At 43.0% G+C, this 65,203-nt stretch overlaps 1 protein-coding gene across 1 annotated transcript; it reads left to right on the top strand.

Moving 5' to 3' along the window:
- Window positions 1-26,007: 26,007 nt before the first annotated feature.
- On the top strand, window positions 26,008-27,252 carry LOC111211654. The gene is made up of 2 exons (XM_022712908.1): window positions 26,008-26,561; window positions 26,604-27,252. The coding sequence occupies exons 1-2, from the start codon at window positions 26,008-26,010 to the stop codon at window positions 27,250-27,252; spliced, it is 1,203 nt and encodes a 400-aa protein (XP_022568629.1).
- Window positions 27,253-65,203: the final 37,951 nt, after the last annotated feature.

Raw genomic sequence — 65,203 nt, 5'->3', positions numbered from 1 at the left:
GGATCCTCTCATCGATGGAATTTTATAGGTAGGAGTCGTTTAATCCTCTAGTTGATCGACCACCTTTTTGATCCTGTGTGTTCTTTTTATGCAGCCAGAACTCATCCTGCTCCTTCGGAAGGAGAGAAAACTGTTCTCCGGGCGCGACAGCTTCCTGCGGATCGTCGTCAGGTGAATTTCATGGTTAGCGAGACGGTGTTGCGACGTAGTAGCCTTTGGAGTAAGTGTCTCATTGCCCTGTCCTCTTTTCTCTCATAATGTCTAACGGTTATTTCTACTCAGGAGACATGTCGGGAGGCGTTACCAATGATCCTTTTGCAGCCTACCAGGAAGCGGCGAAGGTGATTTCTGCGAAGAAAGGGTCCAGTAGTAGGAGTGCATCTGGAGATGAGGTGATGATTACTGGCAGCCGTCATTCGACAGTGGTTAAGCTGGAGCCTTCTCCTTCTCTTCCGGGAAAGAGACCCAAACTTGAATGTATTCCCTCAGGATGGCACTGTCTTGCCTATAGGAGATTTCTCATAGTTGATCCATGTTCTTCAAGGAGGGCTTCTCCGAGTAAATTATATTGCATGCCTGCATTCCCTTTTTGTTTGGTAATTTGATCCAGATTCGCGTTTTATGCAGACCGTTTCCCAGCTGTAACATTTTGGGGAGCGACTACCTGATGAAGGCCTGCTTGTCCTTCGAGAGGAGGTCGAGGTTTTGAAGTGCCAGGTGTCTGGAGAGAAGGAGCAACGTGTGGCCCGGGAATTCGAAATACACGATCTTAAGGAGAAGGTGGCCGAGACCTCTTCAGCTGATGCACTGGCTATGAATCAGAAGAATCAAGAGATGGAGGAAGATATCGAGGCTCTCAAGGAGGCGGCGGAGACCTTTAAGTTTGAGATGGTGATGGCCGTGAATAGAGCCAGGGTCGTTGCTCGTTGGGAGTTTATGAGGGAGTGGCTAAGGAAGAAGAGTGCCCAGTGGGACTTGGTCACGGCGTTGGAACAGTACAAGGCTGTGGTCCAAGAGGAAGCCAGGAGCAAAGGTGCCCCCCTTCCTACTTTCGAGGATGAACTTGCTATTCCACCGTCTTCTGATAGGGATGTGGATTCATCCGTTAAGCCGAGAGGATCTCCAACTTGAACTCGTGTCTACTGTTTCTCCCTTTTTTGAATAATGTTTGTTTGAACCTTGGTCCTTTGTGGCCTTTATTATTTATTCAAACAATGGCTCTGCTGTGGCCTTCTTTTTATCTAGACTCTTGCTTGTTTGCTTTAAAATAAGCCATTTTATTGGGATTGTTCCGGTTCTAAAGACTATGGACCGGTCGGGAGGTAGCCTAGGAACCCTGAGGTTATGGTTACGTCTCGAGGGACAGGCTATGTACCCGGAGGTTTCAGGTTTTTTTAGAACTTTGGCTCTTGGAGTCTGGAGAATGATCTCGTAACCCAGAGGTTGCATGAGGACCCGGGGGTCAGCTAGGGACCCGAAGGTCACGGAGGAGCCCGGAGGTTCTCCTTGGATCCTGAGATCGTATTGGAGACCCGGAGGTCCTTACTCTAGATCCTGGGATCGAGACCGGAGCCCGGAGGCGGTATAGGAACCCGGAGATTCTATGACAGATCCGGAGATCGTTGGTTGGAACCCGGAGGTTTCTGTGATTGTGATTGGACCCTGAGGTCGTACAAACGTACAGAGTTTTTTCTTTAGATTCAGAGATCGTATCGGGACCCTGGTGTATTTGGACCCTGAGTTCGTGTGGGAACCCGGAGGTTCTTTAGGGATGTAATGACCCCGATGCGCCCTAGGCTGCACAGGGGTTCTATCCTTTTTTCTAAAATTGTATTTAGGCCTTTGAGGCCGTGTTGGAACCCGGAGGTTTGGATCCAGAGATCGCTGTTTGGAACCCGGAGGTTCTTTGAAGTTGTAATGACCCCGATGCGCCCTAGGCTGCACAGAGGTTCTAACTTCTTTTTGTCTTTGGAACCCTGAGGCCACATAGGAACCCGAAGGTTCTTCCTTAGACCCTGAGATCTTTGATTGGAACCCGGAGGCTATAGGGGAACCCGAAGGTTCTTCCTTAGATTTTATGCGTAGGACCAGGAATCGTTATGGGGAACCTTGGGTTTCCTCTTTAGATCGGGGGCTCGCATAAGGACCCGGAGTTCCTTGGGAACCCAGAATGTTTTGTTTTTCGCAGGGACCATACTCCGCCTTCTTAGGCAAGACTACTACCGGTACCTGTTTGGATTTCACATTCTGCCGCTTGGAAGCTGGCCACTATCGAGTTCCTATGCTGTATTCTACTTCTGTAGGAAGTCATTGACAAGCTCAGAGGGTGCTGGTGTGGGTGTTATGACCCAAGTGTCAGGCTTACGCTGCTTTCCACGTCTGGAGAAGCAGGATTTACATTGCTCCCTGTATTTCACAGTACTTTTGCAATGAATATATACCATGTGTTCCCTGTATTGTGTAGCTCGTAGCGTTTTAATACATGTACTTTTCACATTGGTACTCTGGGGACCCCGATGCGCCTTAGGCTGCATAGGGGTTTTAGGTAGTTTTGACAGCATACTCAGGCTTGCGCATACTCAGGCTTGTGCATACCTATTCCTGCTTTATGTCTCATACCCGTTTTGATTCTTTGTGGGCGTGCCGCTGTGGTCATGCCACTTTTGTGAGGGTTGGCCAGGATCGGAGGTCTCTGGAGACCTGATCCAGCTCGTATGCCCCTTTAAGTATAATGATTTCTCCTCTGCTTTTATAGTCGAAACTATTTTATTATAAGCTTTTTTGAGACGTTTAGCATACATAGGAGTAGGAAATCATAATGCTTAAATAGTATATAGTAGTATAGAAATCATGATCCGGAGACCGTATTAAAAATGATCGGCTTTGAGGTGCAGGGCGTTCCAGCAGTTGGGTTGTATTCTACCTTTGCAATCTTGCAGCCTATAGGCGCCTGCACTCCGCACCTCGATGACCTTGTAGGGTCCTTCCCACCCTGGGGTGAGTTTCCCCTTTGTTTTTTCTGCTCGTCGTAGAACCCAGTCCCCTTGCTGGAAGGTTCTGGTTATGACTTTCTTGTTGTACGTCATGGCGACGTTTTGCTGGTAGGACCAGTTTCTTAGCCAAGTGGCCTCTCTTTTTTTGTCGAGCAGGTCGAGGCTTAGCGGTAGGTCGAGGCTTAGCGCCATCAGCTCGTTGTTCTCCTCCTGAGAGGTGGATCCGGAGAACGTTGTTCTTACGTGCATCTCTGTAGGTACAATGGCCTCAGAGCCATAGACTAGCGAGTAGGAGGCTTCACCTGTTGCTGTTTTTGGAGTGGTCTGGTTGGCCCAGAGGACTCCGTGTAGTTCTTCCGCCCACTTCCCGTGAGAGCCCTCGAGTCGCTTTTTAAGCATGTTGACCACTGTTTTGTTCGTGGACGCTGCCGTCCATTAGACAGGGGGTGTTGGGGTGTGGCGAAAGTTAGTTTTATGCCCCAGTCCTTGCAGAACTCCTTGAAGTTATGGCTCGTGAACTGGGGCCCATTGTCGGTCCGGTAGGCCCAGAGGACCCCGTGTAGTTCTTCCGCCCACTTCCCGTGAGATCTTTCCAGTTGGTTTTTAAGCATGTTGACCACTGTTTTGCTCGTGGACTCGGCTTGTCCGTTAGACTGGGGTGTTGGGGTGTGGCGAAAGTTAGTTTTATGCCCCAGTCCTTGCAGAACTCCTTGAAGTTGTGGCTCATGAACTGGGGTCCATTATCGGTTACGATCTCATGGGGGACCCCGAAGCGAGTGATTACGTAGGTCCATAGGAATTTGCGGATCTGGAGATCTGTTATGCGGCTGAGCGCTTCTGCTTCGACCCTCTTGGAGAAGTAGTCAATGACTATCAGAAGGAAGACTTTCTACCCCGGCGCCGTAGGGAATTTCCCTACTTTATCCATGCCCCACTTTTTGAAGGGCCATGGTGAGCTTATGGACTTGAGGTTCTCCGGGGGAAGCTTGGAGACTGGAGCGTGCCTTTGGCACTGGTCACAGTGCTTCGCTTGTCTGTCGGCGTCGGCGGCCATCGTGGGCCAGTAGTAACCAGCTCTTCTGGCTCTGAGCACCAGGCTTCTGCCGCTAGAGTGGGATCCACAATCTCCTTCACGTAGTTCTACAAGGATTCTAGCGGCTTCTCAGGGTGTGACGCACCTCAGGTACGGGCCAGAGAAAGATCTCCGGTACAGCTTCTCCTGGGAGATACAGTACCTCGTGGCTTGCTTCTTGATCTTTCTGGCCTCGCTGCGGTCTTCCAGGAGGATATCGCCCTCTAGGTACCGGATTAAGGGGGTCATCCAGGTTTCGCCTTCTTCGACGGCAGAGACCTCCTCCGACGGGGGTTCCTTTAGGGTAGCTGGCCATTAAAGCACGAGCAAGGGGATACTCATCTGGCTATTTGTTTCAAGGGCGGACCCTAGATTAGCTAGGGCATCAGCTTGTGAATTTTGTTCCCGGGGGATTTGAGTGAGCATGCAGCTCTTGAACTTCTTGATTAGCCGCTGAGCGACCGCTAGATACTGGATCATGCTGTCGTCTTTTGCTTGGTACTCCCCTTGTACCTGGTTGATTATCAGCTGGGAGTCACCGAAGACCTGGATGTTCTCTGCCCCCATTTGATGGGCGAGGGTTAGGCCTGCGATTAGGGCCTCATACTCGCTTTCGTTGTTGGTTGCTTTGAAGTTGCATTTCACGGCCCTAGAGGCTGTGTTCCCCGTTGGCGAGGTAAGCACTATCCCCACTCCAGCTCCTCTGACGTTGTTGGATCCATCAACGTGTAGAATGCATTCTCCCTCTTCCTTAATTTTGCCTCAGAGGCGCACCTCCTGCTCCAAAGCTGGGAGCAAGGCAGGGGAGAACTCAGCCACGAAGTCTGCTTGGACATGTGACTTTATAGCCGTGGCGGGTCGAAATATCATGTCGTACTCCCCTAGTTCCACGGCCCATTTGGCTAGGCGTCCGGAGACTTCTGGTTTGTGGAGGACCAACTTTACAGGGAAGGAGGTAACAACCACGATTGGATGAGCCTGAAAATAGGGTCGGAGTTTGAGAGCGGCGACTATCAGGGCTAAGGGCAGCTTCTCTAGGTGCCTATAGCGGGTCTCCGCGTTAGCCTTGCTTACGTAATAGATTGGTAGCTGCTTGTTTCCCTCCTCGCGAACCAAGACGGCGCTCACAACGTGTTCGGAGACCGCTAGATATAGCAGCAGGACTTCACCGAGTAGTGGCTTGGACAGGAGAGGAGGAGTGGTGAGATACGATTTTAGCTCTTGGAGAGCGGATTTGCATTCTCCTGTCCACTGGAAATCCTTCGGATTCTTGAGAGTTCCAAAAAAGGCGTGAGATTTGTCGGAGAGTCTGGAGATGAACCTGGTCAAGGCTGCCATCCTTCCCGTTAGCTTTTGAACTTCCTTGACGTTCTTCGGGGAAGGGATTGAATGAATGGCCCTGATGTGCTCCGGGTCGGCCTCGATGCCCCGGTTGGTTACGACGTACCCGAGGAACTTGCCAGAATTGACCCCAAATGAGCATTTAGCCGGGTTGAGCTTCATGTTATATTTCCTGAGGGTGGAGAAGGCTTGCTGCAAGTGAGATATGTGGTCTTCTGCTTCCAGGGACTTGACCAGCATGTCATCAAGGTAGACCTCCATGGTTCTCCCGATCTGGTCCGTGAACATCATGTTTACTAGTCGTTGATAGGTTGATCCTGCGTTCTTTAGGCCGAAGGGCATAACCTTGTAGCAGTAGATCCCTCTGGACGTCATGAAGGATGTTTTCTCCTGGTCTTCCGGATGCATAAGTATATGATTGTAGCCGGAGAACGCGTCCATGAAGCTCATCAGGTGGTGCCCCACGGTGGTGTCCACCAGCTTGTCGATATGAGGTAATGGGAAGGGGTCCTTTGGACAGAACTTGTTGAGGTCCGTGAAGTCGATGCAAACTCTCCACTTCCCGTTCTTTTTCTTGACCACGACGACGTTGGCAAGCCACTCTGGGTACTGCACCTCACGAATGAACCCCGCGCCGAGCAGACTCTTGACTTCATCGTTGATGATCGCGTCTCTCTCGGGGGCAAACTTCCTTCTCTTTTGTCTGACGGGTTGATGTAGGGGTTCCACCTGCAGTTTGTGCGTTATGATCTCCGGATCGATCCCAGGCATATCTGCGTGGGACCAAGTGAAGCAGTCGGAGTTAGACCTGAGGAAGTCTATCAGTCTTTTTCTCAATCCTTCGGTCAGCTTGGAACCGATCTTCAGATGTCGGGTCTGATCTCCTTCGGTTAATGGCACGTCATCCATTTCCTCTACCTCCGGTTCCTCGGTGTGATGAGCCAGAGGCTTGCTCTGTAATTGCTATAAGACCTTTGTCTTTCCCTTCAGAGTGGTCTGATAGCAGGAGCGGGAATACTCCTGATCCCCTCTGATCGCCTTTATGTCCCAGGGTGTAGGGAATTTTACCATTTGGTGAAGAGTCGAGGGGACGGCTCCCATTCCATGAATCAAGGGCCATCCTAGGATCATGTTGTAAGACGAGTCGCAATGAACAACGAGGAACTTGGTTGACATGTTGCTTCCTTCGGCGTATACGGGGAGGGTTACTTCCCCGGTGGTTTGCTTGACTTCCCCACTGAACCCTATAAGGGGGGTTATCTTCCGAGTTAAAGCACTTTCCTCCAGCCCCAGATCCTTTTACGCGACCTGGAAGATGATGTTGTCGGAGCTTCCATTATCTACCAGTATCCCTTTTACCAGACAGTTCACTACAGTGAGCGAGATAACCAGGGTGTCGTGATGCGGAGTGAGAACTTTCTCCTGCTCCTTGGCCGTGAAGCTTATCTCGTCTGTTCCGAGGAGCAGGCGTTTTGGCTTGGCTGCCTCTAGGCCGTTCTGAGACTTTTGCGTTAATTGAAGCGCAAGTGTTTTAATAAAAAGGAGCGACGCATATTGTAGTAAAAAAATTTGAAATCTCTAAAAAACTCGATTACAATAACGCATATTTTCCTATGTGGGATTATACGAGTATACGCACCCACTCCCCCCCCCCCTTTTAGAGAGGGGGATAGCTGAACTCGTCTTTCGACAAGCTGCCTACGTACCTCTTTCGAGGATCAAGCCATCTCGTAGTTCTATTTTACGCCGCGGGCATTTTTACTCGGCAGTTGTCGCCGTGCTGACCGCCTTGATCGTGATGACCGTGGCCGGGTCAGCGTTCTCTTCCGTATGTTCCGGTTGAGTTGTAGTGTCGGCTTCGGACTCGTGTTGAGTTTCGACGCCGTAAGCGTTTGCGTCTGCAGACGATGTTAAATCGTCTTTTCTTGAAACGTTTTTGGCCGAAGATTGACCTATCTTCGTGCGCTTGCGATTTGCCGTTGTAGAAGTCGTCATTTGCCTTAACTTGTGCTCCACGAAGAAGCATAGTCGCGACTGTTTCTGACATCACCAGATAGCTGCAACTCCTTTTGGGGTCGGGAATCTGACACCCAGGTGGTACGTCGATGGAACGGCTTGCATGACGTTGAGCCATGGGGTTCCCACGATCACGTTGTAGATGGCAGGATTATCGACTACCGCGAATTCGGCAATTTTTGTGATCTCCTTGGCCATGACTGGTAGCTGAATCGACCCGAGAGTCATCGATACTTCCCTTGAAAAACCTGTGAGCGGTTTCGACGTTGGAGTTACTTCTCCGAGTTCGATGCTCATCCGATTGAGAGTGTTGCGGAAGATTTCATTGACCGTGCTTCCCGTGTCAATGAGTACTCTTCCGACTTCCAGATCTCGTATGATGAGATCTATGACGAGCGGATCGCAGTGAGGTTGATCAATCCCGCCGGCTTCCTCCTTCATGAAGGTGATTGAGCAATTTTGATCATCTCGGGTAGGAGACCATGTAGGCCAGTTTGCGCTCGACTCCGCCTTCCGCTGGTAAGCCTTGATGGCCGAAACCGTATCGTTGTAGAATTGCGATCTTCCAATGATCATGTTGACTCTGCGACGATTGTTATCGTTCCCCTTGTCGTCCGGCCTTCTGCCGCGTTTATCCCCAGATTGGTTTCTTTGAGGAGATTTCTCCGCGGGAGGATTTCTGTCCGCCTTCGGGGGGCGATCGGTCTCGAGGATGAGATCTTTCACGCTGATCACTTCTGAGAGCTCTCCAGCTAGTAGCTTCGCGGCCAGCCTTGCTCCCAAGAGTTTGCAGTTAGTCGTGGAGTGTCCTCGGGACTGGTGGAACTCGCAGAAGGTGTTTTCATCATATCCTTGATTGCGAGTCCACGTATTACCCGTGGTTCGGCCCTGGTCCAAGCTGATCGCGTAATTGTGCGTTCCTTGGGGATCTTCCCCCTCGTGATGGACATACTTGTCGTTACAAGGGTTCTTCTTCTTCGTTTTTGGATCTACATATTTCAAGGATGGTCTTGCCGACTTATGTTTTTGTGATAAGACTTTCGTTTCTTCCTTGATTATGATGTAGTCCATCGCCTTGTGGAGGGCGTCCTGGATCGTCCGCGGTTTGTCGAGGGTTATCCATTTTCTGAATTTCGACTTGTACCAGAGCGTCTTTCCGAGCGCATCAATAGCTACCTTGTCGCTTATCCCGTTGACCCTTGACATTACCAACTTGAATCGGCTGATGAACTCGCGGAGGGGTTCGTTTTCCCTCTGGGACAGACTCCAGAGATCGACATTGGAAGTTTCTCTATCTATGAACGTAGAGTATTGCTTGAGAAATTCCGATGCGAGCTGTCGGAAACTTCCGATAGAGTTTCGCTTAAGGCGTGCAAACCATTCGAGGGCTGCCCCTTCCAGATTCTCGACGAACAGGCGGCAGTGGCCGGCGCCTTTTTCACCGTCCTTCACTCTCGCTCTTCCCATCGTGATGTGGAAAGCCTGAAGGTGCGCCTTCGGATCGATCGTACCATCATACTTTGGTACTTTGATTTTTTCTGGATCGGAAACCCTCATATCTGAGATGCGAGTGGTGAAGGGGGTCTTCCGAGCCCCTTCCAGCAGCCTGTCGATCTCGGGGGCCGCGCTGGTAGCGTGATGGATTTGGGATTTCACGGCTCTTACTTCTGCCGAAGTCTTGGTGATATAGTCACGAAGATCGCAGATATCCGACGTCTCGCCAGCAGATTTCCGAGCCTGTCGGCGTTTACTGCGAGTGATCTCGGTTTGCTTTTCAGCCAACTCTTCTTGTTCGTTCCAATAGAGGATTTCCTCCTCTTCCGTCATTGGTTTGTCGAACGGAGAGCTTTCCCAAGCAAATCGGCTTCTGGTCCTCCTTGGATGTCTGTCGATGTCCTCATCAGTATCGTTGGAGACATCGCTAGGATCCAGGTTGACGTGCTCGACTTCGTTATCCTTCGAATCCTTCGCGGGAGGCGGAGGACTTTCAGGGTTTCCCTTTTCGATGGGAGATTTCTCGATAGAGTTTTGACCCGAACGTCGTTCCTGCGCGGCTCCAGGCCTGTCGAGTGGGGTTGCGAAGTCGAGTCTTTTCCCGCGGACTTTAGTGGTTCCGCGGGGGTGGATTTCTCGAGTCCTTGCCGTTAAAGTTTCAACTTGTTTGGTCAAGGTGTTCATGAGCTACTCCTGTTCTTCCGACCTTTTTTCGTAGGTGGCGAACATCTTTTTAAACTCCTCGAGCGCCGCGGCGTTGGCTGGTGCGTTGGCCGCGGATACGTCCGCCGCGGGGGTGTGGAGATCAGTGCCACTGCTTCCGTTAAGAGGAGTCTGCACGTTATCCGCGTCGTCAGTTGACATGTCTGGTTTAGCGTGATGTGGTTGAGAGTTAGATTTATCTGTATCCCCCTCCTTCTAGCGCCAAACTGTGGGAACCGAAATTCGCACTGTCGATTTCCGTTTAAATTAGGAAAGTAGGAGAACCCTAGTTTCCCAGAGGTCCCAGATATCTGCTAATACTACACGCTAAGCAATCAGAGCACGAGATAACAACGATAAATTATATGAAATCGTAAAAAGAGAGCAAAGAGAAGTCTTATTTCGAATTTGCGTATGAGCGTTTACAACAAGGTATAAGCCTGGGCTCGAGAGCTGTCGGTGAGATTCCTAGTTCTAACAACCCTAAGACGGCTAAACCTAATTGAGTCGCAGCTCGAATAACAAAAACGGAAAGTTGCCTAATTGCCCTAAGTGCTAAGCTTGTTCTGAGAAACTCTCTCCCATGCTTCTCGCCTAGGACTCCTTATATACTGGCTCCTAGGTCGGTTTGCGCTTTTCCTCTTCTGCCCATAAGCCATCATAGCGTAAAATGGAGATATTCCATTTTTTCCGATCTTCGTAATTATCTTCAAAATTTCGTATTTATCCGCGGAAACTTGACATTTATCTTTCCTTGCGAACCAAGCGTAAACCGTCATGCGGCTTACGGGCTGTTGGTTAAGAAATCATAAGTTGGGCCTCGAGTCATGTCTTAGGTCCCTTTGGGCCGTCTTCTAACTCGAAGCGTTTATTGCGGCTTCTTTCGATAAAGAACAAACTTTCCGTGGTTTTTACGGTAAAGTTTGATCGATGACTTAGAATGGCGGGAAACATGAAATGGGTTTGCTACAGTCTTCGGGAGATAGCATCGATGGGTAGACGAGAATGCATGGATTAATGTCGTATAGACGTTTTGGAAGAGCTCAGTCGCTACGTAGCGACCAAGCTTTTTCTCGAGCTCGGTCGTTACGTAGCGACCGAGCAGGATGGACGCTCTGTCGCTACGTAGCGACCGAGCGGAACGGACGTTACGTTGGCTCGAGCTCGGTCGCTTTATCTCGGGAACATACGTTGCGACGTTCTCTTGACCGAGCATGATTTGTTGAGAAAAGACATACTCGTATTTTGCGGAGATTTGGATATTAACTTCGTCGTAACCGTTTTTGACCCCAACAGTGGCCATGAACTGACGGACCAGCTCCGGGTAGGGGATGTGTGGGTTGGTGGCCATATTCTCCATACCCCGCTCCACGAACATGTCCTGGAGGTCCTCTTTGATGCCCAGCCGTCTAACCACATCGGGGTCGATGAAACATGTTGGCTCAATGGAAACCTTCAGCCACTCATTGTAGAATATGCTATCATAGTCGTCCCACTCGTCCCTGATCGCACGGTTCTTGCATTCTAAGCTTTTGGCCGCAGCACGAGGGTCAGCGAAGTGATCGAAGCGTGGGATGGTGTCTTCCTCACGCTCTCTTGGCCAAGGATGTTGGTCGCGAACCGGTGGTGGGGGAGCTGAGCTGGTGGCATCTCTATCGAATAGCCTCTTCGTTCTCCTTTCGTTCATCTGCAACCAAACTTCACAAACAAGGATACGAAATCAGCGAAGCTCAATGGTGTAGTTGTCGATATCGATCGACAGTTCTGTGTCGATATCGATCGATAGACTGTGTCGATATCGATCGACGGTTCTGTGCTATAATCGATCGATGTAAATGGTTATCATCGATCGATATCTCCATCGTGAGAACCTGCAAAAGCCCATTCGATGCAATTCGATTTGCGTAGCATAATAATTGGTTGACTCGATCCGTAATACATATTCTATCATTCCATCAACACAAATCGATCTATATGAGCACTAAAATCCCGGTTCTAGTTCAACTTCTAACTCAACCCTAACAAGTCCGAAAATTTAGAAAATTTCTTGTTCATACCATGTTGATTCGTGGATTAAGTGATCTAAACGGATAGAGAATTGAAAATCGAGGGGATTAAGTGCAAGAATCGTCCAATTTGGCTAAGAAACGAGAGAGAAAAAGAGTGCAGATCGTTTCAAAGAGTTTTCGGGTTTGTTTGAGTGTCAAGTTAATGTCGACTTAAATGAGCCCGTGGTTTTTCATTTCCCGTCGATCGATGAGGAGATATCCACGTCAATCGACAGCCATTATGTTTTTCCGATAACTATTTTTTTTTTTAATTTAAACGAAATCCTAAATATCCTAAAACTAGAAATGGGTTGCCTCCCATTTAGCGTTTATTTTAAGTCTTGAGCTTGACTCGAGATTCGATCTGTCTAATTATCAAAAAAAGGGCCTAAGTTTAAAGTCCTGCTAATTGGCGGTTTAGCCCAATAATGTTTTACTCGTTGACCATTCACTGTAAATTCTTCTCCTTTATCGTTTATAAGTGTGATGGTTCCGTAAGGTCTGACATCCATAACTGTGAAGGGACCTGACCAACGAGATCGGAGGTTTCAGGGAAACAACGTTAGCCGAGAGTTATATAGCAGGACTTGATCGTTAGGTTCGAAGTGCCTGGAGATGATCTTTTTATCGTGATATGCTTTTGTCTTCTCTTTATATATCTTTGAGCTCTCATAGGCTAAGTGTCTTATTTCATCCAGCTCGTTAAGCTGCATGAGTCTCCTTTCGGCGGCTGGTTTGATGTCGAAATTTAATAATTTTACAGCCCAAGCTGCCTTCTGTTCTAGCTCAACCGGTAGGTGACAGGATTTTCCATAGAGTAGGTGAATTGGGGTTGTTCCTAATGGAGTTTTGAATGCAGTCCGGTAGGCCCAGAGTGCATTGTCCAGTTTCCTAGACCAATCTTTCCTAGAAGTGCCGACAGTCTTTTCTAAGATTTCTTTGATCTGTCGATTTGAGACTTTTATTTGTCCACTTGTTTGCGGATGGTAGGGCGTAGCAACTCTGTGGTGAACTCCGTTCTTCTGGAGTAATCCCTAAAAAACTTTGTTAATAAAATGGGAGCTACCGTCGCTTATAACTACTCTAGGAGCTCCAAATCTTTGAAAAATAATGCTCTTGAAAAGCTTGATAGCTACAGATGCGCCATTTGTTGGGGAAGCTACTGCTTCGACCCATTTGGAAACATAATCAACAGCAACACGAATATACTTGTTCCCGAATGAGGAAGGGAAAGGACCCATGAAGTCTATCCCCCATAAATCAAAGACTTCTACTTCTAGAATAGACTTTTGTTCCTTTTCGTACCTTTTGCTGATTTTTCCTCTTCGTTGGCATCTGTCGCATTGTGCTATGAATGCATGAGTATCGCGAAACATTGTTGGCCACCAGAATCCAGCTTGAATAATTTTTGATACTTTTTTAAAGGTTGCAAAATGTCCAGCGTAGTCAGACCCATGGCATTGGTATAAGATATCTGGGATTTCAGTTTCGGCGATACAACGTCTATATAACTCGTCAGAGCAATGTTTGTAGAGATATGGTTCATCCCAATGATATCTCCTAATTTCTCTAAAAAAATTCTTTCTTATGTAACCACTTAGCTCTTCGGGTTCTACGTCAACAGCTAGATAGTTCACTATGTCAGTGTACCAAGGTCTATTTTTTAAACTTCTTTCGACTGCGTGCACCTTTCGAAAGTAATGGTCGTGGGGGAAGTGTTTTTGGTTTGATCATCGGGACTGTCGCTCGACATAGCATTGTTCGCGTCAATCGATGGCTCCTCGGATGTGAGACATATGTTACCGACGAATGACGAATCCATTTGGTAAACGTTCTCTATCGGAAAGAAATCGTCGATAGGGACATCATCATCTATTCGTATCCGGAAAAGGTGGTCTGTAACTCCGTTTTCCATTCCCTGTTTGTCTTTAGTTTCTATTTCGAGTTCCTAGAGTAGCAGGATCCATCGCAAGAGTTGTAGTTTCGCGTCCTTCTTCTGCATTAAATATTTTATCGCAGCGTGGTCGTTATGAACAATAACTCACGAACCGACTAGGTATTGACGAAATTTTTTGAATGCATAAACTACAGCAAGTAGTTCTTTTTTCGTTGTTTCATAATTCCTTTGTGCCTCATCGAGAGTTCGACTGGCATAATAGACAACATGTAGCTTTTTGTCTTTCTTTTGGCCTAGAACTGCTCCCACAGCGACATCGCTCGCGTCGTACATAATTTCGAAAGGACGGTTCCAGTCCGGTGCTTGTACGATAGGGGCAGTTATTAAGGCTTTCTTTATTTCTTCAAAAGCCTTTCCGCATTCTGGTGTGAAGTCAAATTTTACTTCTTTGCATAGGAGGGCTGTGAGTGGTCTAGCTATTTTGCTGAAATATTGTATAAACCTCCTACAAAATCCGGCATGCCCGAGAAAACTTCTCACGTCTTTTACGTTCGTGGGTGCAGGAAAACCGGTCATTACCTCAATTTTTGCTCGATCTACTTCTATACCAGCAGCAGATACTCTGTGTCCTACGAAGATTCCATCGTTAACCATAAAGTGGCATTTTTCCCAATTCAGAACGAGGTTCTTTTCTTCACACCTTGCCAAAACTTTACACAAGTTATCTAGGCAGTTTTTGAAACTGGATCCGTAGACTGAGAAGTCGTCCATGAAGACTTCCATGAAACCTTCTATCATATCCTTAAAGATTGACATCATGCATCGTTGGAAAGTGGCATGGGCATTACAAAGACCGAATGGCATTCTGCGATATGCGAATGTTCCGTAAGGGCATGTAAAGGTGGTCTTTTCTTGATCTTCAGGGTGTATAGGGTTTTGAAAAATCCAGAGTATCCGTCAAGAAAACAGTAATATTGGTGATTTACCAATCTTTCCAACATTTGATCAATGAAGGGCAAAGGACAGTGATCTTTTCTGGTTGCAGTGTTTAATATCCTATAATCGATACACATTCGATGCCCGGCGACAGTTCGCGTAGGAATGAGTTCGTTTTTATCATTCTTTACCACTGTAATACCGCCTTTCTTAGGTACAACATGAACAAGGCTCACCCAGATACTATCCAAAATTGGGTAGATGACTCCAGCATCTAGAAGTTTGATAATTTCCTTCTTAACAACTTCCTTCAAGTTCGGGTTTAGCCTCCTTTGTTGTTCTACTGACGATTTGGAATCGTCCTCTATGTGAATTCGGTGCATGATAGATCTGGAGAGATACCAGGAATATAGTCGAGAGAGTATCCGAGGCTTTCCTATTATTGCGCAGTTTGTTCAACAATAATGCAAGTTCTCCGTTAGTTATATTGGCGTTTACAATCACGGGGTAGGAATAATTATAGAGGAAAGCATATTTGAGTCCTGGAGGTCCTCTTTGATGCCCAGCCGTCTAACCACATCGGGGTCGATGAATCATGTTGGCTCAATGGAAACCTTCAGCCACTCATTGTATAATATGCTATCATAGTCGTCCCACTCGTCCCTGATCGCACGGTTCTTGCATTCTAAGCTTTTGGCCGCAGCACGAGGGTCAGCGAAGTGATCGAAGCGTGGGATGGTGTCTTCCTCACGCTCTCTTGGCCAAGGATGTTGGTGGCACGAACCGGTGGTGGGGGAGCTGAGCTGGTGGCATCTCTATCGAATAGCCTCTTCGTTCTCCTTTCATTCATCTGCAACCAAACTTCACAAACAAGGATACGAAATCAGCGAAGCTCAATGGTGTAGTTGTCGATATCGATCGACAGTTCTGTGTCGATATCGATCGACAGACTGTGTCGATATCGATCGACGGTTCTGTGCTATAATCGATCGATGTAAATGGTTATCATCGATCGATATCTCCATCGTGAGAACCTGCAAAAGCCCATTCGATGCAATTCGATTTGCGTAGCATAATAATTGGTTGACTCGATCCGTAATACATATTCTATCATTCCATCAACACAAATCGATCTATATGAGCACTAAAATCCCGGTTCTAGTTCAACTTCTAACTCAACCCTAACAAGTCCGAAAATTTAGAAAATTTCTTGTTCATACCATGTTGATTCGTGGATTAAGTGATCTAAACGGATAGAGAATTGAAAATCGAGGGGATTAAGTGCAAGAATCGTCCAATTTGGCTAAGAAACGAGAGAGAAAAAGAGTGCAGATCGTTTCAAAGAGTTTTCGGGTTTGTTTGAGTGTCAAGTTAATGTCGACTTAAATGAGCCCGTGGTTTTTTATTTCCCGTCGATCGATTAGGAGATATCCACGTCAATCGACAGCCATTATGTTTTTCCGATAACTATTTTTTTTTTTAATTTAAACGAAATCCTAAATATCCTAAAACTAGAAATGGGTTGCCTCCCATTTAGCGTTTATTTTAAGTCTTGAGCTTGACTCGAGATTCGATCTGTCTAATTATCAGAAAAAGGGCCTAAGTTTAAAGTCCTGCTAATTGGCGGTTTAGCCCAATAATGTTTTACTCGTTGACCATTCACTGTAAATTCTTCTCCTTTATCGTTTATAAGTGTGATGGTTCCGTAAGGTCTGACATCCATAACTGTGAAGGGACCTGACCAACGAGATCGGAGGTTTCAGGGAAACAACGTTAGCCGAGAGTTATATAGCAGGACTTGATCGTTAGGTTCGAAGTGCCTGGAGATGATCTTTTTATCGTGATATGCTTTTGTCTTCTCTTTATATATCTTTGAGCTCTCATAGGCTAAGTGTCTTATTTCATCCAGCTCGTTAAGCTGCATGAGTCTCCTTTCGGCGGCTGGTTTGATGTCGAAATTTAATAATTTTACAGCCCATGCTGCCTTCTGTTCTAGCTCAACCGGTAGGTGACAGGATTTTCCATAGAGTAGGTGAATTGGGGTTGTTCCTAATGGAGTTTTGAATGCAGTCCGGTAGGCCCAGAGTGCATTGTCCAGTTTCCTAGACCAATCTTTCCTAGAAGTGCCGACAGTCTTTTCTAAGATTTCTTTGATCTGTCGATTTGAGACTTTTATTTGTCCACTTGTTTGCGGATGGTAGGGCGTAGCAACTCTGTGGTGAACTCCGTTCTTCTGGAGTAATCCCTCAAAAACTTTGTTAATAAAATGGGAGCTACCGTCGCTTATAACTACTCTAGGAGCTCAAAATCTTTGAAAAATAATGCTCTTGAAAAGCTTGATAGCTACAGATGCGCCATTTGTTGGGGAAGCTACTGCTTCGACCCATTTGGAAACATAATCAACAGCAACACGAATATACTTGTTCCCGAATGAGGAAGGGAAAGGACCCATGAAGTCTATCCCCCATAAATCAAAGACTTCTACTTCTAGAATAGACTTTTGTTCCTTTTCGTACCTTTTGCTGATTTTTCCTCTTCGTTGGCATCTGTCGCATTGTGCTATGAATGCATGAGTATCGCGAAACATTGTTGGCCACCAGAATCCAGCTTGAATAATTTTTGATACTTTTTTAAAGGTTGCAAAATGTCCAGCGTAGTCAGACCCATGGCATTGGTATAAGATATCTGGGATTTCAGTTTCGGCGATACAACGTCTATATAACTCGTCAGAGCAATGTTTGTAGAGATATGGTTCATCCCAATGATATCTCCTAATTTCTCTAAAAAAATTCTTTCTTATGTAACCACTTAGCTCTTCGGGTTCTACGTCAACAGCTAGATAGTTCACTATGTCAGTGTACCAAGGTCTATTTTTTAAACTTCTTTCGACTGCGTGCACCTTTCGAAAGTTATGGTCGTGGGGGAAGTGTTTTTGGTTTGATCATCGGGACTGTCGCTCGACATAGCATTGTTCGCGTCAATCGATGGCTCCTCGGATGTGAGACATATGTTACCGACGAATGACGAATCCATTTGGTAAACGTTCTCTATCGGAAAGAAATCGTCGATAGGGACATCATCATCTATTCGTATCCGGAAAAGGTGGTCTGTAACTCCGTTTTACACTCCCTGTTTGTCTTTAGTTTCTATTTCGAGTTCCTAGAGTAGCAGGATCCATCGCAAGAGTTGTAGTTTCGCGTCCTTCTTCTGCATTAAATATTTTATCGCAGCGTGGTCGTTATGAACAATAACTCACGAACCGACTAGGTATTGACGAAATTTTTTGAATGCATAAACTACAGCAAGTAGTTCTTTTTTCGTTGTTTCATAATTCCTTTGTGCCTCATCGAGAGTTCGACTGGCATAATAGACAACATGTAGCTTTTTGTCTTTCTTTTGGCCTAGAACTGCTCCCACAGCGACATCGCTCGCGTCGTACATAATTTCGAAAGGACGGTTCCAGTCCGGTGCTTGTACGATAGGGGCAGTTATTAAGGCTTTCTTTATTTCTTCAAAAGCCTTTCCGCATTCTGGTGTGAAGTCAAATTTTACTTCTTTGCATAGGAGGGCTGTGAGTGGTCTAGCTATTTTGCTGAAATATTGTATAAACCTCCTACAAAATCCGGCATGCCCGAGAAAACTTCTCACGTCTTTTACGTTCGTGGGCGCAGGAAAACCGGTCATTACCTCAATTTTTGCTCGATCTACTTCTATACCAGCAGCAGATACTCTGTGTCCTAGGAAGATTCCATCGTTAACCATAAAGTGGCATTTTTCCCAATTCAGAACGAGGTTCTTTTCTTCACACCTTGCCAAAACTTTACACAAGTTATCTAGGCAGTTTTTGAAACTGGATCCGTAGACTGAGAAGTCGTCCATGAAGACTTCCATGAAACCTTCTATCATATCCTTAAAGATTGACATCATGCATCGTTGGAAAGTGGCATGGGCATTACAAAGACCGAATGGCATTCTGCGATATGCGAATGTTCCGTAAGGGCATGTAAAGGTGGTCTTTTCTTGATCTTCAGGGTGTATAGGGTTTTGAAAAATCCAGAGTATCCGTCAAGAAAACAGTAATATTGGTGATTTACCAATCTTTCCAACATTTGATCAATGAAGGGCAAAGGACAGTGATCTTTTCTGGTTGCAGTGTTTAATATCCTATAATCGATACACATTCGATGCCCGGCGACAGTTCGCGTAGGAATGAGTTCGTTTTTATCATTCTTTACCACTGTAATACCGCCTTTCTTAGGTACAACATGAACAAGGCTCACCCAGTTACTATCCAAAATTGGGTAGATGACTCCAGCATCTAGAAGTTTGATAATTTCCTTCTTAACAACTTCCTTCAAGTTCGGGTTTAGCCTCCTTTGTTGTTCTACTGACGATTTGGAATCGTCCTCTATGTGAATTCGGTGCATGACAGATCTGGAGAGATACCAGGAATATAGTCGAGAGAGTATCCGAGGCTTTCCTATTATTGCGCAGTTTGTTCAACAATAATGCAAGTTCTCCGTTAGTTATATTGGCGTTTACAATCACGGGGTAGGAATAATTATAGAGGAAAGCATATTTGAGTCCTGGAGGTCCTCTTTGATGCCCAGCCGTCTAACCACATCGGGGTCGATGAATCATGTTGGCTCAATGGAAACCTTCAGCCACTCATTGTATAATATGCTATCATAGTCGTCCCACTCGTCTCTGATCGCACGGTTCTTGCATTCTAAGCTTTTGGCCGCAGCACGAGGGTCAGCGAAGTGATCGAAGCGTGGGATGGTGTCTTCCTCACGCTCTCTTGGCCAAGGATGTTGGTCGCGAACCGGTGGTGGGGGAGCTGAGCTGGTGGCATCTCTATCGAATAGCCTCTTCGTTCTCCTTTCGTTCATCTGCAACCAAACTTCACAAACAAGGATACGAAATCAGCGAAGCTCAATGGTGTAGTTGTCGATATCGATCGACAGACTGTGTCGATATCGATCGACGGTTCTGTGCTATAATCGATCGATGTAAATGGTTATCATCGATCGATATCTCCATCGTGAGAACCTGCAAAAGCCCATTCGATGCAATTCGATTTGCGTAGCATAATAATTGGTTGACTCGATCCGTAATACATATTCTATCATTCCATCAACACATATCGATCTATATGAGCACTAAAATCCCGGTTCTAGTTCAACTTCTAACTCAACCCTAACAAGTCCGAAAATTTAGAAAATTTCTTGTTCATACCATGTTGATTCGTGGATTAAGTGATCTAAACGGATAGAGAATTGAAAATCGAGGGGATTAAGTGCAAGAATCGTCCAATTTGGCTAAGAAACGAGAGAGAAAAAGAGTGCAGATCGTTTCAAAGAGTTTTCGGGTTTGTTTGAGTGTCAAGTTAATGTCGACTTAAATGAGCCCGTGGTTTTTCATTTCCCGTCGATCGATTAGGAGATATCCACGTCAATCGACAGCCATTACGTTTTTCCGATAACTATTTTTTTTTTTAATTTAAACGAAATCCTAAATATCCTAAAACTAGAAATGGGTTGCCTCCCATTTAGCGTTTATTTTAAGTCTTGAGCTTGACTCGAGATTCGATCTGTCTAATTATCAGAAAAAGGGCCTAAGTTTAAAGTCCTGCTAATTGGCGGTTTAGCCCAATAATGTTTTACTCGTTGACCATTCACTGTAAATTCTTCTCCTTTATCGTTTATAAGTGTGATGGTTCCGTAAGGTCTGACATCCATAACTGTGAAGGGACCTGACCAACGAGATCGGAGGTTTCAGGGAAACAACGTTAGCCGAGAGTTATATAGCAGGACTTGATCGTTAGGTTCGAAGTGCCTGGAGATGATCTTTTTATCGTGATATGCTTTTGTCTTCTCTTTATATATCTTTGACCTCTCATAGGCTAAGTGTCTTATTTCATCCAGCTCGTTAAGCTGCATGAGTCTCCTTTCGGCGGCTGGTTTGATGTCGAAATTTAATAATTTTACAGCCCATGCTGCCTTCTGTTCTAGCTCAACCGGTAAGTGACAGGATTTTCCATAGAGTAGGTGAATTGGGGTTGTTCCTAATGGAGTTTTGAATGCAGTCCGGTAGGCCCAGGGTGCATTGTCCAGTTTCCTAGACCAATCTTTCCTAGAAGTGCCGACAGTCTTTTCTAAGATTTCTTTGATCTGTCGATTTGAGACTTTTATTTGTCCACTTGTTTGCGGATGGTAGGGCGTAGCAACTCTGTGGTGAACTCCGTTCTTCTGGAGTAATCCCTCAAAAACTTTGTTAATAAAATGGGAGCTACCGTCGCTTATAACTACTCTAGGAGCTCCAAATCTTTGAAAAATAATGCTCTTGAAAAGCTTGATAGCTACAGATGCGCCATTTGTTGGGGAAGCTACTGCTTCGACCCATTTGGAAACATAATCAACAGCAACACGAATATACTTGTTCCCGAATGAGGAAGGGAAAGGACCCATGAAGTATATCCCCCATAAATCAAAGACTTCTACTTCTAGAATAGACTTTTGTTCCTTTTCGTACCTTTTGCTGATTTTTCCTCTTCGTTGGCATCTGTCGCATTGTGCTATGAATGCATGAGTATCGCGAAACATTGTTGGCCACCAGAATCCAGCTTGAATAATTTTTGATACTTTTTTAAAGGTTGCAAAATGTCCAGCGTAGTCAGACCCATGGCATTGGTATAAGATATCTGGGATTTCAGTTTCGGCGATACAACGTCTATATAACTCGTCAGAGCAATGTTTGTAGAGATATGGTTCATCCCAATGATATCTCCTAATTTCTCTAAAAAAATTCTTTCTTATGTAACCACTTAGCTCTTCGGGTTCTACGTCAACAGCTAGATAGTTCACTATGTCAGTGTACCAAGGTCTATTTTTTAAACTTCTTTCGACTGCGTGCACCTTTCGAAAGTAATGGTCGTGGGGGAAGTGTTTTTGGTTTGATCATCGGGACTGTCGCTCGACATAGCATTGTTCGCGTCAATCGATGGCTCCTCGGATGTGAGACATATGTTACCGACGAATGACGAATCCATTTGGTAAACGTTCTCTATCGGAAAGAAATCGTCGATAGGGACATCATCATCTATTCGTATCCGGAAAAGGTGGTCTGTAACTCCGTTTTCCACTCCCTGTTTGTCTTTAGTTTCTATTTCGAGTTCCTAGAGTAGCAGGATCCATCGCAAGAGTTGTAGTTTCGCGTCCTTCTTCTGCATTAAATATTTTATCGCAGCGTGGTCGTTATGAACAATAACTCACGAACCGACTAGGTATTGACGAAATTTTTTGAATGCATAAACTACAGCAAGTAGTTCTTTTTTCGTTGTTTCATAATTCCTTTGTGCCTCATCGAGAGTTCGACTGGCATAATAGACAACATGTAGCTTTTTGTCTTTCTTTTGGCCTAGAACTGCTCCCACAGCGACATCGCTCGCGTCGTACATAATTTCGAAAGGACGGTTCCAGTCCGGTGCTTGTACGATAGGGGCAGTTATTAAGGCTTTCTTTATTTCTTCAAAAGCCTTTCCGCATTCTGGTGTGAAGTCAAATTTTACTTCTTTGCATAGGAGGGCTGTGAGTGGTCTAGCTATTTTGCTGAAATATTGTATAAACCTCCTACAAAATCCGGCATGCCCGAGAAAACTTCTCACGTCTTTTACGTTCGTGGGCGCAGGAAAACCGGTCATTACCTCAATTTTTGCTCGATCTACTTCTATACCAGCAGCAGATACTCTGTGTCCTAGGAAGATTCCATCGTTAACCATAAAGTGGCATTTTTCCCAATTCAGAACGAGGTTCTTTTCTTCACACCTTGCCAAAACTTTACACAAGTTATCTAGGCAGTTTTTGAAACTGGATCCGTAGACTGAGAAGTCGTCCATGAAGACTTCCATGAAACCTTCTATCATATCCTTAAAGATTGACATCATGCATCGTTGGAAAGTGGCATGGGCATTACAAAGACCGAATGGCATTCTGCGATATGCGAATGTTCCGTAAGGGCATGTAAAGGTGGTCTTTTCTTGATCTTCAGGGTGTATAGGGTTTTGAAAAATCCAGAGTATCCGTCAAGAAAACAGTAATATTGGTGATTTACCAATCTTTCCAACATTTGATCAATGAAGGGCAAAGGACAGTGATCTTTTCTGGTTGCAGTGTTTAATATCCTATAATCGATACACATTCGATGCCCGGCGACAGTTCGCGTAGGAATGAGTTCGTTTTTATCATTCTTTACCACTGTAATACCGCCTTTCTTAGGTACAACATGAACAAGGCTCACCCAGTTACTATCCAAAATTGGGTAGATGACTCCAGCATCTAGAAGTTTGATAATTTCCTTCTTAACAACTTCCTTCAAGTTCGGGTTTAGCCTCCTTTGTTGTTCTACTGACGATTTGGAATCGTCCTCTATGTGAATTCGGTGCATGACAGATCTGGAGAGATACCAGGAATATAGTCGAGAGAGTATCCGAGGCTTTCCTATTATTGCGCAGTTTGTTCAACAATAATGCAAGTTCTCCGTTAGTTATATTGGCGTTTACAATCACGGGGTAGGAATAATTATAGAGGAAAGCATATTTGAGTCCAGCAGGTAGTTGCTTTAACTCAACTTTCGGTGCTTTTTCGGTGTTCCAATTTTCTAGAGAGGATGGTTGTCGATCGACGGCATCTTTTAAATATCGATCGATATTGATTTCTAAATCGTCATCCTCCACGTCATCGACATTTGCTATCTCTACACTTGCATCCATTAATCGTGCATATTCATCAGCCCTGCTGTCGATGCTGAACATCTCCTTTTCAGTAAATGTAAGCACTTTTTCCATGGGATCCTCTGAGCATAGGTCTATGAAAGATTCTTCAGCCAACTCAGAAATATCATCCACATAAAAGGCTTGTTTGTCGATTAACGATCGTCTTATTAGTTTTTCCATATCAAAAGTAATTGGGAGGTTTCCAATGTTTAAACATATCCGACCTTCCTTGACGTCGATGACCGCACCAGCTGTGGCTAGAAATGGTCTACCTAAAATTAGGGGGTCTTTCGGTTCATTCTGGTATTTCAACACAACAAAATCCGTTGGTACGTGACAACCGTTAATTTTTATTGGCACGTCATCTAGTACTCCTTCAGGTACTCTAACGGATCTATCAGCAAGAACCATGGTTATTTTGGTTGGTCTAAACTCGTTGTATCCCAATGATATCGCAACATAATGCGGTATGAGATTTACGCTCGAACCTAGGTCACAAAAGGATCGAGGAAAACTTTTATTTCGTATGTTGCAATCTAGAACAAAGCTGCCTTGATCATGTCTCTTGATCGGGGTTTTGCCTTGGATTATAGCACTTACTTCCTCTGAAACCATCATGACACTGTGTTTAGCAGCTGGGGAGCTATTGGATACCATGTCCTTTACATATTTTTTAATCGAGAGTGATACTTTTATAGCATCACTTAGTGGCATTTCTAGCGTGATTTCATCGAATGCTTTCTTGCAAATCGCGTTATCCAATTCTCGCTTAGTTTGCGACTTGTCGGGAGGAAAGGGTGGCAAAGTCCAATACACTCTCTCTACTGCCGGTTTGGCAGGAGCCGAGTGTCGATCGACATTGTTTCCAGTCTGTCGAACGATATTTACCGTAAGCGGTCGATCGATGTTGTTCCCTTCTTGTCGATCGATTTCCACATCATCTTCCAACTCCTCCTGTTCTTCATCGAGGTTGATCGTCACCTTCTCAGCTTCTCCAGTGTTGGACTGTTGGGGTCAAAATTGGTTACGACGAAATCAACGTCAGAAAACTTTCGAGAAAATCTTCTCTTCCATAAAACAGGAAGTAGTCGAGAGAGAACGGATAAAACTACCAAAGGCCTAATTATCAGTTCGTCAAAACGAACAAGCTAGATCGTCCTTGGGATTCAGCTCGGCCGTTCGTCGAGCTGGACCACTCCAGTTCGACGAACGGCCGAGCTAGAACAACCACAGGATTCAGCTCAGCCGTTCGCCGAGTTGGACCAAGTCCAGTTCGGCGAACGGCTGAGCTGAATCAACCACGGATTCAGCTCTGTCGTTCATCGAGCTGGACCAGTCCAGTTCGACGAACAGCCGAGCTGGATCAACCACGGATTCAGCTCGGTCGTTCGACAAGCTGGACCAGTCTAGATTGGCGAACAGCCGACTGGATCAACCACGGATTCAGCTCGGCCGTTCGCCGAGCTGGACCGGTCCAGTTTGGCGAACGGCGAGCTGGATCAACCACGGATTAAGCTCAGCAGTTCGCCGAGCTGGACCAGTTTAGGTTGGCGAACGGCCAAGCTTGATCAACCGCAGATTCAGCTCGGCGAACGGCCATGTTGGACCAGTCTAGTTCGGCGAACGGCAGGGCTGGATCGACCAGAATCTATCTTCACCTCGTCCTCTTATTTTCTCTCCTGAGATTGCATCGAACTCACTCTTCTTTCGTATCGATCGGAGGTATTTGAAAACCGCAAGAACTCGTTTTCGCGAATAACATTCGGATTGATCGTAGAAGATGGCAATGGTTAGCTGAACACCCAAGATTGCCTACGCTATACAAGGAATTTGAATGTTTTCCAGAATCGACGTCTTTTCGGAAGCGTTCTTTTTATAAAATCGTAAAAACGCCTAGTTGGAAACGGCCCGAAAGGGGGCCAGAACACGGCAAAGAGCCCACTTATGATTTTATGGAATCAAGCCAAGTCGTTACGACGATGGATAAATGTCAAGTTTCCGAAGATAAATACAGAGATCGAAGAAAAATGGAATATTTCCACGAAGCGATAAACTCGACCGAGGGCAGAAAGGGAAAAGGTAAACCGCCTTAGAAGGAGTATATAAGGGGATCGAAGTTGAAGGGGCGAAGGACACAAGAATTATTACTCAGAGCAATACTTAGAGCAATTTAGGCAACTTTCCGTTTTTGTTATTCGAGCGGAACAACCCAAATCCGCAGAAGAAGACTCGATTTTGCAACTCCTATGGACCGGCCCAGCAATGCGTAGGGGAAAATGTCCGGGCAAAATCCAGACGAAATCACCCCTGCGCCAACGCGGAAAAACCTAGGAGATCTTCCCCCAATCATGGAAGACAAGGAGGATGGAGAAATTGAGCGCGTCGATGTGGATTCTAGCAGTCAGTCCGAACCTACGGACGAAGATGCAGACGTGCATCGGCGTCGTACAAGGAGTCGTGTGGTTCAAGATGATTCCCAGTTTGATAATCCTATGACCGAAGAAGAAGAAGCTATCTTCTGGGACGAACAGGAAGAACAGGTCGAGGGGCAGACTCAGAACACTCACGGCAAACACCGACAAAATCGGAAACCTGCTAGCGAGAAATCCCAGATCCGCGATCTATGCGATCATCTCATGTAAACGGCTGCAGAAGTCCGAGCGGTGAGATCTCAGATTCACCACGCTACTAGCACCGCGACCGAGATCGATCTGCTGCTCGAGGAACCTCGAAAAATGCCCTTTACTACCTGCATCACCGAAACTAGGGTTTCGGATCCTGGAAAGATCAAGGTAACGCCTTACGACGGAACGACCAATCCCAGGGCACACCTGCAAGCTTTCCAGATCGCAATGGAGATAGCCAAATTCAGAGAAAGCGAAAGAGATGCCGGCGAATGCCGCCTTTTCATCAAAAATCTCCAAGGAGCAGCGCTCGAATGGTTCTCTCGCCTGAAGGGGAATTCCATTGGAAGCTTTCGCAAACTCGCCTCGAAGTTTCTCAAGCAGTACTCTATGTTCATAGACCGAGAAACCTCTGATGTCGATCTCTGGAGCATGTCCCAAGGAGAGGACGAACCTCTCCGCGACTTCATAAAACGGTTTAGGATTGTCATGGCTAGAGTCAGTGGAATAAGCGACAAAGTGGCAGTAGACGCACTCTGTAAAACGCTCTGGTACAAGTCAAAGTTCAGGAAGTGGATAACCTTTGATAAGCCGCGTATGATTCAAGACGCGCTCCATAAGGCCACAGACTATATAACCATCGAAGAAGAGACGAAAATCTTATTGTAAAGACAGAGGCTAACAAAAACTTCATCGAAGGATCCCAGGTCGGATCAAAAACCTAAAAGGAGAAACCCTCGTAACGACAAAAACGTCCATCATGGGGAAGAGGAGACCCAGGGGGCGCATAACTACGCCATCAATTCCGGACCAGAGCAAGGCCGGACGACGGGAAATACATTGACTCGGAATCCGAATTACGACGAGAACGCCTTCTGCGACTTTCATCAGACCCGCAGTCGTTCGACCGTAAACTGTAAGGTTCTCGGTGCCAGGTTGGCCACAAAGCTGCTCGCAGGAGAACTCTCCGAAGTATCTAGCGTAAAAGATCTCGTCCGCTACTCAGACCGCCCTCCGAGAAACAATAAAGCCCCTCAAACGGAGAACTCTCTCCAAGGGAACCAATCAGGAGAAAAGCGCGGGAGAAGGCAGGATGAGAAGGGCAATGACAATAGTCGCTGCAGAGTCAATATGATCATCGGAGGATCGCAGTTCTGCAGTGATACAATCTCCGCCATCAAAGCTTATGAGCGCAAGGCTGAGACAAGCGCAAATTCGCTAACCGGGAGCGCTCCTAGCGATTTCCCGCGACGAAGAAGAGGCCGACGGGATCGATCAGCCCCACTCCGACCCGCTCGTGATCGATCCCGTGATAAGATATCTCGAGGTCGCGAGAGTTCTCATCGACACGGGTAGCACGGTCAATGTCATCTTCCACGATAATCTTAAAAGGATGAACATCGAGTTTGGAGAAGTCGTACCATCCCCCAAGCCGCTAACCGGTTTCGAGGCCAAGACATCTATGACTCTTGGATCGATCAAACTACTTGTTGCGGCGAAAGAAGTCACGAAGATCGTCGATTTCGTAGTCGTTTACCACCTGGCCATCTACAACGTCATCATGCGCACACCTAGGCTGAACGTCATGAAAGCAGTCCCGTCGACTTATCACGTAGGAATCAAATTCCCGACTAATCGCCGTGATCTGGGGATCCCAGCCATAGTCGAGATGCTGCTTCCTAGCCGAACACAAACTACGGTAAATCACGACCATCTCGATGGTGAATCCCAAACGGGCAAAGCTAACATAGACGCCAACTGAAAACGCTTCGAAAAAGATGATCCAGAATCGTCAACTCATGTAACGGCCAAAGAACAACCAGTTTCAAAGCCTAATGCTTCTACCCAACCGGAGGAAACAAACCCGGTAAAGGTCGTCGATCCTGCAACTAACGCGATTGATGCAATAGCCGAGTAAACACACTCGCACAAAAACCAGAACTACGAGATGGCTTGATCCCCGAAGAGGGTACATAGGCAGCTCGTCCAAGGACGGGTTCAGCTATCCCCCCCTCTCCAAAAAGGGGGGGGGGAGTAGGTACATATACGAATACTCGTATATTCCCGCATTCTAAAATATTTTCCTTGTACTCAATATTTTTGAAACTTTTTCGGCAATAAAAACTTCGTTAACATCTCTCTTATTTCGGAAAAATATCTCGTTAAACTTTTGAAAAACATCCGAAGACGAGCAAAACGATTATTGTACGAAACCAAAAAGTGAAAACTCGCAAACAAATCATCCTACCTCAAAACGGATCAACTCCACACTAACTTATCCGACAAAGAAACATCGTCACATCGACTAAGGCATGGCTGGGATCAACAGACTCCATCGACCACAAAAACTCATTCGCAAAAAGGTTTCGGTCGCACCGTCGGTTCTGACCCTCGACCAGAACACAAGACCCCGGTCTCAGATACTCAGAATATTACTAACAGTATGTTTTCGAAAAAATAAGCGAGACGTCGCCTAGATCTTCAAAAACATGCTCTCAGTCCGTTCGCGACTATAAATTACAAACACTCGTCGACTGGCCCCTCCGAGAACATTAGCAGTCCTAAAAAAACGCATTTAGATCCATCCTAAGGATAGGTCCTCTTACATCCGACTAGGATAAAATAGCGCGCTATAAAAGAAATCCGAAATTTCGGTCAGCACTTTTGGGAGACTTAAAAAATTGTCCTCGAAGAGATGCTCGATTCCTACCATACAAGTCGTGTAAGCCGAGAACATATCGCAGACTTTAAAGCGGAATGCAGTCATGTTAAAATCTCAACAGGCTAAACGACAGCCGATTAATCATCGCAAAAGCCTTCAACCAAAAGTAAACCTAGGTCTTACCCTATACCTAGCACACTGGTCTCTAAAGTCTCAAGGCATGATATCAAAAACATACGAGATCCTGAAAGCATGTCTCTTCGTCCATAACCAAAACACGCTCGAAGCTTCAATGAGCAACGAGTTTGATGATCTAAAAAAAAATAGAGGCGAAGGACGAGATGACAACTCAGACCCTTGTCCTTACACTTAGCAAAAAATCCAAACATCATTAAAAGCTCCTTTTTATAAAAGCATGTTTCAAACACAAAGCCGGTAAAACGGCTGGGATTCGAAGCCTCACACGGCCAGTCCCATTACATAAAAACATGGCCGTACTGGGCCAGCACACGTACAATTAACAGAAACAAATTACAAAGTCAAGGGAACACTTCCCCAAACAACTTACAGTGAACCTCGCAGTCAATCGCCAAGATCGAAGTTCCCACTCATCGACCTTCCGATCGAGTAGTGATTCACATCAAGCGGAGCCACCGGCTGGTCCACTTCACCCGTCTCACCAAGGTCTCCCATCTCGGCCTCCACCGTGTCAGGAGAACCGGGAACTGGTTCCCATTGCTCCTAAATCTGTTCCTCGACCTTAGAAATTTTAAAATCTCTGTCTTTCTCGGCCATATACCCGTTCTGCCTCGCATACTTGCTAGTAAACGAGTAGTCGGGAAACTGCGTAAGGTACAAGCCACCCACGGTTCCACAACACTCGCGATAATCTGCGAGAACCTTGTAACGCCCCTTGAGCTCTCCAAACTTTTGCGAGAACTTATCACGACGGCTCTTCATAACTTTGACAACCTCTCTCTTCCCTTGGCTATAGGCATGGTTGACCTCCTTCTCAAATGACTCTCTCTCACGACGACGAGAACTTTCCAACTCATCTTTCAAACGAGCAATCTCTTTGTCAGCCACCTCAGCCTTGAATCGAGCCATGTGAGCCTCTTGTTTGCTCGTATCGAGGGCTCGGTTTATCATAAGAAGGCCCTGCGAAAATTCCCAAAGTCAATAAACCTACCCCATTGACCATCCTCGCCGCCTTGGAAGAGTCTGGCACTTCGTTGGATTCACCGGCTTGACTGTCAAGATAGTCCTTGAGTATGTTATCAGGAGAAAGCTGTCCATCGACCGCATCTTCAACCACCATAAGATGTTTGTCCTTGTGAGCCTTCGACCTATCTCTCTTCGTCTCCGACCCTTCTTCGGTCGGCAGGTCTGGCTGAAACCGGGAATGGTAGAGCGCAGCAGCACGACGGACCAGCTACGGGGAAAAGTTCGCCCAAAAGCATGGACGTCTGCGTAATAACTCTCGGACGGTGAGCAATCCCTCAGGAACCTGATAGAAAGTGGCGGACACTAAAAAAAAAACCTAACGAGTAAAGATCAAACATCTTCGAAACCAAAGATAGCAAACGTTCAGAATCAGGAATACCTCTTTTCCCCCATATAGTCGTAAAGACGAGGATGGCGCTCGTTTCCACCGAGGCATCACTAACACGGACAAAGAAGAACTGCTCCTTCCAAAAATGGTATTTCGATACGAACCCCGAGATGATTGCCATGTTTGCACGAGGCCTCACTTAGACAATGAGCGAAGAAGACCATCGGGGTTCAACCAAAGCCTTGAGATGATCAGTGTCAAGGGTGATTCCTAGTTCGTAACTCAGCACCAAGATTCCAACGAGGTGCTGCAAACCGCATGGATTAACCTGGCTGATCGACAAGTTGAAACGGTTGAGAAGCTTTACGATGAGCTCCGTGATAGGGAACCATAGATGACACTACATCAAGTAGGCCTCGTAGCACGTGAAATAGCCTTCGGGTGGAGATAGTGCAACTTCCCCAGCCTCTGGGAGGCGAAACTCGACTGATTCAGGAACCCTGCAGAAACGTCTAATGGCCACAAGCCCATTCGGACAATTCCTGCTCGGACAGCCGGCCACAGGGTTTGCTTTAAAAGGGGAAGGAACCCATAGCCCAGGAACGGGAGGTTTCACTTCACCCCTAGCCGTCCAGTATGCATTGACCTCTTCAGGATCGATCGAGTCGGCCGAGAATTCCACCTTTGGCATAACATCGACATGCTGCGAGCTGGAACCATCAGAAACGAAAAGGTCGTGACGAGACATGGTGGATGATTTTTTCTTTGAAAAAATGATCTTGCCTTCTCAAACAATAAAAAAAAGAGAAAAGAGGAAAAGATAGAGAATTTTTTTTACCAAAGGAAGAGAAGAGAGCAAATGATCTTCTTTGGAAGAAAATTTGTGGAAATGAGCAAGTAAAGAATTTTAAAACTTATTCCACCAACTTATAGGCAAAAAGATTCACTATTCATATTCGGATTTTCATACAGTGGATTCCGTCTAACTCATTCAAAAATGTCTAAGCCACTCGCAAGAACCTCAAGATTCTAACGAGCTGGGGGGATAACTGTTCGGGTCAAAATCAGTTACGACAAAATCAACGTCAGAAAACATCCGAAAAAATCTTCTCTTCCATAAAAACAGGAAGAATTCGAGAGAGAACGGAAAAAACTACCAAATGCCTAATGATCAGTTCGTCGAAACGAACAAGCTAGTTCGGTTAACGGCCGAGCTGGATCAACCACAGATTCAGCTCGGCCTTTCGCCGAGCTGGATCAACCACAGCTAGGCCATTCGCCGAGCTGGACCAGTCCAGTTCGGCGAACGGCCGAGCTGGATCAACCGCGGATTCAGCTTGGTCGTTCGCCGAGCAGGACCAGTCCAGTTCGGCGAACGGCCAAGCTGGATTGACCGAAATCTATCTTCACCTCGTCTTCGTAACTCATCTCCCGAGATTGCATCGAACTCACTCTTGTTTCGCCTCGATCGGAGGTATCATTGGAACTTTACGATTAAAAAACTGTAAGAACTCGTTTTCTCGAATAACATTTGGATTGATCGTATAAGACTGCAACGGTTAGCTGAACACCCAAGAGTGCCGACGCTATACAAGGAATTTGAATTTTTTCCGGAATCGACGTTGTTTCGGAAGAGTTCTTTTTATAAAATCGTAAAAACGCCTAAGTCGGAAAACGGCCCGAAAGGGGGCCAGAATACGGCAAAGAGCCCACTTATGATTTTATGGAATCAAACCCAGTCGTTATGACGGCTTATCATTTGTTACCCAGATAAAGATAAATGTCAAGTTCGGAGGACAAATGTCAAGTTTCCGAAGATAAATACAGAGATCGAAGAAAAATGGAATATTTCCGCGAAGCGATAAACTCGACCGAGGGCAGAAAGGGAAAAGGTAAACCGCCTTAGAAGGAGTATATATGGGGATTGAAGTTGAAGGGGCGAAGAACACAAGAATTATTATTAAGAGCAACTTTCCGTTTTTGTTATTCGAGCTGCGACTTAATTAGGTTTTTTTTGCAGTCTTAGGTGCTAGAACTAGGGATTTTGCCGACAGCTCTCGCAGCCAAGGCCCTTACCTTTTTCGCAGATTCGGAATAAGATAGTTTTGTTCTCTTTTCGATTCTCATATTTTTTCCGTCTGTCTTTTCGTGTTCTTGATTGCTTGACGTGTGGTTTAGCAGATATCCGGAACCTCTGAGAAATTAGGGCTTTCCTAACTTTCCTAATTCAACAGAAATCGACGGTGCGAATTTCGGTTCCCACATGGACCGTTCCATTTCTCGAGAAGGTTCTGATCCTAGATCAGGATTATCGAGAAGTATCGGTTGTGATCTACTTTCACCGGTTTTCTCAACCACACCGGGTTTTTCATCAAAGTTAATTTCTATGGTGCTCGTGGTGAGGCGTTTTCCGCTTCTTAGTAACACAACATTAACTTGACGTTTCAGATTTGCATCAGTTCTCCCAAGGAGACGTCCCGTTTCTCTTTTGATGGTAGTTGCGTTTTCCGCTACTTGACTGTCCAGTCTCTTAATGTGTTCACTTAGAGCGTCGAACTTCCTCATTAGCTCACTGTAGATTATATTTATCTTTCCGTTCAGGTCTGTTGCCATTTTGCGATTTCCCCTAAAGGCTTGGTTTAACCTAAATTTCTCTCTGCCTCGGCGTGATCCAACAGTAGCATCATAATTTCGGGTGAAGCTGTCAGTGTCAGAATTGGGATACCAATCTTTCAAGGTTGGAATATCCACAAAATCTACAAGTTGTTCTAGGTCAGAAAGGACATCATCATCAATTTGATTAATCCCAAATTGATTTTGCTCATCTATAACAGAATGAAATGAGTCCAGATATTCTTTAATTTCAGTGAAATGTGGCCCATCTATGGAATCAACTCTTCTTCTTCGTTCTACGTCCATCATCTCGTATGATCTACCCGTTGCTACATTCTTGATCAAACGCTTGCTTCTTCAGGGCTCCAGTTACTGAAGCTCCCTTCACTGGATTTGTCAAGCGTGATTTGGTAATTAAGGTTAACACCCCCGTAAAAGGTGTTAATAAGTTGTGTTTCTGAATAACCATGGTGGGGACATTCAAGTTGGTAACTCTTGAATCTTTCCCAGGCGTTTCGGAATGATTCCCGTGGATCTTGGCGGAATGTGGAGATTGTCTTCCTTACATCCCAGTAACGCGTCTCATCGATGAAGTGATTAACGATTGCACTCCTAATTTACTTCCAGCAGGTCAGAGATCCTGCTGGTAGTTGGTCTAGCCATTTTCTGGCGTCACCCTCTAAGGAAAATGAGAAGAGTTTACAGCGATTGTACTCGTCATTCATCATGTCTTCTAGGTATTCAATGTGATCGTGTGGGTGTTCTGAGACAGTTTCACGGAAAGCGTTCTGACGTACCAAGATTAGGTATTCGAGGCTGAGCCCAGATTTCTTGGTATCGTCCTTTGGTAGTTTAATGGCTGACCTATTGGAATAGGTCCTGCCAGGTTTTAAGTAGTCTTGCAAAGGCAATTTTCTTTCTTTATCTCTATTCGAGATTGAATTAATTTTAACAGGGATTGCAGTCCCCTATTCATTTATGACTTGACTAATTGCGTTGCTTAGTTGACCTTTAGGTTCACCTAGGACTACTTCATCATTAGCATGATTGGTAAGAGAAAACTTACCTGCTTCCGGCGGGGTATCGTCGATCGATGTTTCCGTCGACTCGTCGATCGATGTCTGTAGTGCCGCGTCGACCGATGTTTCCATCGACATGTCGCTCCATGTTGTTGTTATTCCGCCGATCAATGTCCGGCCGAGATACATGTCCTCCATCTTGAGTACCTGTGTCAGCAGGGAAAGAAGGAAAACTTAAGAAAATCCAGTAACAAAATCTAAACTATATTCTAAACTTTAAATCTAATTGGTAATAAGAAAGAGTCCCCGGCAACGGCGCAAAATTTGATATCACACAAATTACCCTAAGGAGTGAATTACTCTCTCAACTAAGAGGTTCAGATGTAGTACTTAGGGATCAAATCAATAGAGACTCTAAGATTACACAATAGATTTTTAGTCTTCGAAATAAAGCAAGATTAATAGGTTTAAAGCAGTTAATGGAATCGTGAGCAAGGCAGTTGCTCGATTGGTTTGATTTGAGGTTGTTAACAGTTGGGGAATTAGCTAGATTCAGGTATATTCTCAGGTATGATAAGTAAATAACTTAATTTGGGTTTTTAGGGGTTTATTAATATTAATTGTTCTCGGACTCAAAATTAGTTATAATCAATTAGATTATCTAATCTGGATCTCGGATTTCAACTTTCGTATGTTAATCACGAGAAAGTGTCGATCGATGATTTGTAAAAAATATCGATCGATACACCTTTCAAAATATCGATCGACAGAACTCTCGTTGCGTCGATCGTTTCTTCTTCCAGAAAGCTTTACGAGCGGATTTGATGGTGCCTTCTAACTTACTAGACCAACTCTCGTGTGTATCTAGTCAGTTAGATCATACTAGTTTATTTTCAGGTATTGAGTCAAGCAATGGCTTGTTCTCAATTAATCCTAGGATCTAAGTTTAAAGGGTGATCAATCCTAAACTTAGCTTTAAGAACAACTAGATGAAGAACTATATTTTAAACACCCTAGCAACAGTTTAAGTTAACAATACATATATCATCCTATTGTGAAACCTAAATCTAACAGTAAGACTACTCAGACATATTCATAAAGCACATGGTTATGATGGTCTGAATAATACTTAAATAAAACAACAAGAGTAAACAATAAAGTAAGTGAAAGCATGGGAGTTCAAGATATTCTCTGTTTTGTAGTTCAGATCTATCTCTCCAATCATAAGCTCTCTCTCTTCCTCCAATGGTGTGTTGCTTCTCTCCAAACTAGGTCTAAAAGGTCTCTAAGCAAGTCTGCCTTTAAAATAGTACAAAACCCTAATAATATAGCCTAACAGGCGGCCAGTGACTTAACATGTAATTATTGGAACTTTTGTGAAACTTGCAATCTTCTAATTTTGTCATTTAACTCACGGGTGGCTTCACCGTCGATCGATGCTTCGAGCTTTCCATCGATCGATTATGCTTGGTAATCGTCGGTCAATGTTCTGATACAAAAATCGACTACTCCTTTGTTTCCAGCAAAACTCTCAAATAGTCTCCAAATTGCTCCAAATACCTCATTTTCCTATAGTAAGTACATGAACTTGTAATTACTCTAAAAAGGGTCCAAAACGTATAAAAACCATGGCTAAAAGTAGGTAAAATCTATGGCCTATCAGCATGGATTGAATATTGTCTCTGAATGTCGACCAATGGTCTTGCTCGATGGTCAGCTCGGATGCTTTCTCCAAATATCTCCAAAATGCTCCAAAATCATCACTTTCTTCCAAATCACTGCTGATCCTATGAATATACTAATAGACTCTAGAATATAATAATTAGTTATAAAAACACATATAAACCATGGCTAAAAGTGGGTAAAATCCATAGCCTATCAACTCCCTCAGACTTACCTTTTTGCTTCTCCTCAAGCAACATACATGCAGTCTCTCTGAAAGAGGTTTGAAACAGCAGGGACTCACAGATTTAAAACTTAGAATCAACACCTTAGAAAGTCCTAATCTTAGAAGCACACTACCATATCCTAGTCTAGCAACCAAGTTCATCTAGCCAACAACTTAGCAAATCATATCTGACAATCCCTTCTACCAACCTCAATTCTTGAATAAATAAAAGTGTAGGCTTTACCTTGGGGGTATCGATCATAGGATGCAAAGATTCTCAAACAAGTATCTGGACCTGCAGGTAAATAAAAGTTCCTTTCCTCTCTCTCTACTAATTTTTCTCTCAGTCAAGGTCTGCTTATATTGCAAGATCATTGACTAAGATTAGACAGGCTTCCATGAATCAAGCTTTAATCGTTTTAGCCACCAAATTTAGTTCACTTCTTTTTGATCTATATCCTAGGATTATTTGTGAATCAAGCCTTAATGGTTGTAGCCACCAAATCATGTTCTAATCCTTTACCTATAGAATTCTTATGAATCAAGCCTTAATGGTTGTAGCCACCAAGTCATGTTCGAATTTTTTTCCTAAGTTATTATCTATAACTATATATATATATTTTATATCATATCTATATATTTCGAAATAGAGAGAGAGGGTGATAAATCTACACAAGGCTTTACCTTCCAAACTTGTTTGAAGAATCCGATCCCATGTATACCAAGCTCCAAGACAAGCAAAGTTGAGCTCAGTTAGGTTGGAGGTCAGCTTTGGTTCCTTCAAACATTCTCAGCAAGTGTAGCATAGTTGACAGCTTGATCCACTTTGGTATCTTTAGTGCTATATGCAACTAGTAAATCTAGAATTGTGTAGTTAGATAACAAGCAAAATCAATAAGTTCATCATCCTCTTCTTGACTCAATAAAAACTTTTTTGAAAACATTTTAATAAGACTCATGAAATAAACTAATATCAGTAAACCTCCCCCCAGACTTAAACTACATTGTCCTTAGTGTAAATTCAGTCGGAGTTATGGTGATAACTAAAGCATAAGGACTTAATTGAATAAGTAAGAGCGATATACTAGAGCAGATTAGATGTCGATCGATGCAGGTGATGTTCTGTCGATCGATGTCGGCAGTGTGATGGTGATAACTAAAGCATAAGGTGTTGACATCGGTCGCTGTAGGTGATGTTTTTTCGATCGATGTCAGCAGTGTTTCGTCGGTCGATACTCTTGGCAAACGTCTACTCAGATCTTTTTTGTATGACCTTCAAAAATTCAAAAACTAGCATAAGTACTAAACTGATGAAAACCAAATAATATTACCTAATAGTGGGTTGCCTCCCACTCAACGCTTTGTTATAGTCATGTAGCTTGACTTTGGAGGTGATTTGGCTAGTAATGTGGAAAGCAGGTATTTTCTGGGAAGCAAGTTTCCATCTCTTCAATGCTCTTGTTGAACTATGTACCAGCGAAGTCTCGCATTGCTTCGTCTCCTCTGCGCCATTTTTCTTTCATTGTTGCAGTTGTATTCTCTATCCTCTACAATCTGTCTCCAAGACATCAAGTTTGAACTGATGTCTCACAAGTGTGGCGTATGCGTCAGCTGAGATCTCCTCTCCATGGTTGTTTGTATCAGACATATCTGATTTCACCTTTGGTACTAGCTCTCCTCGGTTTGCTGGTATAGCTTCGTCGATCGATGTTCTTCAGTGACTGTCGGTCGATCTGTTGATGAGTTTGTCGATCGATGTCGATGCCTCTGGTCGACGAGCGATATATCTCTAAATCTCCACTATCTCTGTCTGCATTGCCTTTGTCTGAGAAGTCAAAGAACTGATGGTAATGTCCCGAGGAAATAGATGTCATCACATCTCTTATCAAGCCTCTCTTCTGCAGCTCCCAGAGTTTTGTAGATCTCTTTTACCATCTGATCAATCTCTGCTCTGGTTTAAGAATCTGGTTGAGACTTCATCGGATTTAATTGTGATGGGTCATCGTCGATCGATTTTGGAAGGTCTCTGTCGACCGATGTTGGAATGTTTCTGTCGATTGAATCTGGTGTTGTTGCTTTGGCCGCACGATGTGCCTGCATATTAGCTATGTCTTGCCTCATCTCCTCCATGCATGTAGTAAACCAACTGATGATATCATTTAGTGGGTAGTAGACACCATCAAGCTTCATCTGGAAGTCATCTTCATTCTTTTCTTGGGCTCCACAAATTCCATAAAGCATCTCATTTATCTCATTCTTGGTGTAGATTTCTGGTACTAGCTTGGTCTGTGTGAATGACCTAGCATGTTCTGGAAGACATAGGTAGATGTGCTCATCCATTGAGACTCTTTCCAGAAGATTTCTGATATCATCTTTGGATACCCGGATGATATGTCCATCAACATCTCGGGCATGTCCATGATCATCTATGTAGACTCCATACTCATCCTTCTCCTCCCAGTGGAATCTCCTAGTTCCATCAAGGTCATAGGCTCTTTTCCAAACTCTGGACGTCTTTCGATCGATGTTGGGTCTCCAATGTTGATCGACTGTCGAGTATGCTGTTGATACTTTGGCTTGAAATGATCATCTACTTCACCAGATGTGTTGTAGAATTCGTTTGCAACTCTCTGATGGTGCTCTGAAATGTTGCACTGTTGTATGAAGCGATTTTCTGCTCCTAGCTCATGAATTGCAGTTTCTACGGCATAGCTCTCGTGATAGCGATCATCTGCCCAACTGCCAATTGAGTAGTTTCCTTCCTCAGCACGAATACCTTGATACTATGTTGCTCGTTCCTCCTCATTATCCTCATCATATTCTTCTCTGTGCGGAGTAGCTCTGGTTGAAGGTCTTGCAGAGTGTTCTGCCAGGGTGGGATTGTAGTAGTCATTCCGCCAATCGTCTGGACTACTGTCGATCGATTCTTCTATGTGATTGTTGATAGATTTCTGATTGGCACTGTCGATCGATGTGGGGATGTGAGATTCGATCGACGCGGAATACGCGGAATACGCGGAATACTCATTCTCATTAGCTCCACAGTGGCATGCTGCTATGAGTCCTAGATCATCAATTCTTCTGGAGGAAGTTTGTGGCTTCATGACTTGAATAGGATCATAGTGGACATGTGGGTCTATGAGCGTCAGGCACAACTGGTTGGTTTGCATGTTGCACACTGCTCCTACTGTTGACAAGAAGGCTCTTCCAGGCAACAGAGAAGAGTTCCAGTTCAGCTTGATATCCAAGACATGGAAATCTACTGGAACTAGGGCATTAGCAATCTGCACCTCTAGGTCTCTGACAATTCCTCCTGATTTTCGCTGAGAACAATTCACAAAAGTGAACGATTCCTTGGAAGGCTCCACCTTTAGACATTGATGGTCTGCCATAACCCTAGGTAGGATGTTGACTGATGCTCCTGTGTCACACAATGCATGTGGGAACTTAATACCCTTCCCCGTACATGGTATTACAAAATTCCCAGGATCACTCTTCTTATTCAGTGTAATCCTATTCTTCATCTTTTCTCTGGCCTCATAGAACATTCTCCTAATGTCCTTTTTAGTCTCTTTGGTCTCTCTGAAGAACATCAACAATCTGTAGGTAAAGTTGGCCTCCTTGAATGGTTTCTCTGGTGGAATCCTAAAGACTCTCTTTCGAAAACTTTCCACCTCCTTCTCATTAGCTCCCCTCTTCAGATGCTTGGCAATCATTTCATTTCTCTTCCTTAAGGTTCTCCCCATAGGAGCCTTATCAACTTCCATAGGCTCTGCTGCATCTTCTGAATGTGTACTGGTGGTCTTTGGTGGGTCAGCTGAAGGTTTTTGTTGTGGCATGAGTGCATTGATTCAGGTGATGTCTATCTTTGGGAACATCACTCGGCATGTGATGGGTGCACGTCGATCGATGGGCGCTGGAGGTTGTCGATCGCCAGCGGTCTCATGTTGTCGATCGATGGCGGGATCAGTTTGTTGATCGATGTTGACATAAATAGGGCTGGGCGGATGTGGGTGTCTTGCTGCGAACTCCTCGTGAGTTATGATCCTCATGGCATTGCATGATGCGGTTGACTCTGTAGGTGTCGTCGATCAATGCTTTGGAGAGGCTGTCGATCGGTTCTGATTGAAGTCCATCGATCGATGTTCAAAGTATGGCGTCGATCAACACCAATGTGATCCGCCGAAGCTCATCGAACTCTCTACTTCGAAATCTCCTTCTTGCAGCTTCTCATGCTTCACCACTTGCCAGAAATCATCATATATGATGGCATTAAGGTGGTGCTTCATCACATCATCTCCTACCCCCATTGCTAAGGCTTCTTGCTTCTTAACAGCTTATTATGTCTGAACTACCTGCATCTCAAGCTTCTTCGCATGAGTACTCAAAGTCTCAAACTTTGTATACAGGTTGTTGTAGACAGAATCAATCTTCTCATTGAAGTCCACCGGCATGCTCTGCTGTCCTTCAAGAACTCTGTCAAAAATTTCTTCAATCTTGCTCTCCTGAGTAGGTGGTGGTGGCTTCTGGTAAGATGAGATTCCATAACTCTTGTTGTTGTTGCTGCTGTAGTTCTGGCTGTAGGGTTTCTGGTACTGCGAACTCTGGTTGAAATTACTCCTCTGCCCATTAACATAGAAGTTTCCACCCTGGTTTCCACACCTCTGAAATCATGTTCCACCGATAAAGTTCACATCTTCTTCAACCTCTGCTCTACCCTCTGTGTCTACAGCATCTGCATCCTCTACTAAGAAAGCCTGCTTCCTAAGAAGCTTGTGAACACTGTCCCAGCTTTGCTTTCACCTCATCCTTCTGGTCCTTCCCAAGGATGGCTGCAGATCTCTTTCTCACAAAATCAGTGTTCTTGGTGTTGTTGTTGGATGCCAAGTTCTCAAAAACTCTCACAGCCTCTTCTTGATTCCTAGTGTTGAAGTTCTCATCGCTGGAAGCATTAAGAGCCATCTGATACTGCACTGTGATGCCTCTGAAGAAAGTACTGAGCAGTTGTACTTCATTGAATCGATGGTGTGGACAGTCTCTCTGGGAAGACTTGAATCTGATCCAGGAGCTTCTGAATGATTCTGTAGGCTCATGCGCGAATGTAGCAATCTTGCTCCTCAAGTCTTCAGCACGCGCCTCATCAAAAACGTTACGTAGGAATGCGTTCTTGATGTCGGCCCAGGATGTGAGAGATCATGTGATAGACTATGGATTTGTTCCATTTTCATCCATAGTTTATAGGTGTTTTTACTAATAATTATTATATTATAGAGTCTATTTATTATAAGATCAAGAGTGTTTTGGAGATAAGTGATGATTTTGGAGCATTTTGGAGATATTTGGAGCAAGCACCCGAGATGACCATCACGATCGACAATCGGTCGATATTGGAGAGGAATAATCGATCGATACGCATGACTTGGTATCGATCGACAGAGAAGCACGCAGAAAGCCCATTTGGTCACAGCCGACTTGAAGCCCAAGACTTCACCATTTTACAAGATTACCCTTGTCGAGTTTTTCCCTGATTATATAAGCTTTGCCGCCATGTTAGAGGCAAAGTGTGCTTTTCATTGTTTTACTATTTTCACAGCAAAGGTTTTCAGGATTTTGATAGATTGGAGAGAAGATCCAAAGTTATAATTTGTGATTGGAACTCCATTGATATATATGTACTATTCTAATGAAGTTCTTATACTTCATTTGTTATGAATTGCTTAGCCATGTCTGACTAGTTCCATTGTTAGATTTTAGGGTTAAAATAGGTTAGGAGGGATTAGCTCCAACTATAGATTGTTGAGTTGTGATAATTATCTTTAGGATTGTTCATCAATGTCTGTGTCTAGATTAGCTAACTAGAACCTGCCCTTGGATTGATTTGATAAGATCGAAAGCTTTATTCTCATCCTTAAAACATTCTAATAGAACTATGTTTCTTGCTATGAGCAAGGCGAGAGCTGATCTAGTGAGCTTAGTAAGCCTTCATTCAACCTGCGCATAAAGCTTGACTAGAGCGCATCGATCGATATCACACTTGAATAATCGATCGACGGTACAAAAGGTGTATCGATCGATATCCCATTGGATCAATCGATCGACTCTTTCTATTGATCAATATAACGAGAGTTGAGATCATAGATCTAATTAATAGACAAGTCAATACATGCAAAAGCTGATTGACTAGTTGATCAAAGTAGTTGAGCTTTACATTATCATGCATGCAACTCATTAGGCATCTGTAGGATTATAATCCCAATTTTCCTGAATAAAAACCCTAAGTCTAACTATTTCCTTTTTAAGCACCAAAACTCCAAACCTGCTATTGAACAAACACTTGTTCAATATAAAACTGCAATTTACATTTAAAACTCTAAAAACAATCTTACTTAACAAATCATATTAGAATCGTTAGGTTCCCTAGCTCCCTGTCAATTCGATCCCTAAGTACTACAGCTCGACCTCTTATTTGAGAGAGTATAAATCACTCCTTAGGGTAATTTGAGTGGTATCAAATTTGGCGCCGTTGCCGGGGAGCTTTGATCGCCTATTTTTCTAATTTTTGTTAAGTTTCAGACAAAAAAAAAATTCTTGGATTTTCAGGCACATGCCCAGTAGTACCAGAAGCAATAAGAAAACTCAACTGCTATTCTCACCAGATCCTGCAAGTTTGGAACGTTCGATCCGCAAGGAAGCGCGCTCCTTATCCACCGACAACAACACTTCTATGTCGTTCGATTCTGCTCAACCACCGTCGACCCAGACACCAGTCCCATTGACCGATTCTCGCTCACCCCTGTCGACCGACAACATAGACCTTCCATCGACCGACATCATCCACCCGACATCGATCAACATTCCATCTCGGACATCGATCGATACTGAGCCACGAGACATGGTTGCGCCTTTTTTACTTGTACGTGACAACAATGGAGACCTGCATGACCAGGAGGGTCATCTGCGTAATGCAGCAGGTCAGAGGATAGATGCTCAAGGAGCTGCAATTCCTGAGCCTGATGCTACTGCTGCAGGTACTACCTTACCTGTAGATGAAGCTGTGCAACCCAAAACGTTGGCTAATTACAACACTCCAGATCGATACTACACCAACAGATCCGCCATCCTTCCTCCCACCATTGAGAGGGATTTTGAGTTGAAAGCGCAGTACTACACACTTGTGGGACAGCTACCCTACCATGGATTATCCCACAAACATCCTATGGACCATCTGGAGAGGTTCGGGATCTGATTTCTTCTATTAGAGTCGAGGGAGTCTCTGAGGACTACATGTTATGCAAGCTCTTCAGGTACTCACTTGATGGAGAAGCTCTACATTGGCTCAAGCAGTTACAACCAGGATCTCTTAAATCTTGGAGCGACATCAAGAATGCATTCTTATGCAATTTCCTTGATAAAGCGTGTGCTGAAGACTTGAGGAGCAAGATTGCTACATTCATTCAGGAGCCTGCAGAATCATTCAGAGGCTCTTGGATCAGATTCAAGTCTTACTAGAGAGACTGTCCACACCATGGATTCAATGAAGTATAACTGCTCAGTACTTTTTACCGAGGCATCGCGGTACAGTACCATGTGGCTCCTGATGCTTCTAGCAATGGAAACTTCAACACCAGAAATCCAGAAGAGGCAGTCAAGGTTATTGGAAACCTAGCATCCAGTAACAGCACCAAGAACACTGATTTTGATAGGAAAAGATCTGCCACCATCCTTGGGAATGATCAGATGGATGAGGTGAAGGCAAAACTGGACAGTGTTCACAAGCTTCTCAGGAAGCAGGTCAACTTTGTTGAAGATGCAGAAGCTGTAGAGGGTAGAGCAGAAGAAGAAGAAGAAGTGAACTACATTGGTGGAGCTGGATTCCAAGGTTCTAGAAACCAGGGTGAAAACAGAAACTCCTATGGAAATATAAGTAACTTCAACCAAAATTCACAGTACCTGAAACCCTACAACAACAGCTACAGCAACAACATGAATTTTGGAAGTTCCTACTACCAGAAGCCACCGCCGCCTACTCAAGAGAGCAAGATTGAAGAGATGCATGATAGGGTTCTTGAGGTACAGCAGCGAATTACAGTAGACGTCAATGGGAAGATAGATTCTGTGTACACCAACCTGAAAACAAAGTTTGAGACTTTGAGCACTATGTGAAGAAGATGGAGATGCAGGTTGTGCAGACAGGAGATGCTATTAGGAGGCAGGAAGTTTCAACAAGAGGAGTATGGGATGATGTAATGAAAAACCACGTGAATGTCATCATTGAGGATGACTTTTGGCAAGTGGTGAAGGAACAGAAGCTGCAAGAAGGTGATTTCGAGGTAGAAAGTTTGATGAGTTTTGGCGGATCACATTGGTGTCGATCGACGCCAGACACTAAACATCGATCAATATACACCAACACAAATCAGTCGACAGGAACTCCAGAACATCGATTGACAACCCCTACGTAGTCAACCGCGTCTTGCAATACCATGAAGATTCTAACTCACGAGGAGTTCGTGGTAAAACACCAACATCCGCCCAACCCTGATAACGTCTGAATCGATCGACATGCCAACAGCAACATCAATCGACAAACAGAGGCCAGTATCGATCGACAACCATCAGCACCTATCGATCGACGAGCCCCTATTACATACCGAGTGCAGATGCCGAAGATACATTGCACGACTTAGCGCACTCAGGCCCAAACCCAAACCTTCAGAACACCCACCAGAGCCTGTCAGGACACCTTCAGATGATGGAGAGGATCCTATGGAAGAGGGTAGGGTTTCTACTGGAAGAACCCTAAGGAGAAGAAAGGAAAAAGTGGCGAAACCTCTGAAAAGGGGGGCTAATGATGAGGAAAAGGAAAATTTCTGCAAGAGAGTCTTCAGGATTCCTATAGATAAGCCATTCGAGGATGCTTATTACACCCACAGATTGTGGATGTTCTTCAGAGAAACCAGAGAGAAAGAAGAAGACATCAGGAGAATGTTCTGTGAAGCTAGAGAAAAAATGAGGATGAGGAATACATTGAAGAAGAAGAGTGATCCTGGGCAATTTGCAATACCATGCACGGTGAAGGGTAATAAATTCCCACATGCCTCGTGCGACACAAGAGCATCAGTCAGCATCCTACCTAGGGTTATGGCAGACCATCTAGGTCTGCAGGTACAGCCATCGCAGGAATTGTTCACTTTTGTGGATTGTTCCCAGAAGAACTCAGGAGGAATTGTGAGAGACCTAGAGGTGCAGATTGGTAATGCCCTAGTTCTAGTTGATTTCCATGTCTTGGACATCAAGTTAAACTGGAACTCTTCTCTACTACTTGGGAGAGCTTTCTTGTCAACAGTGGGAGCAGTGTTCAACTTGCAAACCAACCAGTTGTGTCTAACACTCATCGATCTTAATGCCCACTACGACCCTATCCCAGTCAAGAAGCCACAGACGATCCCCAGAAGAATCAATGATCCAGGAATCATTGCAGCTTGCCACTGTGAAGATGAATACGAAACTCAATATTCAGCTTCGATCGAGACTCACACAGCAACATCGATCGACACAACCCATCCTAAATCGACCGACGCAGAAGAACAAAAATTGGTCGACACTTGTCTGGATGAGTGGGAGAACGACTACTACAACCCCACTATTGACGCTTACCCTAAACAAAATATACATACAGACACGTATGATGAAGACTATGAGGAGGAATGAGCCATTGAGTACAGAGCCATCTTTGATGAGGAAGATAAACTCTTACATCATTCCTCTTAGGAAAGGAATGCACCATCGATCGACATGACAAGCTGGCCATCGATCGACACTCAACCTCAACAACGATGCCGAAAGTGAGCATCGACCGACACTGCCTACTACAAATCGGTCGACACTGACGTCAACCGTGCTCGTGAAGGAAACTACTCGATTGGCAGTTGGGCAGATGAACACCACCACGAATGCTTTGCAGTAGAAACAGCAACCTATGCCCCAGAAGCAGATAAACTACAAGACAGTTTCACAGATGAGGAGCTGCTCAACATGCAAAGACGCGATGATACAGATCAGATTCAAGCAGAAGCTGCTTGGGAAAGAACTCGTTTCCGCCAATCGATCGATACTCGTCATCAACAATCGATCGATACTTGTCATCAAAAATCGATAGACACTCGTTGTCCACAATCGATCGACATCAACAATACCACGTCAATTGACAACCATCCAATACCAAAAACCACTGTAAACAAAAAAGATAAATCAGATAAACCGTATCTAACTCCTGACGAATTTGGTATTTTCAAGGACCCAGATGGCTACGCAAGGGCAATAGACGGCCGCACACTACACGTATCTCGCGAAGAAATCGCAGATATCCTTCAGAAGCGAATGGAGCAGACAATCTGTTCATGCATCACCGCAACAATCCAGAACAGAAGGCTACAAAGGAGTTCTATGACACAGCTGGTGGCATAGAAAACAGCTTCAAACAATGATCTCGCCATACACCTCATCCATCAATTGGTTGATGTCCCAACAGTCGAGAGACAGCCAGAATTCGGCAGAAGAGCTTATGATCTCTATGGTCACATGAAATTCTACTGGGAAGAGAAAGATGAGTATGAAGTCTATAGAGATGATCAGAGATACGCCAGAGATCTAGATGGAAACACCATTCGTATTCATAACACGGATATCAGAAGAGTTCTGGAAAGAGCTTCAAGAGATGAGCCAAGCTACATATGTCTTCCTGAGCATGCTAACTTATTCACACATACCAAGTTGGTACCAGAGATCTACACAAAAGATGAGATCAATGAGTTGTTCTATGGAGTCTGTGGTGAACCTGAGAGGAACAAAGAAGCTTTCCAAATGAAGCTTGATGGTGTCTACTATCCATTAAATGATAGTATCAGTTGGCTATCTACTTGCATGGAGGAGATAAAGCAAGACATAGCCATAATTCATAACGCGACCGACACTGCTCGACCTCCATCGATCGACAGGCACCTTCACACATCGATCGACAACCGCTTGACAGCATCGATCGATACCAATCCGCCACGCACACATACAATGAAGTCTCAACCAGATTTCCACACCAGAGAAGAGATAGATCAGCTGGTAAAAGGGATCTATAGAGCTCTGGAAACCACAGAGGAGAGGCTTGATGGGAGATGTGATGACATCTATTTCCTAATGGATCTTAGCATTAGTGCTTTGACCTCCAAGGTTGAAGCTATACAAGGGGAGTTGGTGGAGATTCAGAGTTACATTGCCCGTTGACCAGAAGCAGCGCTATCGATCGACAGATGCAACAACAAATCGATCGACATTCACAATCAAACATCGATCGACAGTGATAAAAACCGAGGCCGGCTAGTACCAAAGTGATAGATTATGGATTTGGCCCGTTTTCATCCATATTTTATAGGTGTTTTTACTAATATTTATATTATTATCGAGTTTATTTATTATATTTATAAGATCAGGAATGTTTTGGAGATAAGTGATGATTTTGGAGCATTTTGGAGATATTTGGAGCAAGCACCCGAGATGACCATCGAGATCGACAATCAGTCGATATGGGAGAGCTAGAATCGATCGATACACAAGTCATGGTGTCGATCGATAGCACAGCGCGCAGAAGCTTGTTTGGTCACAGCCGACTTGAAGCCCAAGATTTCACTATTTTACAAGATTGCCCCAGACGTGTTTTACCCTAATTATATAAGCTTTGCCGCCATGTTAGAAGCAAAGTGTGATTTTCTTTGTGTTTCATTGTTTTATTGATAGATGGGAGAGAATATCCAAAGTTATAATTTGTGATTGGAACTCCATTGATATTTATCTTATTTTATTCTATGAAGTTTTTATACCTAACTATTGTTATGAATTTCTTAGCCATGTCTGGGTAGTTCTCTTGTTAGATTTTAGGGTTTAAATAGGTTAGGGGGAATGAATGCTGAGTTGTGATAATCATCTTTAGAATTGTTCATTAATGCATGTGTCTAGATTAGCTACCTAGAACTTGCCCTAGAATTGATTGATAAAAGCCATAGCTAATTCTCATCCTGAAAACATTCTAATTGAACTTTGTTTCTTGCTATGAGCAAGGCGAGAGCTGATCTAGTGAGCTTAATAAGCATTCATTCAACCTGCGCAAAAAGCTTGACTAGAGCGCGTCGATCGATATCATACTTGAATAATCAATCGACGGTGCAAAAGGTGTATCGATCGATACGCCCATTGGAATATTGATCAACACTTTCAATATATCAATATAACGAGAGTTGAGATCATAGATCTAGTTAATAGTCAACAAGTCATTGCTCGCCAAGGCTGAAAGACTTGTTGATGAAATAGTTGAGCTTTACATTATCATGCATGCAAATCATTAGGCATCTATAGGATTATAATTCCAACTTTCCACAATAAAAACCCTAAGTCTAGCTATTTCCTTTTTAAGCACCAAAACCCCAAAACTTGCTATTGAACAAATACTTGTTCAATATAAAACTGCAATTTACTTTCAAAACTCTTAAAAACATCTTGCTTAACAAATCATATTAGAATCTCTAGGTTCCCTGGCTCCCTGTGAATTCGATCCCTAAGTACTACAACTCGATCTCTTATTTGAGAGAGTATAAATCACTCCTTAGGGTAATTTGAGTGGTTATCAAATTTGGCGCCGTTGCCGGGGAGCTTTGTTCGCCTGTTTTCTAATTTTTGTTAAGTATTCTGACAGAAATTTTTTTTCTTGGATTTTCAGGTACATGCCCTACAGTACCAGAAGCAACAAGGAATCACAACTAATATTCCAACCAGATCCTGCAAGTTTGGAACGCACGATCCGTAAGGAAGCGCGCTCCCTATCGACCGATAACAACAACTCCGTGTCGCTCGATTCTGCTCAACCACCGTCGACCCAGACACCAGTCCCGTCGACATATTCTCGCTCACCCCTATCGATCGACAACAGAAACCTTCCGTCGACCGATACCCTTCACCCGACATCGATCGACATTCCATCTCGGAAATCGATCAATACTGAATCGCGAGCAATGGTTGCGCCTTTGATACTTGTTTGGGACAACAATGGAGACCTGCATGACCAGGAGGGTCATCTGCGTAATGCAGCAGGTCAGAGAATAAATGCTCAGGGGGCTGCAATCCCTGAGCCTGATGCTACTACTACAGGTACTACCTTACCTGTAGATGAGGCTTCACAACCCAGGACGTTGGCTGACTACAACCGTCCAAATCGCTACTACACCAACAGATCAGCGATCCTTTCTCCTACCATTGAGAGGAATTTTGAGCTGAAAGCGCAGTACTACACACTTGTGGGGACAGTTGCCCTACCATGGACTATCACATGAGCATCCTATGGACCATCTGGAGAGGTTCGAGGATCTGATTTCTGCTATTAGAGTCAAGGGAGTCTCTGAAGACTACCTATTATGCAAGCTTTTCAAATATTAACTTGCTAGAGAAGCTCTGCATTGGCTCAAGCAGTTACAACCAGAATCTCTTAAATCCTAGAGCGAAATCAAGAATGCATTCTTATGCAATTTCTTTGATGAGGCGCGTGCTGAAGACTTGAGGAGCAAGATTGCTACATTCACTCAGGAGCCTGCAGAATCATTCAGAAGCTCTTGGATTAGATTCAAGTCTTACCAGAGAGACTGTCCACAACACGGATTCAATGAAGTACAACTACTCAGTACTTTCTACAGAGGCATCGCGGTTCAGTACCAGATGGCTCTTGATGCTTCTAGCAATGGAAACTTCAACACCAGAAATCCAGAGGAGGCAGTCAAGGTAATTGAAAACCTAGCATCCAGCAACAGCACCAAGAACACTGATTTTGAGAGGAAGAGATCTGCCACCATCCTTGGGAATGATCAGATGGATGAGGTGAAGGCAAAACTGGAAAGTGGTCACAAGCTTCTCAAGAAGCAGGTCAGCTTTGTTGAAGATGCAGAAGCTGTAGAGGGTAGAACAGAGGAAGAAGAAGTAAACTACATTGGTGGAGCTGGATTCCAAGGAAACCAGGGTGGAAACAGAAACTCCTATGGAAATAGGAGTAACTTCAACCAAAACTCGCAGTACCAGAAACCCTACAACAACAGCTACAGCAACAACAGAAATTTTGGAAGTTCATACTATCAGAAGCCACTGCCTTGGTGGAGCTGGATTCCAAGGAAACCAGGGTGGAAACAGAAACTCTTATGGAAATAGGAGTAACTTCAACCAAAACTCGCAGTACCAGAAACCCTACAACAACAGCTACAGCAACAACGGAAATTTTGGAAGTTCATACTACCGGAAGCCACTGCCGCCTACTCAAGAGAGCAAGATTGAAAAAGATGCTCGATAGGGTTCTTGAGGCACATCAGCGAATGACAGTCGACTTCAATGGGAAGATAGATTCTGTCTACACCAACCTGAGCACAAAGTTTTAGACTTTGAGCTCTCATCTGAAGAAGATGGAGATACAGGTTGTGTAGACAGGAGATGCTATTAGGAGGCTGGTAGCTTCATGGAAGCCTTTCCAAGCTTGGTCAATGATTTTGCATAAAAGCAGATTTTGACCAAGAGATAAAATTAGTAGAGAAAGAGGATAGGAACTAATGTTCACCTGTAGGTCCAGATACTTGTTTGAGAATCCTTGCATCATGTGATTGATACTCCCAAGGTAAAGCCTTCACTTTTATTTTATGCTAAGAAATGAGGTTGGTAGAGGGGAATGAAAGACATGATTTGCTAAGTTGTTAGCTAGATGAATTTGGTTGCTAAGCTAGGATATGGTATAATGTGCTTTTGTGATTAGGATTTCTTAGATGTGGATTGCAATATTGTAGAGGTGATGATTCTAAGTTTTAAATCATGTGAGACCCTGCTGTTTTAAAACCTCTTTCAGAGAGACTGCCTGTGTGTTTTGCTTGAGGACAAGCAAAAGGGTAAGTCTGGAGGAGTTGATAAACTATGGATTTGACCCATTTTCATCCATAGTTTATAGGTGTTTTTACTAATAATTATTATATTATAGAGTCTATTTATTATATTTATAAGATCAGGAGTGTTTTGGAGATAAATGATGATTTTGGAGCATTTTGGAGATATTTGGAGCAAGCACCCGAGATGACCATCACGATCGACAATCGGTCGATATTGGAGAGGAATAATCGATCGATACGCATGACTTGGTATCGATCTACAGCGAAGCGCGCAGAAAGCCCGTTTGGTCACAGCCGACTTGAAGCCCAAGACTTCACCATTTTACAAGATTACCCCTGACGAGTTTTACCCTAATTATATAAGCTTTGCCACCATGTTAGAGGCAAAGTGTGCTTTTCATTGTTTTACAATTTTCATAGCAAAGGTTTTTAGGATTTTGATAGATTGGAGAGAAGATCCAAAGTTATAATTTGTGTTTGGAACTCCATTGATATCTATTTACTATTCTAATGAAGTTTTTATACTTAACTGCTGTTATGAATTGCTTAGCCATGTCTGAGTAGTTCTATTGTTAGCTTTTAGGGTTTAAATAGGTTAGGAGAGATTAGCCCCAAATATAGATTGTTGTGATAATCATCTTTAGGATTGTTCATTAATGCATGTGTCTAGATTAGCTACCTAGAACATGCCCTTGGATTGATTGATAAAAGCGAAAGCTTCCTGAAAACATTCTAATAAAACTATGTTTCTTGCTATGAGCAAGGCGAGAGCTGATCTAGTGAGCTTAGTAAGCCTTAATTCAATATGCGCATAAAGCTTGACTAGAGCGCGTCGATCGATATCACACTTGAATAATCGATCGACGGTTCAAAAGGTGTATCGATCGTTATCCCATTGGATCAATCGATCGACTCTTTCTATTGATCAATATAACGAGAGTTGAGATCATAGATCTAGTTAATAGACAATTCAATACATGCGAAAGCTGATTGACTAGTTGATCAAAATAGTAGAGCTTTACATTATCATGCATGCAACTCATTAGGCATATGTAGGATTATAATCCCAATTTTCCTGAATAAAAATCCTAAGTTTAACTATTTCCTTTTTAAGCACCAAAACCCCAAACCTGCTATTGAACAAACACTTGTTCAATATAATACTGCAATTTACATTTAAAACTCTAAAAACAATCTTACTTAACAAATCATATTAGAATCCTTAGGTTTTCTAGCTCCCAATGAATTTGATCCCTAAGTACTACAACTCGACCTCTTATTTGAGAGAGTATAAATCACTCCTTAGGGTAACTTGAGTGGTATCATCCTGGTGGCAGCTGCTTAAGCCAGTGTGAAGCCTCCCCAGCAAGTGAGTACTTGAAGATCTTGCAGGGTAGGTAGTCCCAGGGATTCCATTGACTTTAATAGCAGATATAAGATCCCTGAACCTTTCCAGATGGTCCATAGGATGCTCATGAGCTAACCCACAGTAGGGTGTCTGTCCCACGAGTGTGTAGTACGGCTTCAACTCGAAATTGCCTCTCTGGATAGCTGGAGGACGAATAGCTGATCTGTTGGCATAGAACTGATCTGGACGGTTGTAATCAGCCAACGTTCTAGGTCGAGCAACCTCATCTACAGGTTGAGCAGCTCCTGTAGCATCAGTATTGGGCTCAGGGATTACAGCCCCCTGAGCATCTATCCTCCGACCTGCTGCATTACGCAGATGACCCTCCTGGTCATGCAGGTCTCCATTATAATCTCGTACAAGAATCAAAGTCGCAACCATGTCTCGCGGCTCAGTATCGATCGATGTTTGAACTGAAGTATCGATCGACGTCGGGTGGAAGTTATCGGTCGACGGAAGAGTGTCTTTGGTCGACGGTGGTGAGCGAGTGTCGGTCGACGAGACTGGTGTCTGGGTCGACGGTGGTTGGCGAGAATCGATCGACGAACAAGGGTTGTTGTTGATCGATGATGAGCGTCTTCCTTTGCAGCTCGAATGTTCCAACTTGTAGGATCCGATGAGAATAGCAGTTGAGTTTCCTAGTTGCTTCTGGTACTGTTGGGCATGCACTTGAAAAGACAAGAAACATTTTGTGTCAGAAAGTGGTTTAAAGAAGTAACCTAGACTAAATCTATAAGCGATCAAAGCTCCCCGAGAACGACGCCAAATTTGATCTCACTCAAATTACCTTAAGGAGTGAATTACTCTCTCAAATAAGAGGTTCAGTTGTAGTACTTAGGGATCGAATTCACAGGGAGTTAGGGAACCTAATAAATCTAATCAGAATGATTAAGCTAGGTTGATTATGATTAAATGTAGATAGCAGGTTTGTGAGCAAGGCAGTTGCTCGATTGATTTGATTGAGGTTTTTGGTACTTAGATGAAATAGCTAGACTTAGGGTTTCCATTCAGGTATTCAGGATTATAATCCTACAGATGCCTAATAAGTTGTATGCATGATATTATAGAGCTAAAAACTTATAAACAAACCGATCAGCTCTCGCTTTCTAGGTTTGTCTATTGACAAGATATAAGTGTCGATCGATGATTCTATAGGAATATCGATCCATACAATTGTTGAACCGTCGATCGATTATTCGATTGGAATATCGATCGACGCGTTTAGTCAAGCTTTACGTGCGGGTTGAATTGTGCTCACTAGGCTTCCTAGATCACCTATCGCCTTACTCTATCAATCCTAGCTCAATTAGGATGTATTCAGGGTGAGATGCAAGTGATGACTTGATTCTACAACTCCTAGATCAAGTTCTAGCTAGCTAAACTAGAAACATGCTTTAATGACAATCCTAATGATGAATATCACAACTTAGCAATCTATAGTTGGGGCTAATCCTTCATAACCTATTTAAACCCTAAACCTAACAAGAGAACTACTCAAACATAGCTAAGCAATTCATAACATCAATTAGGTATAAAAACTGCATAGATAAATAGATAGATATCAATGGAGTTCCAATCACAAATCTCTTTGGAATTTCTCTCAAATCTACTAAAAATCCTAGAAAACCTTTGCTGTGAAAATAAGAAAACAAGAAAGCACACTTTGCCTCTAACATGTTGGCAAGCTATATATAATTAGGTTAAGACTCGTCAAGGGTAATCTTGTAAGTTGGTGAAGTCTTGGGCTCTAAGTCGGCTGGAACCAAACGGGCTTCTGCGCGCTTGGCCGTTGATCAATGTCACAGGGTGTGCATCGATCGATTATTGTCTCTAAATGTCGACCAATGGTCTTGCTCGATGGTCAGTTCGGATGCTTTCTCCAAATATCTTCCAAATGCTCCAAAATCATCACTTTCTTCCAAATCACTCATGATCCAATAAATATACTAAATAAACTCTAGAATATAATAATTTGTTATAAAAACACTTATAAACCATGGCTAAAAGTGGGTAAAATCCATGGCCTATCAAGAGCACATGATACAAAAGTGTTGACATATTGTGCTAAGGAAGAAGCTTCTTTCCTCATCCTCCAGTTGGAAAGTATTATCTAGTAGACTCTTGATACCCAACTAGAACTGTTTATTTAGGACTTTACCGTAGAACTAGATATCACCTGGATCAGTTTGTTAGAGGAGGACCACCGACAAACAGCAAAGAGTTATTCAACCGAAAGCATTCTGGTTTGCATTCAGTAATTGAGAGAACATTTGAAATATGGAAGGCTAAGTGGAGGATTCTTGACCGCAAGCACCCTAAGTATGAGCTGAAGAAATGCATGAAGATTGTGACAGCAACAATGGCTCTCCACAATTTTATCAGAGATTCAAACCATGAAGATTGTGAGTTTGCACATTAGGAAAGAGTGGAAGAATATGAACATGACGGGGATGAAGTGACAGAAAATGATGAGCATATTCCATACATACCAGCTGGAGATAGGGTTATGGAAGCTATGGAGGAGATGGCGAGATGGCGTCGCCAGTTCCTTCAAACATCGTCACCCTCAATTCCATCTTGTACGTCGCCATCGTACTCTCCATCTCGCCGCAGATCTACCCTCCGATTGAGTAATCGATACAAACACGAATCACACGAACCTCGATCTTCGCAACCTCAGCTCTGATACCAATTTTTGAAAATCGTTTCCTCTTCTACTTTAACTGAGCTTGCGATCTTCTTCTTCTGAACGTACTGAATCAACGCAAAAAAGGAGCACACTCGAGATGTTAATCCTATGTTCACCGCACCACTCTGTTAACTAGGAATATCCCTTATACTTCACCGGAGCTGTGATTGAACCAGGAACTGACTAGCCTTCAACGAATGAACTCACAGCTCGAGCCACCGTCTTTACAGCTCGATAAACTTGCTCTCTCTCTTGTTGATAATCTTGATCACTGATCTAACAACCTAATCAGCTCAAGATATCAACCTTATCCTAAGCTAACCAACTCTTATATCCTCTGAGTCAGCTAACCGTCACACGTGCACAAGCCAAGCCGCACACGTGTTTCCTAACTAAAGAGAGAGAGGGCGGTTCAATACAATTACAAGCTTAACCATTCTAAACCAAGTATAATCTAAGCTTAACCTATTGAACCTAAACCAAATGTAAGACTTGTCTATAACCAACAGACCCTAACCCCTCACCGTGGGAGGAAACGCTTCCACATCCACCGGTAGGTTATTGGTGCGCTTGGCGTTACTCGAACCCAAGACCTCACCCTTTAACAACACTCCTCCAGGACAAGCTGTCACCAATTGACATGTAATAACCTACCGGTCAATTGGGTGACAGCTTGTCCTGGAGGAGTGTTGTTAAAAGGTGAGGCCTTGGGTTCGCGTAACGCCAAGCGCACCAATAACCTACCGGTGGATGTGGAGCCATTTCCTTCCACTGTGAGGGGTTAGGGCCAGTGCCCTGCAGGGCTGTGAACCAGGGTTCCGAGTGAGAGGACGGGGTGTCACAAAAAAAATTGACAACCCGTCCCGCTTACTCGGAACCCGGCTCACAGCCCTGCAGGACACCGACCCTAACCCCTCACTATGGGAGGAAACGCTTCCACATCCACCGGTAGGTTATTGGTGCGCTTGGCGTTACTCGAACCCAAGACCTCACCCTTTAACAATACTCCTCCAGGATGAGTTGTCACCAATTGATCTGGTTTTGGGTTCGAGTAATGCCAAGCGCACCAATAACCTACCGATGGATGTGGAGGCGTTTCCTCCCATGGTGAGGGGTTAGGGTCGGTGCCATGCAGAGTTGTGAGCCGGGTTCCGAGTGAGCGGGACGGGTTGTCCCTACTCAAGAAACTGATGTTGCATCTGAATCAAGAAATTTTGGATCAAAGAATGTTGGCCTTCTTCTTCTAGGTCAAAGGTTAGTAGGAAAAGATCAAGGATTGTACAAGCAGGACAAGTTGTGGCTGATGTGATTAGGGAGAGTGTTGAGTCTCGAGACAAGATTCTTTCCCACAAGAATCATCTAATAGAGAACCATCCTGAGTTTAGTTGTAGTCAACTTCGAGCTATGGAGGTTCCACACTCCTTGCCTGCTATAAGGATGCGGTCTCCTCTCTACAAAGCCTCAATTAACCATCTCAAAGAAGATGCTGCAAATCGTCAGACTTTCTTGTTTTATGGGGATGATGAGAACAAGGTTCTTTACTTGGAGTTTGCAACTGGTGAAAGCTGAGATGCATGAGGAGATGTTTATGTTTATGTATATGTCCATGTCTTAGTTTAGTATGAACTCTAGAATGAATCATGTTTTAGTGACTATGTTTATGACAATATTTTTATGAATTTCATCCTACAGAAACGTGTATGTTTATTTATTTTTTTGAAGTGGCAATACAACTCTTGTGGATAAGCAGTTCCTACGTAGAAGCTCTTATACATTTCTAGCTTAAAGTCTCCACGATACAATGAACAGTAATGTATGCGGTTATAAAACCTATGCACCGGTTATAAGAGCTTTGCACTGGTTATATGTTCATTGTTGCAACATGACTGTTGTCCAAGTTAATTAACTTCTTTTAGTGGATTTGGGTAAACTTATTGCTTGAGAGTTTTTTATCACGGGTAGAAAGTTATGCGACTATTACGAAGTTACGTTTTTTGACTGTTGTTTCTAAGCTTATTTGTGTAGAAAGTTACAAAAGCATTAAATAATTTTGGGTAAACTTGGCATGTGATAAATTATGTGACTATTATGTTTTTAGACGTGTTGAGTGCTTTACATTATGTGACTATTACGTTTTATTAAAAGGCTATATCTGGTTGTATGCTTGATGTGGTTTCAGGACACGTTTAGGTTCTTAGTTGAAGATAAGGACATGGATTTGATACTAGATGAGGAGAAACACATGTTTGTTCTTATAGAAGAAATGTATGGAGTGACAGAAGCTAATACGAACAAAGAGTTAGTGAGGAGAAACCGAGGTGGAGGTTGCCGTCATGTGCAACGCTTCATGAACGAATCTGAGGTACAATGCTATGATATTCTTCGCATGAACCATGCAACGTTTAACAGCTTATGAAATTCATATATGCTTATGTTGGGGTTCCTGGGAAAGCACATGATACAAAAGTGTTGACATATTGTGCTAAGGAAGAAGCTTCTTTTCCTCGTCCTCCAGTTGGAAAGTATTATCTAGTAGACTCTAGTTACCCAACTAGAACTGTTTATTTAGGACCTCACCGTAGAACTAGATATCACCTGGATCAGTTTGTTAGAGGAGGACCACCGACAAACAGCAGAGAGTTATTCAACCGAAAGCATTCTGGTTTGCGTTCAGTAATTGAGAGAACATTTGAAATATGGATGGCTAAGTGGAGGATTCTTGACCGCAAGCACCCTAAGTATGAGCTGAAGAAATGGGTGAAGATTGTGACAGCAACAATGGGTCTCCACAATTTTATCAGAGATTCAAACCATGAAGATTGTGCTTTTGCACATTAGGAAAGAGTGGAAGAATGTGAACATCGCAGGGATGAAGTAACAGAGAATGATGAGCATATTGCATACATACCAGCTGGAGATAAGGTTATGGAAGCTATGGAGGAGATGGCGAGATGACATCGACTTCCATACTAAATGTAAGATGTTTTTATGTATTTGCTTTAATATATATTAACTTATAGGCACATTGATATTGAGTTTAATGTTTTGTTATGAAACTTGTAGGTGGTTTTAGGTGGAGTTTCTTCATATCATCTATTGAAGATTGAATTTCTAATGTAACATAATGACTCTATTTATCATTAAACTATTGTTGGATTTTAGTGTATTTTAAAATTTGTGAAAATCTATTGTTTGAGTTTATTAAATTTATGTGAAATTAGTTTTGGAATTTATGTTAAAGTTTATCATCAAATAATTGTTGGACTTTAATTTAAATATTTTAATCAAATTTGTAAAATTATAGTCATATTTTATAATTTCATTGTCTTATTTTTATGAAAATAAATTTATGAATGTTAAAATAATAATTTAAAATTTATTTTGCTGTAACAATAATTTAGATAAGATATTAAAATTAATATAAAAATACTAAACATGAGTTAAGAGTAAGATATAGTTAAATTAAAAGACATGTTCATTTTAGTCATTTTATCATCAAATGCATCTGGATGCAAATGCAAGTCCAAAAAAAAAGACCAAACAAACACATGTGCATCCAGATGAAGTCTGGATGCATCTTCCAAATGTACAAACGAACAACACCCAGATGTTAAGACATCTGGATGGATCACCTGGATGCACCTTCCAGATGTACAAACGAACAGATACCCTAACTCTTTTAAATCACCACTCAAGAAAGCGGTCTTGACGTCCAGGTGATGTATCTCCCAACAATTTGTTACTGCAAGGGATATTAGAAGCCGTATAGTTTCGAGATGTACAAGCTCCCATGTCTTGTTTTTTTTGTGATAGATTCAAACTCTGCCACCATAGCTTCAACCCATTCTTTTGTGTTCGGCTTCAAGAAATTTCTCTGGCTCGCCATCTATTGTGACCAAAAATATTTCACTTTCTTTATCTGCAAGTAACACATAATCATCGAGATATCTTGGTTTTGTTATGATGCGGCAGTGTCTAGTCACTAACGGTTGACTATCACTGTCTTGGTTTGCATTGTGATCAGTATCTTCTTCTTCTTTGTCGTCTTGGTTTATAGGTTCTTGATCATGATCATGATCATTGTCATCTCCATCTTCTATATAACCCTCATGTGGAACCTTAGGCATACTTGGTTCACAATCAATTTGGTTCGTTGTAGACGACCAATCCCAAGCCTTCTTCTCGTCGAAGATCACATCTATACTTACCATCAACTTTCCAGAGACTTGATCATAGAGTCTATATGCTTTAGAACCCGGCTCAGTTCCAAGATTAATTACATTCTTTGATCTCTCATCGAATTTTTTAAGGTATGGTCCAATAATTTTCGCATGTGCTATATAACCAAAAATCCTTAGGTGCTCGATATTTGGTTTCTTTGATGTGAGACACTCATTTGGTGTTTGATATTCTAAGGCTTTATTAAGAACTCTATTTTTAAGTTAAGTCAAATGTCATACATCTTCTTCCCACAAGTAGTTCGACATCTTCATGGCCTTAAGCATGCTTATAGCATTCCTAGTAAAGTTCGGTTTCTTCTTTTCCCAACACCATTTTTCTGAGGTGTGTAAGTTATGTGCCTTTTATCTCCAGCTTCTTCACAAAATATATTGAACACAGTTGAGGTAAACTCTCCTCCTCTACTAGTTCTAAAGGTCTTAATGACTGAACTGGTTTGCTTCTCAATGCTTTCCTCTAACCATTTGAACCGGTCGAATGCCTCATTCTTTTCTACATATATCTGGAGAAGTCATTAATTTGGACAAAGAAAAACCAATTATTTCATGGCATTTAGCCTTCCAACTATATCCTCAAACTCCATAGTTTTTAGGCCTAGGACTTGCTCAAGAGACGCTACGATCTAGATGTACTTGTGTCTCGGGAGTCCCTTCAAGAAATGCTTTTCCATCTTGGATTCTTCTATGTTTTCTCCTAACAATGCTGCTTTGGATGATAGGCCCGATATCTTTCCCACAAAGTCATCGACCGTTCATTATCATTCATCTTCAACCTATAACTCCGTCATCAATGTCTGAATTCTTGCCTCTCTTACACGATCAGCTCCAAGGTGTCGTGACTTAATGACTTCCTAGATGTCTTTTGATGCGGTTTGTTCTCCCACTTAGAGAATGAAGTTCTTGGGAACGGATTGGAACAAAAGAGCTGTCGGCACATCATTCTTCTTTTGATCATCGAACATGTTCGATTGTGTCTCAAACTTCATGAAAACGCAGCAAAACATTCATCCTTATCGACCAAACTGTATAGTTTGTCGAAGTCAACATCGACATTGGATGGATGCGGATCCAAAATCCTTCGTACAAGGTGAAACTGTAGTCACGTCTGCCATCTTGGTTAAGTGATCTCTTCTATGTCGCCAAGATCGAATCCTTATAAACACAAAGATTAAGGAATAGTTTTTCCTTATTTCTTTAGAAACTTTCGCAAAACTAAAGTTCTTAATGTTTCTCTCATGGATCTTGTGGAACAATTCTCCATTAGATCTTATTATATAGAACTAGGCAACTTCCTTATTGTAAATGGAATACGATAATGCAAACCTAATCTAAATCTACACTCTTATTTAGATTTCTTTATTTGTATTTATCTCCTAACTTATAAAAAACTTCTCTACTGAAGGACATGAGACCGATCAGCCTGTGTTTAGTACAGTATAAAATCATATCAAAGATACTCTGTCAACGTCTGAAACCGATCTTACCAGCTTTGATCTCAGATACACAGGGAGCATTTGTCTCAGAGCGTCTCATTTCGGATAACATCCTTGTAACACACGAAAAGGTTCATGGGTTGCGCACCAATGAATCAATCGGGAAACAATACATGGCAATCAAAACTGATATGTCAAAAGCGTATGACCGAGTTGAGTGGCCTTTCTTGGAAGCTTTACTGGAAAACATGGGTTTTGATCACATATTTGTTCGCTGGATCATGAGTTGTATGACTACTGTCTCTTACACAATCCTGTTGAATGGCCAGACCCACAGTATTATTAAACCAGAACGTGGACTCAGACAAGGCGACCCCTTATCACCTTTCTTATTTATCTTATGTGCGGAGGCTCTGGTTAATGTTCTCAACGTGGCAGAGAAGAATGGGAAACTCCATGGGATCAAGCTCAGCAAAAACAGGCCTGCGGTGCATCACCTCCTATTTGCCGATGATAGCTTAATCATGTGTAGAGCGGATGTAGAAGAGAGTGAAACGATTCTGAGCTGTTTAAAACAGTATGGTGAAGCCTCTGGTCAGGAAATTAACAAGCTCAAATCTTCAATCATTTTTGGAGCAAGGATTCCGGAAACATCGAAAACGGAAATCAAAGGGATTCTTGAAATTTATAAGGTGGGGATGGCACTTATTTAGGCTTGCCTGAATGTTTTCAAGGATCTAAGAAGGAGCTACTAAACTTTATTCGTGAAAGACTCCAAGGGAGACTGCAAGGATGGTTTCTTAAAGCTTTATCTCAAGGCGGCAAGGAGATTCTGTTGAAATCAATTGCTCAGGCTCTCCCTGTCTATGCGATGTCAGTGTTTAAACTTCCAAAGGACCTGTGCGATAAGCTCACAAGCGCTATGGTCGAGTTTTGGTGGAGTAACGGTTCGAACAAGGAAAAGATTGCTTGGGTATCATGGGAACGGTTGTGTAAACGGAAAGAAGAGCGGGGGGGGGGGGGAATGGGTTTTCATGACATTAGTGGTTTCAACCAATCTCTACTAGCGAAACAAGCGTGGCGTATACTAAAGAACCCCGACTCGCTCGTTGCTAGAGTCCTAAAGAGCAAGTACTGGAAAAAACGAACCCTTTATGGAGTGTGGTGAAGGCACTCGTCCTTCGTATGCTTGGAGAAGTATACTCCATGGCAGAGAACTCTTAGAGAAAGGCATGATAAAGAGAATTGGTAATGGGAGAACGACAAGAGTGTGGTCAGAGAAATGGCTTCAAGACTCTATTCCCCGAGCGCCCATGTATAGACAAGATTGTGTTGTAGACCTGACTCTATGCATCTCAGACCTTCTCATTCCAAATACTGGGTTGTGGGATTCTCAGAAAATCAGACAGCTATTCATTGAGGAAGATGTGGCTACGGTGTTGACTATCAAACCCATGCTCAACAAAGAAGACCGGTATTGCTGGGGTTTCACTCTAGATGGACACTACTCATCACAAAGTGGTTATAAACATGTTGATACGATCAGGAATCAGCAGGTGCCAGGTCGGGGTGCACTTCCTCCTATTGAGAAAAGATTTTGGAACAACATCTGGAAACTGATGACGTCACCTAAGATCAGACATTTTGTCTGGAGAGCTCTTGCAGGAGCTTTGGCTGTAGCAGAACAACTCAGATACAGAGGTATTCCAGTAGACAGCGCATGTTAGTTATGTGGAAGCGGCACTGAGACCATTTGCCATACACTATTTACTTGTCCATCGGCCAGAGACACATGGAATGCAGCTGGTTTACCTCTTCCAGCGAGGGGTTTATCTACAAACTCTGTTTTTCTGAACGTCCATCACCTCATTGCGTGCACTAAAAGCCAACATTGTTCCCTTCGTCTCAAGCGTAGTATCCCATGGGTGTTGTGGGATATATGGAAGGCACGTAATTCTCTTATTTTTGAGAAAACTAGACTTGACCCTGCGACAATCTTATTGAAAGCAGAAGAAGAGTCTAAATTATGGTTTGAGCTCAACTATCCGGACACGGTGGATACGGTAACAAACCAAAGCTCTTCCTCATCTACTCTCCTTTGGAAGGCACCACCTGTCGACTTTGTGAAATGTAACATTGGGGCCTCTTGGTCGGAATCATCACAGGGCCGGTCCTGGGCAAAGCCTAACGAAACATTGGCCTTAGTCCCCCAAAAATTTTGAAAAAAATTACATAGAAAAAAACCCCCAAAATTTATTTTTTAAGCCCCTATATTTACCAAAAAAAAATTTTAGCTGAAATTTTTTAAAAACCGCCTACAACCCTCTAAATCTCAGGGCCGGCCTGGAGCGTCTTGGGTTGTCAGAGACTGCAGAGGTAAAGTTCTCATGCACAGGAGACGATCGTACTCATATGTGAATTCCAGAGAAACAGCTGAGCTTTGGGCTTTTCATTGGGCTATTGATAGCATGAAATCTCTATGCATGAATAATGTCATCTTTGAATCCTCAAGTGAAGGAGCACGAGCTTGTCTTCTAGGTCCATGCTTCATCCCAGAGGTTAGGGAACTGGCTCGTCAAATCATTGAAGTGGTTCACAGCCTGCAATACTGGTCCTTGGAACATGTCTTCCTCAGAGGAACATCATGGCGCAACGAATTGCAGAGAGTGTTACCATCGAATTCAGAGTCCAGTCCTACATAGCTAAAGGTGGTCCTAGCTGGTTGAGAGCTTTGAGTGACGCTGAAGCAGAGGCACTAAATCTCTCTATGTAATGGATAACCGACCATCTTGACCCCTCCTTTGCAGCGAGTAATTTTGGTACCGGTTGCTGTCTTGTTGACAGTTCTTTTCCATCCTAAGTATTTTTCACCTACATATTGGTATGGCTTTTCCCTTAATATTTTGTAATTCCTATTTTACGAACCATTGCCTGCATGGCTTAATAACATTCAGTGTTAAAAAAAAAACTTATAAAAAACTTATTAACTAGATGACTTCCCGCATATTGCAGGATTATATCACTACATGTGGTAGATAAGTTTTGTATATATTTGAAATTTATAATAATTTTGATAAATTAAATTTGTTGATAAAAATTAATAGAGAACTTTTGATTGATTGATAATGAAAGAATAACATTAATTTTTATTACATTATATTAATCATCTTAACACATACATATCATAATTATGGAAAAACAAAAATTAAAAAGAGAAACTACCATATATATATATATATATATATATATATATATATATATCTAGTATTTTGTCAAATTCATACAATAGTAAGTTCGATAAGATTCTATTATGTTACTTGGATATATAATATATATTTGTTTTGGGATTTAACAAATATTAGTTATTAGGTATAGTTTAGTTTTTCTAACGCTTGATAATTACGCTACTACGATTTTACAGCCGATTCACGTCTGACTACACCACCCTGAACCGCCCTATGAAATCCATCTTAACAGTACTCTTTTCTCCATGTTGAAGATTCTTGTAAACTTTTTTTCCATTAATTTTCATAATTCGCCTTCTCTAAGACTCGAAACTCTGATCTTCTGGTATAGAAGTATTAATGAACCCTCAATCAAACCATTGGACTAAGAGACTTCCACAGTATAGTTTAGTTGTCTACACAATTTATCAACATTATAATATTTATTTTAAACATTAATTGAGAAATATAATAGAAGAGAGCCCATAAACATTCTTAAGGCATTTGTATATTTATTTACTTTTATATTAAACATAATATAATACTTAATAAAGTGAGGTTTATAATCAAAAGATATCTATAAGTTTAGATAATTTGAAAAAACTTCAATATATAGATAATTTTGTTTTATCTATAGCTACGTATTCCTATTCTTTTAATTATATTTTAACGCTTACTTCTACTTATTTAATTATTTATATGTGTACTAAAGATATAATACATCTCTATTATTAAAAGAGAAATACCCATTAAAAATACCCCTAAGTTTTCTAACTTATTTACACTTTCATGCCACTGAGAATTAAATTAAATTACCTATTTTAATGCTTGTCTTTTCCAGTTAAATTAATGAGTTTTCCTTAATCAAATTTAAACTGAATGTCATTAAATAAACCTACATATTTTAATATTTGTCTTTTCCAGTTAAATTAATGAGTTTTCCTTAATCAAATTTAAACTTAATGTCATTAAATGAACCTAAAAATACATCATATTTAACGTAGCTTATTACGTACGAGTACGGCCCAATAATGAACTTGAATTTTATTTTTACGAAAACGTGAATCACTTGACTTATGTAATATTTAAAACATATTAACTACAATATAACAAATTCATATAACCTACCTATACTTTAGTTTGAAATGATCATGTTCAAGTTTTATATAGTCAACTTACATCATGCATCGATCGATGTACAATATTCAAACCACTTATAGTTTTCGTTTTCTTTATAGGATGTATCAACCAACCAATCATCCCATTGATTTTCTAAGCTTTATAAAAAAAACAAATCAATAAATACAAACTCAAAATCCAATATCATCTATTAATCAAAACAGAATATCTTCAATGTCGTATCTTTAATGTACCTATTAAATATAGAAACTGTAACCATAATTACACTAATTATAAGAATAGATTTGATTCCAACAAATTGATCTATTACTTCGGTAATTGATTTGCTTGCAGAAGAGGAAACAATAAATTTAAAATTTATAAGAATATAAAGATATAGAGATTCCAACCAATTGCCTATATTTGCGTATAATTTCCGCAAAATAAGCTTCAAATTGAACATTGAAAAAGATAGAGAGATTTTTTTTAATCTTTTACCGACACAAAC

Source organism: Brassica napus, chromosome C9 (genome assembly GCF_020379485.1).
Source record: "Brassica napus cultivar Da-Ae chromosome C9, Da-Ae, whole genome shotgun sequence".
Classification (NCBI taxonomy): Eukaryota; Viridiplantae; Streptophyta; class Magnoliopsida; order Brassicales; family Brassicaceae; genus Brassica; species Brassica napus.
This window is presented reverse-complemented; position numbering and strand designations above follow the sequence as displayed.

Bases quoted from the DNA above. Each gene is read 5' to 3' on its own strand.
- LOC111211654 (XM_022712908.1), top strand. From the start codon at position 26,008: ATGCCCTTTACTACCTGCATCACCGAAACTAGGGTTTCGGATCCTGGA. The intron at 26,562-26,603 runs GTAAAGACAGAG...GAAGGATCCCAG, and splicing joins GAAGAGACGAAAATCTTATT to GTCGGATCAAAAACCTAAAA.